Below are 72,089 nucleotides of genomic sequence, written 5' to 3'. Positions count from 1 at the left end.
CCGCATCCAAATCGCATCAGTGTGAACCCAGCCTTACTGTCTAGTTGCCGAGAGGAAGAATCTAAGCAGGCTAGATTCCTGGGATTTAACCGTGCCCGGGAGGATAGACAAGAAAGCTATGGAGGAGAAAGGGGTAAGCGGCTCATCATAGATCTCTGTATATATCTGGAAGATCTGCAACCACCCCAAAGGCTTTAGTGCTAAAATTCCCATATTGCGTGTTCAAGACCAATGTGACTTACCTGGTAGAGAAAACAGGGCAAGGATTTAAAAAAAAACTAAATTGGCAATAGCAGATGTCATATTTTCTGGACATGTTCTTTTCACCTGTAATATGGTGTCTGGTTCACTTTAAGCACCTATTTGTACAGTACATAACAGGATCCATATAAAAATATCAGTGATGTGTCTGTTTATCTTTTTACAGTTTGCCGTTACCGAAACCCGCTGAGCACGTCGAGGGAGAAAATTCGCCCGCAGCAGCCTTGGGGGATACATTTTAAATATGTAACATGCATAAAATTTTTACAGTATGCACTTTTGCAGAATTTAAATAGCTAATAATTGTATATACAATGCGCCCAAACTGAAAGCCATAAACATTCGATGGCTTTTCTATTTGCATACAGAACCGCAGGTGAAGCGATGGCGGTCTCAAGTAGGAAATACAACTTTACTTCGGGAGAAAAACAAGATTATTTTCAGCCTGGGCTCACTAAATAATGGCTTGTAAAATGATCCTCTTCTAAATAAAAAAACAATTTTTATTTAATGCTCGGAAAAATAAAAAAGTCACACAGAAATGTTTTATAGGATGTAGGGTTTTTACAAGGGGGATAAAATTAAACACAAAAGGTAAACACGTATTTTATAGCATCATTTGTGCTTAGAAAACAACACAGTTCATTATTTGTCTGTTTGATGAGAATATAATTTAGCTACTGGGCACAGAAATTCATTTTGTTCTTTCACTTGAGAGCACTCTTCCTCCACCTCAGCATATCAGGTACCAGGGATTAAAAAGAAAATGGAGGTGGGCACTGGGCACACACAAACATGTAAAATTTACAGGGGCGTTGGTAAACCCGTCACCCACAGCACATGCCTCAGATCTACTGCAGGCCGCATCAGCATTATGGTTGTGTTCAAAAGGGGAGGTAGTATCTGCAAGACTATATGAATAGATCTTCTCTTTATCATATAAACAATGGCCTCGGCACTCGATTATTACTGGTTTTATCAATAACTTAAAAGGGGTTGCAAACCCTCAAGGTTTTCACCTAATGCATTCAGGTGAAAAACCTCCTATGATGCAGCAGCCCACCCAGAACCCCCTTTTACTTACCTGAACCCAGTCTTTCCAGTGACAGGGATGTCTCTGGTCCTGATTGGATTGATTGATAGCAGCACAGCCATTGGCTCCCACTGGTGTCAATCAAATCCAATAATGTGGGAGATGGGGCCGGGGCCGAGTCCTGCTGTCTGTGTCAATGGACACAGCAGCAGGACACGGGAGCGCACCCGCACGAGTGTGCCCTTGGAATGCGGCTCTCTAACGGGGCACTCAAGACAAGGAGGAGCCAGAAGCGCCACTGAGGGACCCCAGAAGAGGAGGGTCGGGACCACTCTGTGCAAAACTAAAACAGAGGAGGCAAGTATGACATGTATGTTTAAAAAAAAAAAAGTAAGCTGTGAAGGGCAGGTGCAGACTGGCACAGAGCCCACTCACACTCCTGTAGCAGATGATACAAGTCTGAAAAGGAGGGTCGCACACCGTTTATATCATCCACAAGAAACTTTATTGGAGACTGCTCAGACAGAACATTGTTATGCCATGGAGTTCTGCCTGAGCAGTCTCCAATAACGTTTCTGGTGGATGATACGAATATACGAGTAGCGTGCAACCCTCCCTTTCAAATGACATAGAATTGTATTATTATAATATATCATAATAATATTATTATAATTATTATATTATTATTATTATTATTATTATTATTATTATTATTATTATTAATAAGATAATAATATTATTATTTTTAAGCAGCAGGTGTCCAGAGCACCCCCCCTCCTACATCAAATGATAAGACCCCCCCCACAAATCGGAAAATCAAGAGTTCCCCCACCCCCCTATACCTTGTGCTGCTGCTAAGAAGAAGCTGGGGACAGAGCTAGGAAGCAGAAAGTGCAGGGTCTGGAGCAGTGGAGGGCTAAAGTCAGCCACAAGAGTCTGCTAAAAGCTGAGACAAAGGGAGGTGGAGACAAGAGGTCGCTGCGGCTGCACAGAGAGGCGCAGGATCTGTAGGAGGAGTTCTGTCCTCCTCTCTGCTGCCGACTGCTGAGACAAGATGGGGAAGGAAATAATAAGGGGGGGGGGGGGTAGCATTCACACTGCCACATCCATATTGGTAAGAGGAAAACATATAAGATTACTCAAAAAAGGGTAACCAAAGGTCGGACTTTAAAAGGCAAACGACAATAGAAATAGCAAAAAATATTTATTACAAAAAATAAACATATTTGGATGGGGAAGGAGGGGGTTCAGCAGCTGCAAAAAAAAAAAAAAAAATTTGAAAAACCACATAAAATGGCCTGGCGGGCAAGATTCGCCCTGCGGGCCTTGTGTTCGACACATGCATTCTACTGTACTGAGTGTCCTTTGCAGCATTTGCTGTTGTCATCCATGAATGATCCTGTAGACAAATATACTGCAATCATTGCTGAACTGCTTGTGAGAGGTTTTGTAGGCAGCAAACCCTTTCTATCTTCCACAATAACTCAGTTTTTCCCTTGCACTTCTTTGGATGATGTTAGGTAGATAATTAAGTGATCACATAATCTGACACTTTCATTTATTACCGATATCTGCATTTAACGCACCGCATTTTAATCTAGGTGCCCCAGGTCTTTTGGGTTCCTAACAACACTTCAACTGACCACGTCCCAGCAGCATCCATGCCTACAGTACTGCCTGATTAACATCTACAAAGCTGCCTGAATGGATCACAGAACATATTTTGTGGCGGCTCTTTACCATATTGTGTGCAAATTCCTTATGGAGCCAATGATGGCATTAATGTCAGCACACAAATCAAAAGCAGAACACAAACTGAAATCACCCCACAATCTCAGCCTTTATTTGTTCAAAAAGTTCTTAAAATAAAACCTGTCCTAAAAGAACCATGAAGACTCTCCCTTTGGAAATGCACATTGACTGGCTGTCATGCAGATGCAATGGCTTTAACAGTCACTGACCAGGAACAAGTATAGAAATAACGACTTCTTGTTTTTATCCAATCTTCATTTTGGCGCTTCCTTGCTCCAGGGGTGCAGGAATAGAAGGCAGACAGCCAGGCAACAAGCATTTTCAGGGTCTAAAGTGCACTTGTAGTGCAAAGTGGATTTTCCTTTAGTAAATCAATCCTACTTCTTGTGAAAAACAATGCAGCCCAATGACACTGAATAGCGCAGTTACGGATATACAGATTTTGACTCCGTCTCTAAGGCCTCGTACACACAACCGAACATGTCCGCTGAAACTGGTCCAGTTTCCGCAGACATGTCCGACCGTGTGTACGGCCTACCGGACAGTTTTCCGGCCTAGCGGACAGGTTTCCAGCGGACAAAAGTTTCTTAGCATGCTAAGAAACTTGTCCGGTGGAAACCTGTCTGTCGGACATGTCCAATGGTTAGTACACCTAACCATCGGATGGAAATCCCCCGCATGCGTCAAAGTGATTCGATGCATGCGTGCAAGCATTGAACTTCCTGGTTCGCGCACATCGCCGTGTCATCGTCGCCGCCACATCACCGCGTTTTCTGTCCGCTGGGATTTTGGTCTGATGGTGTGTACACACATCAGACCAAAATCTCCCAGCAGACATGTCCGATGAAAACGGTCCGCGGACCGTTTTCATTGGACATGTCTGGTCGTGTGTACAAGGCCCAATGGCCCGTACACACGATCCGAAAATTGGACGAAAAATAACACTCTTAAATCGATCGTACCATAATCTGATCGTTAGTACACAGCTTTTGAGAGTCGATCACGACAGTTCATCCCATATTATCTGATCAAACACAATTTTTTTTCTTGTACGATCGCACGAGTTTTGTTTAATAAGTATAGTTGTCCTTTGAAAATACAATAGAAATACACTTCAACACATGACATCACTTCCGATTTTTTATTCTGTCGTACGATAATTTACGTCACTTTAGTAAACTTTCCATTTTCGATATGCGACCAGCATGCAAAAAAAATTAAAATCTGTTTTCCGATTTTCGGAACGTGCGTACGGACCATGAGGCTATATTTGCACGGACGTTTAGACATGCTGCAAATCACAGCGACAAGAAACTACTCATTCTTTTGGTTGGGATTGACAGCTGTGTGCGGATAGCTGTGGCCGCTGAGCCCATACAGTGCAAACGACAGGCTGTTGGCAGCCACAGCTATTCATGACCGTTTGCTCACTCAGCCAGCGATGGACGTAGCTGGACGCACTTTGCCGCTGATATTCGCAGCGTGGATAAAAGCCTGTGCGAATGCAGCCAAAGTCAGCAAAGTCCTCATTTTCATCTCCAACCACCTCCCCTAGCTGATTTTCTCAATCACGGTTGAGCTGCACATTTACCCCCCCCCCCCCCATCCCCTAAACCAGGGATATGCAATTAGCGGACCTCCAGCTGTTGCAGAACTACAAGTCCCATGAGGCATAGCAAGATTCTGACAGCCACAAGCATGACATCCAGAGGATGAGGCATGATGGGACTTGTAGTTTTGCAACAGCTGGAGGTCTGCTAATTGCATATCCCTGCCCTAAACCAAACACAGCAGGTTGTACACATACTGCAGCAAAAAGGGTACCCCCTGCCTAGTTCAAGTGAACAGTGTTGTAAACAGTGCAGGCTTTTAAAGGATTAAAACAGATACTGAGGAGGCAACCTATCACCTCCCAGCGCCCACCGAAAAGCGTTCCACCACCAAAATCACTTTTCAGAGGGTTTGTAAGAAGTACCACAAATGTGAACAATGGCGAGTCATGTGTCTGCATATGTCAGCTCCAAGGAGAGCAGTTAAGGTTGGAGATAGGACCTAAGCTACGGACTAGACAAAAAGTCAACATTTCCACATCAGTAACATCTCTGTTAGTTGTTCATGCGTTTGTGAAAAAAGCTGGAGCAGCAGACTATAAAAGTGCACACAGAGGCACCTATCTGCTGTGCACCCCTCCTGACATTTTAGTGTACCTGGGGAGGTGCAGGGTCCAGCCCTGCGACTTGTGTTAGGATAGGGATCAACATTGTACTGAGTGGTACTTGCGTTTAGAGCCCTTTCACATTGCAGCCGCATTAACGGTCAAACACCACTAGTTTTAGCAGCGCTTTACAGTTGCTTTTTGCCCGATAGCGGGGCACTTTTAACCCCCACTAGCGGCAGGGGAAAGGGTTAATAGCGCCGCTGCCAAAACGCTTTCCAGGCACTTCGGCAGCGGTGTCCATTAATTTCAATGGGCAGGAGCCACTGCTACACTGCCCCCAAAGATGCTGCTTGTAGGACTTTTTTTTTTTTAAAACATCCTGTCAGCGCAGCGCCCCAGTGTGAAAGCACTTTGGCTTTCACACTGGTACTGCAGATGAGGCATTTTACAGGCACTATTCTTAGCACTAAAGCGCCTAAAAACACCTCCAGTATGAAAGGTGAAATGCCTGGATCACAGCCTCCCTCTTCCACCCTTTCTGCCACGCTGTGCTGCTTCTGGTTCCTAGGTCGTCTTTTCCCAGGAACTCTGCTATGCACGTTGGGACCCTTCGGGGTAGGACCGCGCAATATTAAGATACCTCTCAACGCAACAGAAGACCTGCGTTCCTGACATTTGTCTCTGAATGCACAGGCCTAAAACACAAGTACCACTCGGTACAGCTTTCTGCTTTGTTCAGTTATAGCATGCCATAGACTTTAACAGGCTGCAGAGCTGGACACTACATCTGTACCTCCCGGGCACACTAAAACACCAGGAGGGACACACAGCAGCTAGATGACCCGTGTGCAAGGGCGCTGCTTTGTCTACATGCACACAGCCATAGAAAATGACAGAAATTTTCAAAAAAAAAAAAAAAATCATCAAAAGCATGCAAAATCAAAAGCATGTTATAGACCGCAAACATCAGCAAAATTCTTCTTCCAGTCTTTTCAGTACCAGTATACATTTTACATGAATGTATATATATACGTACATTTAAAACGTTTTACTTGTGTACACGTGTAAATCACTAACTATAGATACAGGACTTTTCTATTTTGATTTTACAGTAGGGATGATCTCCGGCGCGTTCGCACAGTCCACGTGCAGAGCCCGCCAGGAAGTCGACGCTGCGCTAATCACAGGCAGGGAGACAGATTCCCGATGCTCGGCTGCAGAGATCGGGAAATGTCTTCCTGCCTGTGGTTAGCGCAGCGCCGTGCCGACTTTTTGGCGGGCTCTGCACGTGGACTGTGCGAACACGCCGGAGCTCATCCCTATTTTACAGATGTGCTTACAGATCTTTATGCGCCACGTGAATTGGCCCATAGAAAAAACAACCCTACACTCAGATCTGTAAAGAATAAAAAAAAGCAAAAAAAACTAAATAAAAAATAAAAAAACTAAAATACTGAACTGATGAAAAAAAAATATATATATATATATATTTTTTTTTTTTTTTTTATTTACAGCTGTGTGCATTGACCCTTGTAGGGTGAAAATGTCCATGTTTGGATCACATTATAACTGACCTGAACAAATGAATGTGCTCCAAGTTTCTGCACTGCAATATGATTGGTGATACAAGCAGACTGAAACTGTGAACATAAAATGGAAATGTTCACTTACCAGGAGAAGCTCAAAGCAGAGAGTATAGGTGAGCCGGGAGGACCAGGAGCTTCAGAGATGAATGTCTGTGGTAGGGCAGGATAAGGAGATCACACAGGAAAGTGACATGGGACAATGCTATGCATTCATTACAGCTTTCTTTCTTCTCATTGTACTGCATACAGATTACTAGGGAAGGGCGATATGCCATGACTGATCTATCCTATTCCCAGCTGTCAGTCTGCCTGATTCTGACAGGTGGGACAATTACCTTCCACAGGACATTCACCTGATTCTAATCAGCTGCATGCAGACAAATAGGACCATGAAAAGGTGAATTCTTACCTGCCCTGGAAGGGCGCTGCCACCTTCACACCTTTATAATAGAAGGATACAGGAGAGGAGACACCATTAAAACATACAGATTTACAAGATTATCATTTTTTTTTGAGAATTAAAGTACGCTTCTATATAATATCAGATCAGCAATATATGTTGTAAATAGTTAGCAAATATTTACCTGCTCCTGTATCTTTAGACATAAGTCATGGCAGGGAACGTGCTAAAAGTGGGTACTAAATGAGTGGGTTTAAACCCCATGAGCAGGGCCGTCTTTACCATAGGACAAACAGGGGCAGCTGCCCAGGGCCCTGTCACTGTTGGGGGCCCAAAGCAACCCCCTTTGAGGGGTCCGGAGGTCCCCAGGGCCCCAGATGGCAACCCCCCTTTTTTTATTTATTTTTAAATAAAAAAAAAATATTTTTTTTATATATTTTTATTTTATTTTTTATTAAAGGGCAATTTTTTTTTTTAGAGATCTGGAGGTCCCCAGGGCCCCGGATGACAACCCCCCTTTTTTTATATATAAAAAACGTTTTTTTTATATATTTCTTTATTTCTTTTATTTTTTATATATACAAAGGCATGGCAGCCCATTCAAATCAATGGGCTGCTGTGACTGCACAAATGAGGGCCGCCAAAACACATACATGTGAACCAGCCAGGCCCAAAATAAGCTGGAGGGGGGCCCAAAAAGAATGTTTGCCCAGGGCCCAAACCATATTAAAGACGGCCCTGCCCATGAGCGTACCTAGCACGATGGGCAACGTGTCCTCTTGCGGTCTCTTTAAAATGCATTTCAAATAGAAATCAATATCTGTTCTGTGTGGCTAGAGGAACGCACCTAAGCCAGGTTTTTTTCAATCAGGGTGCCTTGAGATTTCTTCAGGGGTGCCTTGGCAATATATTGAAAAATTGCCCAAAAAATCTATACAGATCATCAGCCTGACTTTTAGTGCTTTTTGCAGATTTGCACTATAGGAAACCATGTACAATGGACTGTAGTGCAAATCTGCAAAAAGCACTAACAATGCATAGGTGTGAATGCAGCCCAAGGCCAGATTCACACCTATGCTGGTTGCAGTTTGCATATTTCTGGTCCATTTTGCATTTTTTTAATCAATGTTTTTGATCCATTGGAACCAAAAACCAGAAAAAAGTCCCTTGACCTTTCCATAAAACACAAAGATGTGCATACCTCCCAACTTTCTTAGATGGGAATGAGGGACACCTATTAGCAAAAGTATGTAGGCATAGGACACACCCCTTGTCACGCCCCCTTAAAGGAGAATTGTGCAAAAAAATAAGATTAGTTAAACCCACAAGTGCTTATTTTAACACTAATATTCCTTTATATTGGCCTTTTGAAATTACAAATGCAGTAATTTAGAAATCAGATGAAATGTTTAGCACTGGGAAACACTTTTTCATAAATAAAAAGTGCATTTTATACACATCTGTATAGATCAGACCAAAAATGAGGGACAAATGAGGAGGAAAGAGGGACATTGCTACATATGAGGGACAGTCCCTCGAAATCAGGGACAGTTGGGAGGTATGGATGTGGACTACATCCATAGGAAACCATGCTAAGTGGACTGTAGTGTGTTTCTGCAATAATGCACTAAAAAAATCATAGGTGTGATGAGGACGTCAGGCACACGCACAGGCTACCTGACAGGGCCCCCCTCCCCCAGCCTAAAGTGACTGAGGACCTAGATTTATCGGTCCCTTTCTCTGTGGCCTCAGCTGCACAGATGAATGAATAGGAAGCACTCTGAGGCTTCCTGCTTATTCACAAACGGAAGCATAGTAAACATGCACACTGTTTACTATGCATCCATGATGAATTGACACAGTGAGTGATTCAGGAATGGAAGGGGCTGGTAAATATGATATATTTACCAGCCCCTTCCTCTGCTCTGCATTGTAAAACATTTCCCTGGAGGGAAGCCAGAAGCGCTGTGGGAGAAAGGGGGGCCCAGACAGCAGATGGAAGGGGTGCATGTTCTATAACCAAGCAGGCCCACCATGCATCCAGAGGGAGTAAGGAGAGGAGAAGCTGGCAATGCTGCAAGGGGAGGCAGAAGAGGATCGATGTCTACAGTAAGACAGTACAGCTGGACCTCCTGCTTAGCAGGTGCCCGGGCCCGCCTATTGAACAGATGCGGTCCGGGCCCAGTACAGGAGGGCTGGCTGTACTGTCTAATCAGCAGCCCTGCACACGTACAGCATCCTTGTTTGCCCATCCCCTGCCTTGTGTATTCGCTTTGAAAGAATAAAACACCTTTAACATTGGGTGTCCTATGTGTGTGAATGTTGCTGAATTCTATAATATAAAACTATTGGTTTCTTTATTTACATTTTAGAATAAGGTGCTTTGACATTTTACATAATTGCATAGTGGGTGAGGTTGAAAAAAGACACAAGTCCATCGAGTCCAACCTATGTGTGTGATTATATGTCAGTATTACATTGTATATCCCTGTATGTTGTGGTCGTTGAAAAATATGAGAAACACTGACCGACACTTGTGTGTTCGCACATGCTGCATTGTGTGGTGTGTGCAGAGGAGTGAATGGACCTTAACAAAAAAAAAAGACATAGAAGCCTATGTAAATCTGATGAAAAATTGTACATATGTGTGTGTGTGTGTGTGTATGTGTAATATATATATATATATATATATATATATATATATATATATATAATCTTTAAAGCTAAAACTTCTTCCGTTTTTGTTTAAAAGGAGAAGTCTAGGATCCCTTCCAGGTTTTTATTGGTGTGTGTCCACAGAGGGGGTTGACACTCTTTTTTTTCTGGCCACTATTTCACCTAGGAGAAAAGTTGTCACTCCTTTTTGGCCAACTTCAGTTTTATATGTAATTCTACAAAGCAGCCACATGGTGTCACTGTGCTTTCACTGTTTAAAGTATTCCTGTAACTTCATTATTTGAATTCTGGGGAAGCTATAGTCCCCCTATAATCTCTGCTCAGTGATCGGTCATCTTAGGTTGGAGAGTGGCTTTGCTAGGGTACAGAACAGTTTCTTTCTACACATAGAAGATTGGGGAGACAGGATCATGGATAGGCAGGCTGAAGAATCAGACACTAAAATGTGTCATTCCTGTTAGCAGTTGGCAAAATCCTTATTTAAAATGTAGGTACTTGATAGTATTTCCGCAAAGGCCTAAAAGCATACTTGGCATCATGTATGTTTTGAGATATTTATTACCCTGACCGAGATCACACTATTCCCCCGGACAATACCTTCTTCTGCTTTTTCTCTCCAGAAGCATAGCACCATCTTTATTCATGCATCACCCTGAGACAACAGCCATTCCCTTCCTGAATAGAGATTCTAGTTTTGAGATGACACGGTAATGTAAATCCTGGCATCTATACGTTTTTTTTTTTTGTTCACAAAAACGTTTAACACGGATCAGCGCCCTCTTTGTAATTTGGCTGGGTTACACTATACAATGTGATCAGGGAGAGAGAGAGAAATGAGGAAAGCATTGTCCTGCCTGCAGCAGACTGATGACATCATCTCAGCCTAGGCAAAAGTCACTGGACGGGGCTGCTTTTTAAGAAAAGGTGGAGTTTTCTGAAAAAGTGTGCTGTATATTGTGACATCAGGAATTTATTTATGCAATATTGTATCTCACTAGGAAAAATGCACTTCAAAGAGCATTTTTGCACTTTTAAAGGATTGGTTCACCTTTTGAGCATGTTACATATGTAATCTTAGAGTGTAAGCTCTAAAGAGCAAGGCCCTTCGATTCCACTTGTACCAAATTGTATTGTAATGTCTGCCTTCATTTTGTAAACCGCTGAGAAAACTGGTGCTATATAAATCCCATATAATAATAATTTAGGGGGTAATATGTTCAAGAAGTGTGCCCCCCCCCTCCCTGTGACAACAGGCAGGGGTTCCTCTCCCCTACAGCCGCTGTCACACTTAAAAGCAGAGAGGCTTGTCATTTATTCACAGAGATCTTTAAATGCATAAACTATAAGGCCCCACCTCCTGTGGGAAAAAAAGCATTTTTCCTTTTTAGCTGCAATAATATGCGGATTTATTTATTTTTTCATAAAGATGAATTTATCCTTAAAGTGGTAGTGACGTAAGGGATTACAAAAACCGCTAACCAGCAGGGTTTTATAACGGAAGGGACACTACAGGTCTCTTGTGTCATAAATTGCGTTTTTTTTATATGCATTTTGCAGGTAAATTTTTTTAACATGGTTTCCTATGGAACATGTTCACATCAATGCTTTTTTGTGCCTCTGCGTTTTTGGAAAGGGTCGGGGACTTTCTTTCCCGCAAAAAGCAGCGTTTTGCATATAATAGAATCCAATGGACCCGCATTCAAAACGCAAGTACCACGTTTTTACCTTTTTTTAAATCTGTTTATAGCTGGTTGTTAAAGGCAACGTAAAAAAAAAAACGCAAATCGTGGTAAAAATGGGTCAAAAAACGCAGCAAGCACCCAAAAAGCACTGCAAAAACGCTCAAAGGCAACATGCATAGGTGTGAATGGAGCCTTATGGCCCGCTCTGTGCACTGCGGTGATGTGACTCCTGTGTTGTGTTGAATGTCAGTAGTCCTCTGCACCATGTACTAAATAAGTGAAATAAATTAGAATATTGGTGAACAAAAATGACTCCAGGGGAAATTGGGCGTGGCCAGAGCGGACAGCTGACCACAAGAGGCGGAAACTGGCGTTTTTATGATTCCATGTGCTTTTATTTTTGCCTTGACGTAAGCATGTTATTGTCCTTTAAATAAATATATATTTTAAATGTTTTACACTATTGGAGGCGTATTGTCTATTTCATCCCCACATATGGAATTGGAGCCGTAGGATGTGGTTATGAGGTCAGAGTTCTGTGAGCACTGAGGTGTTGGTGGGAGCACAGATCAATCTATAAAAGAACTGACCACTAGTTATAACCGAGCACTTGATTCCTATCAGTCTTTTGGACATGATATGTTTGAATACTTGCATTGCACATCATTGAACACGTTTATATTGAATGTTTATTATTCACTCAGGAATAGTGCAAGACTACTTATAATTTTATCCTGTGCACATGCCGATGTCACCTGAGCCATTCACGTGCCTGAAGATACGAAACCCGAAAGGAAGACCGGGCAAAGATGGAAGTGACAGCACTGGAGGGCTCTGTTTGTAGGCAGGTCTATAATGTGCTTATATGTAGTGTATACTAGTACATTATGACTTAACCCTGCAGGGGGACCCATTTCATTATTTTAGCAAGAAGTCTTCACTACCGCTTTAAGCTATGCTCAAGTTGTAGCCAAGGCACCATTATCATTTGTCATGCCTTAAAGTGGTTGTAAACACACTTTTGAAAAAAATAAAAATAAAAACTAACACCTGCAAGACAAAGGCATAATGAGCTAGTATGCATAGCATACTAGCACATTATATAATACTTACCTGGGATCAAAGCCCCTGCTGCGGTGCCTGACACAGCACCGGCCGGCGACATGTCATCCCGGAGTTACTTCCAGGTATCACGGCTCCGGCACTGTGATTGGCCGGAGCCATGATGATGTCACTCTCGCACAGGAGCTGCCAGTCACAGCATGACCTCCTTTAGAAATGGCACGATCTTCGTCTCTAAAGTGCGCCTGTGCCATGGTCTACGGCGGGGATATGCAATTAGCGGACCTCCAGCTGTTGCAGAACTACAAATACCATGAGGCATAGCAAGGCTCTGACAGCCACAAGCATGACACCCAGAGGCAGAGGCATGATGGGATTTGTAGTTTTGCAACATCTGGAGGTCCGCTAATTGCATATCCCTGGTCTATGGCATGCGTCTCTTTTGTAAATATCTCCTATTTTTATATTTGTTGCACCTACAGGTAAGCTTTAATCTCTAGGGCTTACCTGTAGGTAAAAGTAGTTGTACAGAGTGTACAACCACTTTAAAGTAGAACTATAGGCAACATTTTCTTTTTCATTTTGGATGGACTAAGAGAGGGTTATAACCTCTTTTAGATTTTTTTTTTTTTTACCCTCTGTGTCCCGTTGGGGAGATTTCCCTTCACTTCCTGTCCCATAGCCAAACAGGAAGAAAGCAGAAATCCATGCAAATTAAGGGAATTCCTAGGGGACCCCCAGGTCACCAAAACTAGTGTCCTCATCGGAACATTTCTCCTATTACTTCTCTGGGGACAGCCCAAAATTTGGGGATTTTCTTTTATTTTTACTTCCAATGATAATGGTAAACAGGACAAATGGAGGAGGTTGAATCTACTTAACGGGGACAGACAGCAATAAAAACTGACAAGTATTCTCGTTTATCTCTACTCTATCCAAAACTAAAAAAAAGTTTTGCCTTTAGTTATACTTTTATGGTGCTTATTATGTGCCATTGCAGCTTGATGAATCCAAAAGGCATATCTTCTGTAAAACCTAATTTATTTTACATTTAGAGGTTTCCTGAACCCCCCGACAAACACCCTGGCCACAGCGCTTTGTTGCACTGTCCCAAACTGTAAAGGCAATTCTCCTACCCCCCTTATTGGGGAGACTTCCTGTCACATAGCCAAAACAGGAAATCCCTCCAAAGTGAGGGAATCCCGGTATGTTACCAGAATCATTGACCCCATTGGAAGATTTCCCCTTTTATTAGAGTTCTCTCTCAAACCCAAAGGTTTTCTTTTAATTTCATCTTTAATGAAAACTGTAAACAGGACAAATCGAGAGAGCAAATCTCCTCAATGGGGACACAGACAGCAATAAAAATGGACAGGTGTTCTAATCCCTCTCCACTTTAAAAAAAGCCTTCAGTTACACTTAAGACTCCATTAACACAGGGGCAACACGACTTCCAGCACGACTTGAGTATGAATCACAGCGCGACCTGAGGCAACTTACAAGGCAACTTCAAGTCGCCTCCAGGACAGGAGGATTTCCAGTGGCCAATCAAACAACAATCAGCTCTGTGAGAGGGAGGGGTTTGCCTGAGAAATGTATGTTCTCTTCCTGTATTGTTGCTTCTGTTAAGACAGTGATCCGACTTCTGAGGCGACTTCCATTGAAATCAATGGGTACAGCTAGAAGTCGGATTGAAGTAGTACAGAAACCTTTTCTGAAGTCGGAGCGACTGCAGTAGTGTACATTAAGACGGCTCCCAATAACTTCCATTGATTTTCTCATGCAGCGCGACTTGAAGTCGGATCCGAAGTCGTCCCTGTGTGAATGGGCCCTTAGGTGAATTTTGCTTTCACAAATTAATAGGCAATATCACAATAATAAAACAATCACTCATGTATTGTTTAAATAAAACTCTGTGCTATATTTATTAAAGGCAATATAAAACATGGAATTACATTTTGGTATGTTAGGATACAGAGGTAGACAAAACAAGGCTTTTTATATAGCAAATCCTATTGGACAGACTATAAATGGTATGTCTGGCATTACTCTTGAGCTGATAATTACTTGATATAATGAATTCCAGTGTAAAGGATTACCCAGACACCTGCTGCCATGTAAATAGTCATTATAGAAGAACAGTCCTATTGTTTGCTATTTCGGAGTACAAATCTTGGCCATTATCATCATACCAGACTATCTGTACAAGTGAGAAGGACTGCCACTTGTTCTGGCTAGTAACAGCTGAACTGGAAGATGGCAGAGTGTACCAGCTGCCCCCTCCTTCTGCAGCCACCCGAGCCAATTGGTATATAAGGACAATCAATGATCTGAAAAGGATTACATTAAATAATCACTACTGCAGCAAGACTCATGCCAGGAGAGTCTGACAAGGCATAACCATGAGTGCTCAGCTGAAATGATGATGTAAGCTTATACTTAGTGTTTTGTAGGTCTGACAATCAGATCTTCTAGCTGAATTATTCCAGACAAATGTATGCAAGAAGGTGACCACAGCAATAATCAAAAATAACTAATCCGGAAGCATCATTCATTGTTCTTCCTCAACTAACAATGGCTGTCATTTGCTTTCTGAACAGCATTATTTTATATATTATATATACATATACACACTCATTCCACATTAACAGACCCATTCAGTAAAATGATTCGTTTACCACTGGCAACCAATCAGGTTCCGTTTCCAGTACAGAGGAAAAAAAGAGGCAAGACCTGATTGGCTGCTGTACAATATAAAGTGTTTTGTACCTCTCGCAAGCCCTAAGGCTGCATTCACACCTGAGCGTCGGTCGTTTTTTCCGGCGTTTGCTTATTTGCGCATTTGCATAGAGCGTCGTCCGACGTTTTTGTACTTCGATGGTTTTTATTTTAGCCAATAGGAAAAATTATCATCTTTTCATCAATTGTTGCTATGTTGGTAGATTTTTTTTAATCTTCTGCCTGGGTGAAAAGTTCTATTGATTAAAGCGACAAAACGCCCATAGCAAACGCTCGTTGTCGCGCTAGTCGCTTGAATCGAGCGTTTCCATTACTTTCTATGGGAAATGGAAACGCTCAAAAACGACCAAACCGCCCGATATGCGCGACAAAAAAGGGTCCGGAACTTGTTTGAGCTTCAGTCGTTCGGCGTATTGGTGTGGAGATGTGAACCATCTCCATAGGGAATAATGTATTTTTTCCCCTCTAGCATATTTGAGCGTCGCGCCTAAGAAAGAAAAAAAAAAAACAATAATAAATATTGTTGAATATATCATTAAAAATAAACCATTTTATTTAATTACATTATGATGAATACATTGACCTACCTATGTGCTATAAAAAAGCTCTAAATGTGTATGGAACGGTGTGCCTAAAGAAAATGAAATTATAAATAAAGTGCTTACTACACCTCAAGGGTTTGTTTTAGCACTGCTCCTCACAAGGACTGCAGGGGCGGGTGTGTGATGATATAAGAGCAGCATTTTTTTTTTTCCTGCCACTTTTCAATATTAAATCGTTTGTCTGTGTCAGGCTGGATTCACACCTATGCAGTTTTAGTGCTTTTTGCATTTTGCAGATTTGCACTACAGTCCATTAACCACTTGCCGACCGCGCACCGCAGTTATACGTCCACAAGGTGGCTCTGCTGGGCGAGAGCACGTAATATGACGTCCTCTCTTCCAGCCGCCACTAGGGGCGCGCGCGCCCCCCCCGCTCGCCCCCGACTCCCGTGCGTGTGCCCGGCGGGCGCGATCGCCGCCGGGCACACGCGATCGCTCGGTACAGAGCGGGGGACCGGAGCTGTGTGGTGTAAACACACAGCTCTCGGTCCTGTCAGCAGGGGAAATGCTGATCTTCGGTTCATACAATGTAATGAACCGAGGATCAGTGGTTTCCCCTAGTGAGGCCACCCCCCCCCCCACCCACAGTAAGAACACACCCAGGCATACTTAACCCCTTCCCCGCCCCTAGTGTTAACCCCTTCACTGCCAGTGGCATTTTTATAGTAATCCAATGCATTTTTATAGCACTGATCGCTATAAAAATGCCAATGGGTCCCCAAAAATGTGTCAAAAGTGGTCCGAAGTGTCCGCCATAATGTGCAGTACCGGAAAAAAATCGCTGATCGCTGCCATTACTAGAAAAAAAATATATAATAAAAATGACATAAAAATACCCCCTATTTTGTAAACGCTATAACTTTTGCGCAAACCAATCAATAAACGATTATTGCGATTTTTTTTTACGAAAAATATGTAGAAGAAAACGTATCGCCTAACTGAGGAAAAAAAATGTTTTTTTATATATTTTTGGGGGATATTTATTATAGCAAAATGTAAAAAATATTCATTTTTTTCAAAATTGTCGCTCTATTTTTGTTTATAGCGCAAAACTAAAAACCGCAGAGGTGATCAAATACCACCAAAAGAAAGCTCTATTTGTGGGAAAAAAAGGACGCCAATTTTGTTTGGGAGCCACGTCGCATGACCGCGCAATTGTCTGTTAAAGCACGCAGTCCCGAATCGCAAAAAGTACTCTGGTCTTTGGGCAGCAATATGGTCCGGGGGGGTAAGTGGTTAACACGTTCTGTAGTGCAAATCTGCAAAATGCAAAAAGGACTTAAAATGCACTCGTGTGAATCCAGCCTTAGTGTTTGTCATGCTGTGTGGTGGTTTTACTATGAAGGAGGCAACATAATTTTCAGAGCCTTGTACTCAACCCCCTTTTTAACCAATTTCCTGTTTCTGAAACATCCAAACACAATATTCCCCATGCACACATTCAAGAAACCAGCTTGTTCAGTAGTGCTGGGTGCTGTAATGAGCATAGGCTGGTCACTTACCTAATGAAGGGGCCATGCGTGGCTCAGAAACGTTGATTTATGTTTATCATGTGACCGCGGAAATAAAGCTTTGGACCCATTTCGGGGAATCCTGGATATGCTGATAAAACTTTTTTTTTTTCACTTTGATCCCTCACTGTTTCTGAAACATGACACTGTCAGGGCTGCTGTGTATGAAACATACACTGCAGATTTTTTATTTATTTTTTGAGACCCTGGTGGTATAGATCCTCTAACTTCATTGTCCAGAGCACTGTTAGCTAAACTTCTATAGAGCATACATTAGGGGGGGGGGCAGTGCCACCAGGATTATGAATATGCCGCAGAGATGGCAAGCAGGATTTCAGCTCACACACACACATAAACCTCAGTTTAACTTTCAGTTTAAATCCGCTTACCACAGTCGTGGCCAAAAGTTTTGAGAATGGCACAAATATACATTTTCAAAAAGTCTGCTGCCTCAGTTTTTATGATGGCTATTTACATATACTCCAGAATGTTATGACGAGTGATCAGATGAATTGCAATTCATTGCAAAGTCCCTCTTAGCCATTAAAATTTAAATTAATCTCCCCAAAAAAAAAAATTTCCACTGCATTTGTGAAGAAAACTTCAGGGTGCCCAAGAAAGTCCAACATAGAAATTTTGGGTCCATGGCCAGGAAACTCCCCAGACCTTAATCCCATTGAAAATGTGTGGTCAATCCTTAAGAGGCGGATGAAAAAAAAAAAACACAAACGCCAAGGATGGATTATGTAAGAATGGGCTTCCATCAGTCAGGATGTGGCCCAGAAGTTGATTGATCGCATGCCAGGCGACTTGCAGAGGTCTTGAAAAAGAAGGGTAAACACTGCAAATATTGACTCTTTGCATAAACAATGTCACTGTCAATAAAAGCCTTTGACACTTATCAAATGCGTGTAATTATACTTCAGTATTCCATAGTAACATCTGAAAGAAAAAAAAAAAGAAATCTAAAAACACTAAAGCTACAGTAGGCTTTGTGAAAATAAATATTTGTGTCATTCTCAAAACTTTTGGCCACTGCTGTACATCCTAATTGCATCAAAGAGGTGTTCAATGTCTTCCAGTTCGTTTTCTTTCTAAAGTAGCCACCCCCTGTGTAGACAAGCCTGTCCCATGGCAACAACTGCAGAATGGGACTCTTGCTCTGTGTGTGGAAGGAAGTAGTGGTCTTTTTGTAGAGGTCTGACAACAACTATTAAGTTAGACCCATTTCAAACTGGGGCCACCTGTGCTTTAGCGCAAAAGTAGCACTATTTTTTAGCGGCGCTTGAGCGCTGTTTAAGGGGCAGTTTTCGGTCGCTAGCGTGGCGCTTGTAGCCCCCGCTAGCAGCTGAAAAACACCCATATTGCCACGCTTCCGAATCGCTTTTCAGTCACTTCGGAAGTGCTGCCCATTCATTGCAATGGGAGGGGCATTTTGTGAGTGATGTAAACCGCCCTAAAGGTGCTGCTTGCAGGACTTTTTCTAATGTTCCGCAAGGGCACCACCCAAGTGTGAAAGCACTCGGGTGGCATGGGAGGCAGTTTTCAGGTGCTTCACAGGCACTATTTCTAGCGCTAAAACGCCTGAAAACTGCCTCAGTGTGAAAGGGGGTCTTAGGTCAATAGCTCTGCATCAGCAAACCTCACGCTTCTCACTGATTGGAGAGCTCTGACGTGACAGTGGAAGTATGTTACCTCTGCAGAGATCACAGCTTTCTCACAGGGAACAGGCTTTTCTATCCAGACTGTGGCTGGAAAAAAACCTGTAAAACCTTGATCCCCTATTGATTTGCTGTACATAGAATATGTTCAGTTGAATAAACAAAAGATTCAACGCAAAGTATATCTTAAAGCGGAGTTCCACCTAAAAATGGAACTTCCGCTTAACCCACTCCTCGCCCCCTTACATGCCACATTTGGCATGTAATTTTTTGGGGGGGGGGGGGAGTGGGGGCTTCAGGAGAAGGGGACTTCCTGTTCCACTTCCTCCTTCCGCCGAGGGGCTGGTAAGGCGATTAGCTTAATCGACTTATTGCATCCCCTCCCTGTAGGCGAGCGCCTGTCCAATCGGACGGCGCCGCTCGCGCATGCGCAGTGGGTGCCCGGCTGTGAAGCCAAAAGCTGTCACTGCCGGGTGCCCACACTAGGAATGAAGAGGGGGGAAGAGGAGCGGAGCCCCAGCCGACGCGTCGCTGGAACCGTGGAGCAGGTAAGTGTCTGTTTATTAAAAGCCAGCAGCTACACTTTTTGTAGCTGCTGAATTTTAATAAACTTAAAAAAAGGCTGGAACACCCCTTTAAGCTAAACTTTCTTTGCAATGGATTGAGTAGGGAAAGGTTAACACTCCTTTTGGGTCCCTCCTACACCCCCACCCCCCCTACATCCCATTGGAGAGATTTCCTTTACCTGTAGGCATAATAATAGGAGTGAGATGAAGTGAGTGAAATAACCTTGTTACTGGAAAGCGGGTCCCCAATGAAGGAGTGGCCCTCTATTCCCGTTTAGATGACAACCTAAAAATTATGATTGTCTTTACTGTTCAGTCCAAGAATCTGGTCACAGGAAAAAAAGTGAATCTCCACAAAAAGGCACAGGGAAAGCAATTTAGTTCTAACCTCTCATAAAAAAAAATGTGGCTTTATTTGCACTTTAAGCATAAAAAATAAAGAATGATAGCATCTGCAGGTGAGAAGAACATGTTCATGAGGATGGGGCTTTTAGGGGTATTCGCTTGGCACCATATTATACCCTCATACCCGAATACACACAAATATTTCAGTATAAAGTGCTGTAAGAAAATCTTTTTATACAATTACTATATCGCTAAACAAATCTGAACAGATACAAGAGAATTATTATGTGTAAAACAAACAAAGGTCCAACACGGCTGTGCAGTTCATGCTGAGAAATTTCCCTGGGTATGAGCTCATGACTGCATTGTCCCAATGTAAACATTACTATTTTCACACATGCAGCCTTGTTGGGAGGGAAATGTTTGGGTCCCAATCCTTGGTATTATATGTGCATAGTCCACGGGAAGCAAAGTCCATCACCATACAAATATTTCCCCTCTACCCAAGGTGTACATTTCAGTAACACTGACTCAGGCCTGGTTCACACCTATGCATTTTTTAGTGCATTTTCAGTTTTGCAGAAACACACTACAGTCCATTTAGCATGGTTTCCTACGGATGTAGTTCACATCTGTGCATTTTATGGAAAGGGCCAGGTATTTTTTCCCGGTTTTTGGTTCTATAGATTTCAATGGTTTAAAGAGGTGTAGTGAAAAATGCGAAATGCACCTGCTATATGCAAACTGCAACCTGCACAAGTGTGAATCACGCCTTCATGGCATCAGAAATGATTCTTTCCAACTAAAGCTGAAGACTGGTCACTATAGGGCAGATTTACAAAAACTGGAGCCCTCAGAATCTGCTGCAGCTGTGCATAGTAACCAATCGGCTTCTAACTTCAGCTTGTTCAGTTAAGCTTTGACAATATGTTCTAGAAGCGGATTGGTTACTGTGCAAAGCTGCACCAGATTCTGTGTACACCAGTTTCAGTAAATCTCCCCCTATGGGTTAGCAACCTATACATTCCTTATGAAACAGAACCTATGGCTATAGTTAGAGGTTCACCCTATAAAAAATTTCTAAGATTATATCCAGCCCAGTTCTGCAAATAACATGACACTGACCTTTTTTTTTTCCCCTGTAGATATCGTTTAGCCATAGAATTCACCGCAGCTTCCGGGTAGGGAATCCCGCGGGAGTGGGCATTCCTATTGACATGCCAAACGACGGCGCACACAGCGCGTCACGACTTCCCGAGGAAGCTCGGGTCGGCTCGGCTCTATTCGTCGCCTACGCACCGGCGCCGAATAGAGCCGAGCCGACCCGAGCTTCCTTCGGGAAGTCGTGACGCGCTGTGTGCGCCGTCGTTTAGCATGGCAATTGATTGGCATGTCAATAGGAACGCCCACTCCCGCGGGATTCCCTACCCGGAAGCCGCGGTGAATTCTATGGCTAAACGATATCTACAGGGAGAAAAAAAAAAAAAAGGTCAGTGTCATGTTATTTGCAGAACTGGGCTGGATATAATCTTAGAATTTTTTTTATAGGGTGAACCTCCACTTTAACAGCTACACAGACTGGAAGAAAGTGGCAGCTTTCCGTGAAAGGTTTCTCAAAAAAGTGCAAAGCTTCATGATGGATTCCCTTCAAAAATAATAGCGAGTAAATTACAGAGAACTTACCAAGATAACAAAAAATTCAGAGCTACCACTCCTGACATGCTGTTAAAGACATAAATTCTGTGGCTGTTCCCCATGTTTGCTACTTTGTAAATCTGAAACAAGTATGCAGCCAGTGAAGCCTGCAATCCCAGACTGCATAATAGAGTAGTAAAGCCAGTATCAGGATGCCAGTACCCTTAACAAGTGAAAAATGGAAGCTCCAATAGCTCGATCCTGACAGGTACACTTTAAGGTACAACACAGTTGATTTATGCAGAAGGGAAAACTGTGCTTATTGCCCGTAGCAGCAGTTTGGCAAACCACACAGCTATACAGTGCATCCAACATGATAGATCAGAATACTGTATAACCCTTTGGTGGCCAGAGTCTCGAAGTATAGATGCTCTGACCAAGTTTAGGTATGTGTCAGTTAATTTGACAATAACTCTAGGATTAAATGTATTGATTGAGTGGGACAAGGAGCACACAGATGCACATTCCTAGCTATGAGCTGCAAGGTTAGTTCTCATGGCAAGAGGCATTTTACATTTGGACTTAAAGCTTTTTAAAGCTGTATTGTCATCAACCTCAGTCAAGCAAACTGCAGTATAAGGTAGGTTATTAAACCTCAGATGATGTTTAGAAAAAACAGTATTAAGCTACTTTCACACTGGGATGCCTGGCGTTCAGCGCTAAAGTGATGCTCGTTTTTTGCACGCTTTTCGGTCTGCTAGTGGGGTGCTCTTTACCCCCCAAAAAAGGTAAAAAGTCCAGTTTTGCTGAGCTTTGGAAGCGCTGCCCATTCATTGCAATGGGCAGGGCCTTTTGGGAGCGCTAAATACAGCGCTCCCAACCTGCCCCAAAGATGCTGCTTGCAGGACTTTTTGGTACCGCCCCAGTGTGGAAAGACACACGGCAATAAATAGGAGGCGGGTTTCAGGCGCCTAGCATAGGCTATTTCTAGTGCTAAAGCGCCTAAAAACTGTACTCTTAAAGAGGTACTTCACTCTGCCTAAACCACCAAAAACAACAATCCCCAACACTTGTCCCTGTCTTAAAATGACAGCGGCATGTCTGCGCTTGAGCAACATCTTGGAAACCGCTCCTGGAAGAGCTAAATCACACATACCAGGACGCATTTTGCAAGACAAATAGATTTCGTTTTTTCACGAATGTTTACGAGGAAAAGAGAGGGGTGTAGGCAGGAGAAAGGACTTTGCTAAAAATGGTTAAAGTTCTGCTCTAAGGTTGCTTGTGCTCTACAATCCTGTAAGTTAGGATCCAAAATAAAGTTCTATAATACATTTTTGGGTGCATTTAATAGAAAACATTTTAAGGTGTCAACGTAATTACAGAGTTGGCCTGTTGCCATGTACATTTAGGGCCCCAGTATGAAAAGAGCGTGGCAACTCTACTATACCACACTGCTACGGTTTGAACCTTGCCTGGTTCTAAAAAAAAAATGCAGCCAATCAATCCCCTGTATTCCCTGCTGCAAGCTGAAGTTCGTTCCTTAAGGTTGCTTTCGCATTGAGCAACGCTAGGCGTCGGCGGTAAAGCGCCGCTATTTTCTTTATCTTTTTTTTTACCGTTGTTTTTGTTGCGCTTTTCAGAAGCTAGTGAGGCGCTTTTAACCCCCATTAGCGGGCAATGGGCAGGGGAGCTTTAGGAGCGATGTGTACACTGCTCCTACAGCACTAAAAAGATTCAGCTAGCAGGACTTTTTTTTACCGTCCTACCGGCGCACCCTCTGGCTTTCACACTGGAGTGAAAGGCGAGGCTCTTTCAGGGCGCTTTGCAGGCGCTATTTTTAGCGCAATAGCGCCTGCAAAGCACCCTGAAAAGGCCTCTCCTTTCACTCCAGTGTGGCTTTCACACTGGAGCGGTGCGCTGGCAGGACGCTCAAAAAAGTCCTGCTAGCCACATCTTTGAGGCACTGTAGGATTGGTGTATACATCGCATCTAATGCGCCCCTGCCCTTTGAAATCAATGGGCAGCACAGCTGCAGCAGCACTTTGCGGGCGGTTTTAATCCTTTTTCGACCGCAAGCGGAGATTAAAAGCGCCATGCTAGCGGCTGAATAGTGCCACAAAACGACAGTATAGCACCGCTAAAAATATTTTACTGCTTTACCGACAACGGCACAACGCCTCAGTGTCAAAGTAGCCTTTAACGTTACAACCCGGCAGTTGCTTTAAAAATACTCTGGGGGGGTTTTACGAAAGGCAAATCCACTTTGCACAAGTGCAGTAGCAGAGTGTGAAGCTAAAATTATGTTTTTTTATTTTCCTTGCATGTCCCCCTTAGATCTACAGCGACTGCACTTTCAAGTGCACTTTCAGTGCAAAGTAAATTTGCCTTTCGTAAATAACCCCCTCTGTCACTTTTGTCTGAATGGAGCCCCTTACCATGCCTCAACCTACTTATACTCACATTGATGTGCTTCTCTGCTACTATACTGGAACCATAGCAAATAACTGGTCCCTCTGGGTATTGAGGCGCACATGACCACCTAACGTGATGCAGTGCTTGGGCCTCAGCAGTCATTTGCCAAAGCCCAATCAGCAATGTCACCTGACAGAAAATGATATAATCAACCCTGTGTAAGCAATGACAGAATCTGAGTTTGCACAGGTAAGGGGGGGGGGGCTACTAAGGGACTCTGACACCTAAATAGGCAAAGTGACAATTTTACTAAGGAGTAAAAAAATAAATAAAAAATATATATATATAATATTGGAAAAATATATATAATTCCATATATGAACTTAAAGGAATGATGATTTTGTGGCTACCCAGATTGGTCTTTTGGGAAGGTTTCTTGTACCGGAGTACTGGGTAGAAAACCATAATACAATAGTAGATATGCCTTACAGAATGCCAGGCTGCAAGTTATGTCAGGGATGGGCATAATATTTCTGCAGATCTTGTAGCCTGCGACTTCATATTCAGATGGGTGCTGGGACTCTCACTCACTTCTTTCTAGCTGACAATCAATACAAGGTAAATAGATGTTTGTACTTGTAAAGAAGTCTTTGCATGGGGGCCCAAAACTTCACCAGCACAGCTGTTAATATGCAATTTCCTGCTCAAATATGGAACATTTTACACGTGTATTTGCAAGATTTCGTTAATTAAAAAAGTAACTAGGTTTACTGCAATTGGGGGAAAAAAAACACATTTTGTTTTTTCTTCAATTGCTCACAGAAAAGTTTGTTAAAAAGTAAAATACAGATGTGACTCTATCCAATTTCTTTCTAAAATAAACAAATATCATAATGAATAAATGGCCAGTTGGCAGAGAGCACACCGCAGACCTTTTTATAGATATATATGCAGATGCCACTATTATATTACAGAAAATATTTAGTATACACAAAAGTAAAGATCAGATATTGGAATGGGTGCCAGTTGAAATGAAGTGGACACTTTGTAAAGTGCCTGTAAACCATATTGTGCACTTTAAGATATAAAAAAATGCATCATGTCAGCTCTCAAGGATCCCGCAAAGTTGCAAGTCATGAAAACGTATTTTCATGCCATCTACAAAATGGTGACCTTCGCATAGTTCAAAGAGTACAGTTTAATACACGGCAACTAACCAAACACCTCATTCCATTGCTAAGCCACCTTCACAGCTGACACCCGATTGGCTATTACAAGGCAGTGGTTTTTGGCACATTTCCATAGGCAAAAAAAAAAAAAAAAGGGTCAAACTTTTAGGGAACGTCGTCATGAACTTCTGCTATTTTGTCTATGGAGTTCAAAAGCTGTGCCACAATATTTAAAGCTTCGGCTCCGGACACCAACTGCCTGTGAAGTAGAATAAATGACAGTAAATAAAAGCAAAGCAGATGATATGTAGTTAAATAATCTGAACAGAAAATATAGCTTACTTTATAGAGACCTGGGCACCGCTCACCGCCTTGTGCAGGTTTTCCAACGCCAGGTTGGCATTTTGTTTTACAGCATTCATTCCGGCTGTCTCGCCCTTCCGTAAAGCTTCGTTCTCTGCTTTGTAGGTGCTCAACTGAATCTAAAAGAAACAGAGTGACAACAGGACAAGATAATGGTTAAAAATAATTTAAAAAATTGTCTGTATTTTACAACCTTTACAGAAGCTGCTAATATTGTATAGCCCTTTTCTCCTTTTAGTTCTACATGTGAATGTGACTAGCTTAATGTAAATCTTATCAGTGTGTAATAATGTTTTAGAAACATTGTTTCAATATTTATTTTTTAATTCAAGGTGTACATGGGGCAGCCATATTTCCTCATTACTTATGCAGGCTTTTGGCCGCTTTCCTACGTTCCTACAGCGCTGCAAAGATGCGGCTAGCAGGACATTTTTTACTGTCCTGCCAGCGCACCACTACAGTGTGAAAGCCCTCTGGCTTTCTCATTGGAGTGAAAGGAGAGGCTTTTTCAAGGCGCTTTGCAGGCAGCATGACTGAACTTGCATCGCACAGACATGGCTTGTGGTACGGGTGCGAATCACATGCGATGTCTGAGATCACATATGTGGGAACCTAGGCTTAATAGTGTAGATGTTTCACCCAGTGGCGGCTGGTGCTCAAAAAATTGCGGCCTTACTGTGCCCATCAAATGCAGCCACTGTGCTCATCAGTACCGCCTTATCTGTGCTTCTCAGTGTCTCCTTATGTCACCCAATTTAAAATTGTAAGGTCTGGGAGAGTTTTTTATAGTTGGTATGAGCTCATACTTTGGATCATGAAGGAGTTAACTGACATTCTGCATCTACCTGGAGAAGAGCCACTTCCTGCTTCAGTTTGGTCACATGATTCTCAGCCTTGGATGCCCTTTTCTGGAAGATAAAAAAGAGATTCAGCAACCTGATCAAATCATATGATATCAAGTCACATGACCTCTTGTACTGACCGTCATCATTTGCAGATTGGCCTCCACCTGTTGCACCATGGACTCCAAGTCCTGAGCCTCCTTCTGCTCCTCCAGAATCTTCGTCTCCAACTTTGTCTGCAGATCTTTGACCCTAAAACATACATTTTATACTGTAAATATAGTAAAGCCTTTTATCTGTCTAGTATTGATAAAGAAGAGAATGCAAGACAAACTTCTTTACTTCCATCAACATTTTATTAACCCTTTCATGCCCAAGCCTTTTTCTGACATTTGTTGCTTACAAGTTCAAATCTGTAATTTTTGCTAGGAAATTACTTAGAACCCTCAAACATATTTTTTTTTAAGCAGAGACCCTATAAAATAAAATGGCGATTGTCTTAATATTTTATGTCACACGGTATTTGCGCAGCGGTCTTTCAAACTAATTTTTTTGGGAAAAAATACACTTTCATGAATAGAAAAAAAAAAAAACAGTAAAGTTAGCACAAATTGTTTTTTGTATACTGTGAAAGATTATGTTATGCCAAGTAAATAGATACCGACATGTCAAGCCTTGAGATTGTGAAAACCCGTGGAATGGTGTCTAGAGCGCGGACCTACTTTGCCAGGGGGGCGTCAATAGACATCCTCCTGTGCTCGAGCAGCCTGTGTTCCCCCTGCAGGGCACACGTGGCATGCTCTGTGATCAGCGAGTCTATGAGACTCGGCTGATCACAGATTGGAGTAAGGGGTCAATCCCAACTCCTTACCACATGATCATGTGATGTAAACAGAGTCGGTAAGTGGCAATTTTTTCTCCTCACGCTGATACTATCCCTGAGGAAGTCACGTGACCAGTGACGCAATGCGTCGGGTGGAGCCTTGTGACATCAGTTTTGGTGGTGTTTTTTTTACGGAAGAACAGTGAGGAGGCGAGTGTGTCACTACTCCCATTGCTTTTTACTGCGGTTTTTACCCTTACTTTGTGTAAGCAGTTTGTTTTACTAAATAAATGTACTTTTCATTTGGCAATATTGCACTATGGCTGTTCTTTGTTTCCTTTGAGCACCATTTATACAAGAAGTGTAATTTCTTGGAGCGAGCCGTTTCCTCTATAAATGGAATTACCCAAGTTCTTTATCTTCGCCTGGGACCTGGATGCCTTTACAGATCCAATCAGCAGGATTCCTGATCCGACAATTTGATGATGTGTCTGTTTTTTCTTCTATCGAGTTATCCCTATGAGATTTTTACCTTCATATGAACTGACTTCTACCATTGGGCTTTAGTTGGAATTTTATTCACATTTATTTGTATGTTTGGATTCTCATCATTTGAGTATATTACTTTAACCACTTGCTACGCTGTACCCAAATAATTTTTATTTATTTTTTTCCACACAAATAGAAATTTCTTTAGGTGGTATTTAATCATTTTCCGTCTTTTACATTTTTTGCTAAACAAACAAAACAAAAAAAGACGGAAAATTTAGAAAAAAAAAAAAATTAAAAACATGTTTAATAGTTTGTTATAAAATTGTGCAAACAGGAAATTGTTATCCTTCATCGATATGCACTGATGAGGCAGCACTGATAGGCTGAACTGGGGGGCACTGATAGGCTGCAGAGAAAAGGCGACACTGAGAAGCACAGATAAGGCAATACTGATGAGCACAGATAAGGCAGCACTGATGGGCACAGATAAGGCAGCACCGATGGGCGTTACCGATAGATGGCTGTGATGGGCACTGGTAGGTGACACGGAAAGTGAATTGGTAGATGACACGGATGGGCAGCACTGTTGATGAGACACCGATTGGTGACGTTGATAGGGGGCACAGATGAGCTGGCGGCTGCTCTCCTTGATTGGGACTGATCTCCCTCTGACAGCCGCCGGTGATCAGCTTTTTTTTTTCAAAGAAGAAGAGAATGGTGCGCTTATTCAATAATGTGCCTTAACCACTTGCCAACTGGGCACTTTTACCCTTTTCCTGCCCAGGCAAATTTTCAGCTTTCAGCGCTGTCACACTTTGAATGACAATTGCGCGGTCATGCAACACTGTACACAAACTAAATTGTTTGCATTTTTTAGACAGAAAGATCTTTCTTTTGGTGGTATTTAATATCACCACTGTATTTTTTTATTTCGGTTATAAAATTTGGTAAATAAAAATTTTTTCTCCTTCATTAATGTGTGCTGGCGAGGCTGCACCGATTGGCAGCACTGGTGGGTACTACTGGGGCTGCACTGATCATCAGGCCCAAATTGTCAATGCACACGTCCCGTATGGATTTGCTAGTTTTCGGCTCTCCTCACGCTCTGTCAGTCTAAGGCATGGGTCTTCAAACTACGGCCCTCCAGTTGTTCAGGAACTACAATTCCCATCATGCCTAGTCATGTCTATGAATGTCAGAGTTTCACAATGCCTCATGGGTTGTGTAGTTGTGATTGGCCATTTACCCAGATTTGTAATTAGCTGCCTCCAAAGGAGGCAGCGATCACAGATCACTGCCGATACCCGCCGCAGGGGGTGGGCACGAAGGCAGCGTGCGGCCACACTGTAGCTGTCATTCGGCTATAGCGCAGTCACAAAGGGGTTAAAGAAAAGATGAATCTTGTTGATGTAATGCTATTGGTCCTTCATATCAGTGTTTCTAGGAGATGTATGAGAGGATACAAAAATGGAAACAAGCTGAGCAGAGGGTGAAGAGGTAAAATCCACCTAGAACTAAAATATCACTTTTGGGTGGACTAGACCAGGGGTTTTCAACCTTTTAGGGTGAAGTACCCCTGCAGGTCTAAAAAAAATAAATAAATCCTAAGTACCCCTGTCTCGAGAAAATAACTTCTATTGTTTGGGTGTCATGGTTTCTGAGTGTGTGTAATGTCAGTATGTGTTTCTGATGATAGGAGGCACCAATTGTCAGCCATGGCCAGGGAAACATCTTGTGGCAGTGCAATGGGCTCCATTGATGACAGGACCCCGGGCAGCTGCTGCCAGCCTGACAATTCCCCCTCCCTCCCACGTGTGCGCAGGAGGCGGCTGCGCGATATGGGACTCAGGAGACACTGAGCGTACCCCCTGCCCTTGGTGCACGTACCCCCAGGGGTACACGTACCATGGGTTGAGAAACCCTGGGACTAGACTGTAGGGATGTTCAATTCCTTTCACTCGACAACTGTGACATGCAAGCAGTTTTTTTTTTTTACATTTAGCCCTGCTGTGGGCAATGGCTGACTCTTTCGTAAAAGCAATTTGAGCGTCAATGTCCCATCCCACCCGGGACACACGATCGACCAGCCGGCACTTCCGCCGAGACCAGAATCGCATTGTCCGCCTCTAGGATATAGGAAACAGGAAGTGATGAGCATACATCACTTCCAGTTTTCCCAGCGCCAATTTTAAGAATGTAAAGCATTGACCCCAGATCTTTTCATAAAGAGTACCTGTCACTGCCTTTTTTGCAGTCATAAGGGATTTTTACATTCCTTGTGGCAATAGAAGTGATAAAAAGAAAAAAACTAAAAAGTGACACTGTAAAAAAAAAAAAAAAAATGATGCCCCCCCATACTCATGTGGAAAGGCGAATGCATGCGTTGGCCCTGTACAAACGCAAACAGCGTTCATCCCACACATTAGGTATTATCACAACGAATGTCAGATCATGGGCAATGATTCTAGCACCATATCTCTGTGTAAATCAAAAGTGGTAATCTGTGAGGCCTTTAAACTGTTTGTAAAACAACCCATTCAGTTTAAAATAGAAATGAAAGGCAAAACATTTTTGTATAGATATAAAAATACATTATAAATACCTTTTCTGTGATCACATTCCCTCTGTTGTCAGCTGCATAAGAGCTGGGGGGGGGGGGGGGAAGAGAAGATGCAGCACACTTAGCTACCCGGTGAAAGGCCGTGCAGTGGGGTAATCTCTTCTGAGGTCAAGGGGTTCCTTACCCATGAAATGGATACAGCGCCCAGAGGCGATTCAGTTCGCATGTGTTGCGCTTTACAAGTCTCTCTCTCTCTCTCTCTCTCTCAATGTCAGGACAAGTCTGATCAATGGAGGAGTGAACACAGAGTTCCCAGTATATCTAGAGAGCTGACTGCGCTGTGATCTCCTGCTAAAGCCTCGTACACACGATCAGTCCATCCGATGAGAACGGTGTCATCGGTTAACCGATGAAGCTGACTGATGGTTCGTCGCGCCTACACACCATCGGTTAAAAAAACGATCGTATCAGAACGCGGTGACGTAAAACACAACGACGTGCTGAAAAACTAAGTTCAGGGCTTCCAAGCATGCGTCGACTTGATTCTGAGCATGCGTGGATTTTTAACCGATGGTTGTGCCTACTAACGATCGGTTTTGACCTATCGGTTAGGAATCCATCAGTTAAAATTAAAAGCAAGTTGTCTTTTTTTTAACCGATGGTTAAATAACCTATGGGGCCCACACACGATCGGGTTTGACCGATGAAAACGGTCCATCAGACCGTTGTCCTCTGGTTAACCTATCGTGTGTACGAGGCCTTAGTGTGGTCAGTTTTTATTAAGAAAGCAAAAGGGACTGGCAGGAACAACAGGGATTTTACCTAAAGGAAGCAATACAAGGAGAACAGGATACTTTCTCATACAAGTACATGGTACAGAAGGCAAATATTAGAAATATTAAGTGCTGGAGTAACAAACTCTATAAAGCGTCACTTAAGGACATGAAAATTTACGTCATTAGTTGCCGCTGCACAGGCGTGCACAATATTAAAGGGTGATATATGTTTGGGATCCATCATCTTTTACCAAACCAAAACATTGGGCAATATAATGTGTTTTTTTGCATTAAAATTCCAAAAAAGTGTATTAAAAAAAAACAAAAGAAATTGTATTTGAAAAACCGCTGTGCAAATACTGAGTGCACTCATGGTGGGGACAAGGGAGATGCAGGTGCATTGTGGGACAGGTCACCATGAGGTAAGCTGTAATGCGATTCCCATCTGTACCCAGGTGCATAGATGCCAACCAATATTTGCTTGCACTGCCAGAAGGTACTAGAGCTGGGCCTGGTAGGTGGGATGCAACAAAGCTTTTGGTGGGTAGAGGGGGAGATGAGGGCTGTGGAAGGAAATGTGTGCAGAGGTAGGGGATGGGGGGAGAGTAGTGCAAAGGTCAGAGCTGAAGAGGGGTGGAAGTAAGATGTTGACAGCCTGTGAAAGCGATTTGAACCCTGCACACTGGGCATAGCACCCCCCTAAACCCTGCACTCTGTAATAGCACACTCCTGAACCCTGCACTCTGTACACAACGCATCCCTGAACTCTGCATATAACGCACTCCTGGTATTTATTGCTCCTGTAGGATCCTCCCACTGTGTAACTTGGCCACGCCCATCGTTCTATGTGGTTTGGCATGGGGGGGGGGGTTATGGTCGAGTCCCTGCACCTATTCTCCAGGGGAAAAAAGACCTGGATATATTTATATAATCTTACAGATACAAATGGCCATTTGAGGGGAACCATATAGCTGATGTTTGGAGGCTCCAAGAAATTTTCTAGCAAAAAATAAAAAACAACATTAAAAGTTTAAGTCGCCATAAAGCGTCTTTCATTTTTAAAAGCCGCAGACATTCCTAAAAGCACCCCTTCATATTTTCCATCCTGTGAAAAATACATTTCTTTTTTTAATCAGGACAAGTAGATTGGGGCCCCAATTTAGCCCCTTGGACAAGTTTTTTTTTTTTTTTTTTTATTTCCACACCCCTGGACTAACATATTGAAGTATAAAAAGAGAGGATAGTGGGATTGTTTTCAGATACAGATGACAATATCTCACAGTCCCATTGTTAAGTAAAATAAAAGAAAGAAGACAATTTGGGAGAGATAAATACTCTCCCAAAATACGGGATTTTAAAGTGAGAAATGTCAAATGCTGTTCAAAGGTAAGCACACTGAACACAGATTGTTCAAAAAAGTATATCAAAATTTATTAATTGTTAAAAACAATACAGAAATTAATATGAACCACAAAAATGTGTTCCTCTCAGCCATTGGGACCTTTGGGCTGTGTTTTGGTACATTCAATTCAGTTACCAGCAGAGTTGGTGAGCACACAGCAATTTTTCCTTTACTGATATGAATATGTAATTTGTAGGATTATATTATATAATGTGTATTAATGACGTATTTTTATGTCCTACACAGACCACACAATTCAAAAGAAAAGTTGCAAGGCCCTGACGAAGCACTTCTGTGCGAAGCTTGTTGGCTACCTGCATACTGTCATTTATCCTGCTTTTGTAACTACTGTGGTCTATATTAATTTCTGTATTATTTTTAACAATTATTACATTTTGATATACTTTTTTGAACAATCTGTGTTCAGTGTTCTTACCTTTGAACAGCATTTCACATTTCTCACTTTAAAATCCTGTATTTTGGGAGAGTGTTTATCTCTCCTGAATTGTCTAACATATTGAAGTATATTAAATCTATGTCTGCTTACTTTTCTGCCTGGGATTCGTTCAACCCTTGGAGTTCCTGTACTCTCCGTTTTAAACGATTATTCTCCTCCTGCAGCTAAACACCAAACAGACAAATCACACTAAGCAATATATACCATGTGCTAGCATTATTCACACTAAACATTACTAGAAGGTCAGGCCATCCAAATATTGCCATATTCCCTTGTTAGGAATATGGCAGTCACACAGGACCCAAAGACTAGGAGGTGGCAAACCTTACAGAGACCTCGGCTGAAAAAGGGCTGCTGCAAAACCAGAGGTACCCACATTGCATTGTGGGATGCTGTTGATGTGTGCCTAAAGGTGGCCACACACCCATTCATAGGGTCATACAACTGATCATTCAGTAGGACTAAAATTATTCAATTGAATAAAAACTGCAAACCAAAGACGCTCCGTTCAATCGATTTAGTGAACTCTTGATCGATTTCAACTATGCCAAAATGATTGGCTCTGGAATAATTGGGATGATCGCTCCTGATTAATTTAAAATGTGCATGTTTTTTGAGATCCAATCATAATTCAGATTGATTGTTTACAGTTACAACTGATTGTATTGTTGATCTCTTTTTTTAGTTGACTGTAAAATATGGAACAATACTGTGTGTGTTGCATTGCTCAATATTTTATTCAATGATGAACCACTTTTTTTTTTGCAATTGCCTGTAACCAAATCGATCACAAATTACTATGTGTATGGCCATCTTAAGCTTCGATTGTAAAGGGAAACCATAAAGAAAGTAATATGGTAGCTGCCACAACTGACTTGACTTTTGAAGGTGCATTTTATGATCTAGTGAATCAATCTTACAGATCAAGTATGCAGCTAGTGAAGTAACACAGAAAAGCACATACTGGTCTCAATCTGATGATGTAAAAAACCCAATAGGGGTCCTAATTTGTGTCCATAAGACAGCAATATGAATATGGCCACTTACCGCCTCATAATTTATTTGCAGTGTTTGAAAGTGCAACTCTTCCATAGAATAATTAACAGTGTCATTAGTGGGATCTGCCTTAGCAGAAGGAGACACTGCTCTGGCAGGCAGCCATGCTGTAAATGGATCACCGCTGGAGATGCCACAGTATTGATAGGATTCGTCACAAAAGCTGCCCTGTGATGTGTCAATATCATGGGTTTGTTCAATAACTGATGGGTGATAACTCCCACTCCAGTCCCCATCCTCATCCTCGTCATCATCATCGTCCAGCAAATCATCTGAAACTGTTGGGTCTTTAAAAAATGTCTCCTGGTACTCAGAACTCAAATGCAGCATACTGCAAAGCTTGGGAGTCAGGGTGGTATTTTGTTTGATGTCCTGAAAAAGATAAAATAAAAAAAATGTAAAGGTTTCAAAATAAACTGCTTACTCCAGCACAGTGGAGGAAAGCACTGTGTACGTTGAATTCAGTACAATGGAAACAGTAAAGCTGACCATCATCAGGAGTGATGTTATAACAATTTTTTTTGTGGGTAAAACAGTAAACAGATAATTACTAAGAGCCGGTTCACACTGGGGCGACCTGGGATCCGACTTGAAGTCTCCCCAACTCAGTCGCGCGGTTGAGAAAATGAATGGAAGTGAATGGGAGCCGTCTTAATACACACTACTGAAGTCGCTCCGACTTCAGAAAAGGTTCCTGCACTACTTCAATCCGACTTCTAGGCGACTTGTACCCATAGATTTCAATGGAAGTTGGGTCAGAAGTCTGATCACTGTCTTAACTGAAGCAACAGTACAGGAAGATAACATACATTTCTCAGGCAAACTCCTCCCTCCCACAGAGCTGATTGTTGTTTGATTGGCCACTGGAAAGCCTCCAGCGCTGTGAGTGGCTGGAGCCACATGCGCGAGAAACTTCTTTCCAGCAAGGGCCGGCGTCTGCTGGGCCTTCAGCCAATAATCCCCTGTGAGCATGCGCCGCTGCAGTCAGCGGCTCATTGCGAGGGGAATATCTCCTAAACCGTAAAGGTTTAGGATTTTTTTTTTTACCTACAGGTAAGCCTTATTATAGACTTACCTGTAGGTAAAAGTAAAAAAAAAAAAAAAACCACTATACAACCGCTTTAAAGCAGTTTTATATGTGTGGGGCGTGGACATAGTTCCCCTGAACCATGATTGACCAAAGGCGATTTCGTAGTGCATTATGGGGCGTTTTGTGGTGTTCAAATTTCCCGTGGGCACCCCATATGTTCAGTTAATTTACGAGCAAAGGAACATCCGATGTTCGGCTCGAACCGCGGGCTCATGCCTATTAGAAGCTGGTTGGCTACCATGCACAGCTGCACCAGATTCTGAGTGCTCCAGTTTTAGTAAATCTCCCCCATAGTGTTCATGAATAAAGGCGTAATAAGATAATATACTTTCTCATTTTATACATACCACAAAATTTATCATAATACGCTTTACAACAGCAATAAAAACATTTTTTAACACAACCACACACACATACTCCTAGCACATGCCCACATATCTGTTTAAATATAACAAAATATAAAATGTTATTTAACATTTTTTTAATTCCACATAAAATTCCTTAAACTCTGTACATGGTGGGGTTATGGACAACACAACACAACACAAATAATAATGCCTGGTACACACATTATTCGTTCCAGAAAGGTCGGGTCTAGGTCTTCGGACCTTTCTGGAAAAAATAATGTACTGATTAAATGAAAAATCGTACTTCAGATAATTTTGCATGAACTGTCATGATCAGCTCTTGAAAGCTGTGTACTAATGTTCAGATTATTGAACAATTGCTTCAAAAGTGGTATTTGTCATACGATTTTCTAATTGCGTGTACTAGGCACCACTATCCCAATGTGAATGTTTATATGATAAATTAAAAAAGACCCTCCCTCCTGTTCAAAAGGTCATGAGGAAGGAAGGGGACTGGAATGTTGCCATCACTTTGGTGAGTCAGTACATTTTTCAGATTCCTTGGCAATATAAAAAAGAAAGAAAGAAAAAGCCACAAACCTTGCAGCATTCTACATCACAGTTCTTTGAACGACTTTTGCTTTTCACAAACTCCTTGAAGGAAAAGGGGTTGGAATCATCTGGAGGTTCACAGTCTGCAAGTAGAGTAGACAAGAATATTTAAATAACTGATCACTATCCTGGTAACATTTCCTAGCTTTTGTCATCCTCCAAGTGGTTTCTTTCCTTTCTAAAGAAGGAAGTCCTTCCGATTATCAGGATTTAAAATGACCAAATATAACCAATTCATATTTTATCACTGTCCCTGACAGTGGTAGAGGTAATACATGACATCATCATAATCTATGAAATTGATTGACTCACTTAGTACGAATGCTCACGTTGCAAGATAAATAGTAAGCACTTATTGACATTGGAGCAACTTGTCATGCGATTTGATATTGCCAACAATGGCACTGTTCAAATCGGTGCGACGCTGAGTTTGCGGTGCCGCACCGATTTGCAAAAGTATTTCCCGCATTAATTTAACAGATTTCAGACGAAGTCGCACAATTTCACAGCCGCAGTCAATGTGAACAAGGGGTAATGGATAAGTTCACCTTTGGGAACATGTTCCACACGTATTTAGGGTGAGACATGTAACATGTGCCTACTGCTTCAGCCGCTGCCTGCTGCTCATTCTCCCTGTAACAGAAGTATAGGGAGAAGTTCGCTGTACAAGCTGTCACATTTTGAAACCAACGCGGCTGTGAGGGGCTCCACCCACATGACCGCTTCATTCATAAACAGAGCTCCTTGTTTGAAAAAACTACAAGTCCCCACATCCTTTGCGGCTGTTGGCTTGTAGTTTTCAAAGAACTACCACGACGCTGTGGAGCACTGTGGTAGTTCATTGATTCTTCCTGTCAGAATGTATTGAGCAGATACACCGACAGGTCGGCAGGGGACCTGCATGGCACCAGAGAACTGCTTTACAGGCTCCATAAACAAAAAATAATAAATAGACATTTTTTTTACCTGCAAATAAATGTGCATCCTTTAATAAATAAGAGGAAACTGTGTTCACTTTAAATACCCAGTCACGTGCTAGCAAAAGATAATTTTCTTTCCCCTCTTCTCTTGCACATGAATTTAAAGTATACCCCTCGTTTACCTTGCTTACCAACATTCACTATGCACAATGAACATCTTTAGCCTCAACCTGCTACTGACTGTCAGTACAGGAGCAGGCTGGCGAATACAAGAAAAAAAAAAAAAAATCAGGAGCGACCTTTACCATCTTCGATGATCAGGGTCCTGGCTTTCTTCCCGGATGTGCCAGACATGACAAGGTTAACAGTAATAAAATAATAAAATGAAAGGCAAGGCGTCAGAGGGTGAAGTTTCTTGACATCACGTTGTGCTTGTAGCGGAGGTCATCTGATCCATTGTGCCCTGTAGAAAAAGCAGGAATATTGTTACAGCGAAAGAGTGACACCAACAAGTCTGCTGAAAAAATGATTATAATCTCCAACGAATATGTGAGCCAATCAAATCAAGGAATCATTATTGTTGGATGGTTATTCCTTACTATAACAAGCTCTCAGACTTACTGAGTGTCACCAACATGCAAGTGGCTTCTACAGCGCTATACAGGCTAATGCATGGGTTGAGAGAGAAATAAGTGTTATGTCATAGTTGTGTGGACTATACCACATATCCAATCCAAGTATTTCTTGCCGACCGCCTAACTGGGAATGTACATCATTACTTTGATGTTAAATACCGTTGTTATGGGAGCAGCTAGCTGCCAAAACCCTGGTATTGTTTTCTCCCTTCGGCGGCCGGCTTTTAGATAAAAGTGGTCCCAGCGGCAGCTTCCCGGTCAATTATGAACTTACCGGAGCCATTGGTAAGCCCAAAACCGATCCAATGCAGCCGATCGATAGGCAGGAAGCCGAGTGAGGGCAAGATAGCCCCCACTCGGCTCTATACCCTTGAAGAACCAGAGCGACTTCCGGTCCTCGGGCAGATTGACAGGATTTTTTTGTTTTGTAACATTTGAGCCCTGGAAGGTTTTAGCCGCCTTCCTGACCAGGTGTTTTTTGGGATAATTGCAAATAAAATTGATGTCCATTCTTCCCCACAAATAGAGCTTTCTTTTGGTGGTATTTGATCACCTCTGCAGTTTTAATTTTTTGCATAAAAACAAAAAATCAAATTTCTTCATCAATTTTGGCCAATGTATTCTGCTACATATTTTTGGTAAAAAAAAAAAAAAAAAATACCAAAAAGCGCATATTGATTCGTTTGCACAAAAGTTATAGCGTCTACAAACTTGGGATAGATTTATGAACTTTTATTTATTTTTTTTTATTGTTTTTACGGCGATCATTGATTTTTAGCAGGACTGCTGTGGACAAATCTGACACTTTTTGGGGACCAGTGACACCAATACAGTGATCAGTACTACAAAAAAAATGTACCGTCACTGTATAAATAACACTAGCAGGGAAGGGGTTAACATCAGGGGTGATCAAAGGGTTAAGTGTGCTCCTAAGGAGTGATTTGTAACTGTGTGGGGGATGGACTGACTGGAGGAAGAGAGAGATCTGTGTTCCTGATTAGCAGGAACATAAGATCTCTCTCTTCCTCTCCGTTTACATAGGCAGATTGCCGTTCTGCCTCTCCTGTGAAGGATCGTGGGTGGCCAGCGGCCATCTCAGTCCCTGGACACGCCGATTGGCAAACGCAGAAGCGAACATATATGTAAATGTATTCAAACCACACATGTGAGGTATAAACGCAATGTTACAGTGAGAGCAATAATTCTGGTGCAAGACCACCTCTGTAACTCTAAACTGGTAACCTGTAATAGTGTTTAAAGTGTCACCTATGGAGATTTTTAAGTATTGTAGTTTGTTGCCATTCCACAAGCGTGTACAATATTGAAGCATGACATGTTAGGTATCCATGTACTCGGCGTAACATCATCTTTCACATTATTGGGCTAACTTTAATGTTTTGTTTTTTTAATTCATTAAAATATATTTTTTACCAAAAAATTGCGTTTGAAAGACCGCTAAGCAAATACAGTGCGAAATAAAATATTGCAACAACCACCATTTTATTCTGTAGGGTCTCTGCCAAAAAAATGATATATCATGTTTGGTGGTTCCAAGTAATTTTCTAGCAAAAAATATTGATTTTTATTTGTAAACAACAAATGTCAGAAAACGGCCTGGTTAAATTCTGGCCAATGCCATTCGAATATATTTACAGGGATCAGCAGCCGTTTACCTCGGCTTTGTTATAATAAAAGGTTTGATTTCTTTATTTATCATAAAAAGAGGCTTCTAGTTGTGCCAAAGGGTACAGATCCTGCATTATAGCTTTGTGGATTGAGCCAGTAAAATATTATATAGTATGGAAGAATGTGGCACATTATCATGTACAAGTAATGGAAATATAACAATGCTGTAAGATCCAATGGTGGAAATTTACAAAAAAATTACGAGACAAAGTGTAAACCAGCTGTGCAGGGCAACCAATCAGCTTCTCTTTTCAGCTTGTTCAGTTAAGCTTTGAAAATGAGGCTCCATTTATGTTTGATGTTTTGGGATCTCGGGTAGAATCGCGATTCTGCCTTCGATCTCAAATTGTAAAATGCATGTTCGCAATCCATTCATGTTTAATTGCACCTAAACGTGGTGCGGTTTTGGCGTGGCAAAACGCAATGCAGCTTGCAATCCAAAAGAAGGGCGATGAGCTTCGTGTGTTGCGGTTTGCTACGATGATCGCAGAAAAACGTGACCACATTTTAGGTGCCATTGAGCATGAATGGAACCCGAACATGCATTTTGCGATTTGAGATCGCAGGCAGAATTACAGTAATTCTGACCAAGATCCCAAAATGCTAAATGTGAATGGAGCTTGAAAGATAGAAGCCGATTGGTTGCCAGGCACATTCCCTCCAGTTTTCATAAAATTCCCTCCGATGTCGGAAAACCAAAATAATAAATACAGTATACAGTGTGTGTCCAGAGATGAGGGGTGGGTGATAGCGCACAGACACAGGGAAATATAGATTACATAAAAGGACTCACAGACCACATGGAAGTATTATATATGCACACAGTCTACAGGAAAGGCTGGAGGTGGGATAGAGGAAGGAACATACAGACAGAGATATACACAGGATGTACAGGCTATAGGAGAGTGAGAGGACAGAGCTACAGATACACTATAGTGTATATATACACTGTATAGAGTATACACACAGAGGTATATTTACGCAAAACACCATATTGTGTACACACAGAGGTGCACACTGTGTGTGTGTGTGTGTGTGTGTGTGTGTGTGTGTGTGTGTGTGTGTGTGTATGTGTGTGTATATATATATATATATATATATATATATATATATATATATCTATATATATATATACATACATACACGCGCACATACATATACACAGAGGTATATACACACACACAGAGGTATACACACACACAGTATAATATATATATATTATACATACACACAGTATAATATATATACATACATATATATACACACAGTATAATATACATACACACAGAGGTATATACACAAAGTATAATATATACACACAGTAATATATATATATATATATATATATATATATATATATATATATATATACACACACAGAGGTACACACACACAGTATAATATACATACACACAGTATAATATACATACACACAGTATAATATGCACACACAGTTCTGAGAACTTACACTGATACAATGTATCCCTTCTCTTCCCTCCTCACAGTTGCTCCCACTCTGGCCCCGCCCCTTCCGGATCTACACTCTCAGCGTGACAGGAAGTAGGAAGTGGGGCTAAGATGACAGTCGGAGGTCAGGGGTGAGAGTGCCAAGATGGCGGCCAACATGACGAGGAGTAGAGCATGGCGGGGGATCCAGAGGTAGGGCAACAACTTCAGCTATAGAACAGATACATCTCTCTAGATACCTCCTGACATTATCGCAGTGTCACTCCGATCAGTGCAACCTCCTTCCTTATCTTCCTTATATACTTTCTGACTATCTCAGGGTCAACCTTCCACCATATCTCCATAGTTGCTTCCAGTGTCATCCTGCTCAGTGCAGTCCCCTTCCATAGAGTCCCTGCCACTATCTGTTCTTCCCATTGTACTCCTTTATACAACGCAGTGACCCCCCCCCCCCATTCTCACCCGGCATCAGCACCTTCTGATTGGACGGATTCATCACATCATACAGCACAGTGTGCCTTAATACCCCTCTATGTATCCTGTATGATGATTACACTTTGCAAACATCACATATATGTATAAATAGAAGTCCTGTGTGTGTGTGTGATCTGTCCATGATCATACTCCTTAGTGCCATCCTATCTTCCCATCACAGGAAGGATGTCATTGGACACTTCCTCCTTCCCCCCCCACCAGGTGGAGATCATCTCCTATAGCAATTCTGGAAATAGAATGTCAAGTAAACTTTCATAAACAAAGAAAAACAAATGGCTATTATAGGTGTTACACATCCATATTATTTACCACTTAAAAAAAAAAAAACATATCCCTATCATGCAATATAGGCCCAATATACTATCAATGCATTGTTATCTTTGCTGAAATGTCCAAGAGGACAATGTGTTTCACATCTATGAGCTTTTTCTTCTTTTATATCTGGGGAGCAAAGAAAGATGGCCTAAACATCGCCTAATGGACGTTGATCAAATGGCTGTTGTCACTATAAAACTTGCAAGGTCGGCTCCTTAAAGCAGAGTTCCACCCAAGAGTGGAACTTCCGCTTAATCCACTCCTCTAATAATAGAAGGGGGTGGACAAGTTACAAGTAGGTAACCCTAAGGTGAAATACATAAATAAATAAATACTAGGTGACTATTATAGGGAAAAAGAGGTGAATAAACAACATATAATGTGAACATAAAGTGACACGAATGTACCAGGCTGGATAAACCAGAGACACAGTAGTAAAGGTGCACGGATGTGAACCAAACAGTAGCTTACACAAACTGAAATAACTGTGTACAGAGACAATGTATAACAGAAATGCGTGAAAAAAGTCTATTTAAAATAGTGACATCCCAGAAGACAGTCCAGTGTAAAAGTAGGCAAACTTTGGTGCGCACACCTCTTGTGGTACTAGATGCTCACCTCAGAGCCATAGCACGGATGGCTCAAAGTACCAAACAATGTCTCCCTAGGGGTGCAGTCACACGGATTGAGGTTGAGATGAAGGGGGCTCCTCATCAAATATTCATACAAACATGGAAGCAAGTCGGGGGGCCCCCTGCGGGAGCGGCGCTTGTCCCGGGTGATATCTGACCCCAGAGGACACAAATTTGAACCTGCTAAGTTTTGTTTATTGCTGGGCCTGTCCCTGAGGTTGTGCCTTATACTGTTTATTTTTGCTGCTTGGGCCGCAATATGCTGCTCCTGCAGGGTTACTGTCATATTGTTAAACACATTTTGTGAATGTAACGCATAATTTTGTAAACTTGAAAATTCTTTAATAAACACCATTGAAACCAAACATGGAAGCAAAAATAAATAGATAATAGCATAATCCTGTGGGAAACCTTGGAAATGATATATTGCATATACACGCACTCACATTGAGGCTGTGGATAGTGGACCTATCTCCACGAACACGGCGTTCGTATCCGGAACTGGTATGCTGGAGGGTCACTGACAGACAAAACAACTCTCACTTCCACCTTCTCTGTATCTTCCACCTCCTGTCCGTAGTATCAGCCAGTGCTCAGGGGGTACAAGATGGAAGAAAAGAGAGGACGGCCCATGGTGCAGTATCTTATGGAATTTATTAGGGTACAAGTAGCAGCAAAGTAAAAACTCACATTTAAAATTGGGGCAGAAGCAAAACACCTACGAGCGGCGAGCTCGTCTCATCGCCGTCGGTCTGTGTTGGCTCTGTAACTCCTATTCCCGACGCGTGTTCATCACATCACATGACTTCTTCAGGGGATCCCCTGAAGAAGTCATGTGATGTGATGAACACGCGTTCACCTCACCTCTTTTTCCCTATAATAGTCACCTAGTATTTATTTATTTATGTATTTCACTTTATGGGTTACCTACTTGTTAGGTATTGAGATCCCCCTTCTATTATTAGTTCACAGCGCTTCACCATCACTTTCCATATTTGCATTTTTTGATGTGTAAGGCAGACTTTAAGGTGATTGCAGCAGTGCTCCCCGGTGTCCAGTACAGATAGCGCAAGAGTACTACTATTTCCTTCTTAATCCACTCCTCGTCCCCTTGCATGCCACATTTGGCATGTAATTTTTTTGGGGGGGGAGTGAGGGCTCCAGGAGGAGTGGGACTTCCTGTCCCACTTCCACCTTCCGCCGAGGGGCTGCTAAGGCGATACGTCATATCGCATTTTGGCAGCCCCTCCCTGTAGGCGATCGCCTGGGGCACATGACAGGTCCCAGGCGATCGCCTGTCCAATCGGATGGCGCAGCGCCGCTCGCTCATGCGCAGTGGGTGCCGGGCCGTGAAGCCGAAAGCTGTCACGGCCTGGTGCCCACACTTAAAATGAAGACGCCGGCAGGAGAGGAGCGGAGCCCCGGCCGGCGCTTCGCTGGAACGTGGAGCAGGTAAGTGTATGTTTATTAAAAGCCAGCAGCTACACTTTTTGTAGCTGCTGACTTTTAATAAACATTAAAAATGACTGGAACACCCCTTTAAGCGATGTTACATAGTTAGTCTGGTGGAAAAAGAACACAAGTCCATCTAGTTCAACCAATAGAAGGGGGGAGGGGGGAAATAATTATACAATCTCTAGAGCTGCACGATTCTGGCTAAATTGAGAATCGCGTTTTTCATTTGCTTAGAACATAGATCACGATTCTCTCATGATTCTCGCGGCGTAACATCATCTTTCACATTAAACAAAAAAAAAATGTGGCTAACTTTACTGTTTGTTTTTTTATTCATTGAAGTGTATTTTTCTCTCAAAAATTGCATTTGAAAGACCCCTATGCAAATACAGTGTGACATAAAATATTGCAGCAATTGCCATTTTATTCCCTAGGGTCTCTGCTAAAATATATATAAAGCAGGGGGCAGGGAGCTGCATTTACACACTGTACAAGAGATCTGAGAATTGATTGGAGGTAAGAGACACACCCCTTCACACAGCACAAAGGAACAGAGCTGAGGCTGTCAATCATAGGTTTTGTGCTGAAGCTCCCTCCCCATCACCTCTTTTATTGCTTGGTGTCAGGAAAATTTGTCAGAAGTGACTTATGCAGATAGCAGAGAGAAATGACACTTGTGCTTTAGGGAGACACAAGTAAACACTATACAAATATGTGCTTTGTTCAGATTTCATGTCTGAGGTTTACAACCAATTAAAAACTATTTAAAAACAAAATTGGACTGCTATGGTGAATTACCCAGAACCTATAAAGATGCTCCCCAATACCCTGTATACTATGCTCTTATTATTATTACGTTTGACCCCACTACCTGTCCTGTATATGCCGTTACCATGTGTGACCCCATTCCATTTCCTGTATATATTGACACTGTGTGTGACCTCTCTTTCTGTCCTATATATGTTGTCCCTATGTGTGACCCCATTCCATGTCCTGTACATGCTGTCCCGGTGTGACCTCTCTTTCTGTCCTATATAAGTTGTCCCTATGTGTGACCCCATTCCATGTCCTGTACATGCTGTCCCCGTGTGTGACCTCAGTTCCTGTTTTGTATATGTTGGTACTGTTTGTGACCCCTCTCCTTGTCCTCTATATATTGTCACCATGTGTCACCCCTCTCCCTGTCCTCCATACATCATCACTCTGTGGTTTCTTTCAGATATGGGCTGCCGGCCTACAGGAGGTACAGTAGTGGTGGATCCTATCCCAGCATTCCCCTCACCGCTCCCTTACCTGGCGTACCCAAGCCGGTCTTCGCAACAGTGGATGGGCAGGAAAAGTGTGAAACAAATATAACCACTCTGGACAATGGGCTTCGCGTGGCTTCACAAAACAAATTTGGACAGTTTTGTACTGTTGGGCGTAAGTTGAACAAGTGTGCTGCTAGATATATATTAATTTTATAATTATTATAGGTGCTATGGAGGGAAGAAGTAAAGATAAATCCTATTAATAGCCAAGTGATGCAACACTACTAACTTTTCTGTTCTTACAGAAGCTACCTATGTATTCAAGTGCTGGCCGGAAAAATGAGAACACATTGCCTGTAACAAAAGTGATTATTAAGAATGCATGGATTAGAACTGTTATCTAAGGCCTCGTACACATGGACGGACTGTCCGCTGAAAACGGTCCGCCGGACCGTTTTCATCGGACATGTCCGCCCGGAGATTTCTGTGATGGTTGTACACACCATCAAACAGAAATCCATGCGTACACGATACGCGGTGACGTGGCCGCACCGTTGGCGCGGCTATGTGCGCGGCCCTGGAAGTTCAATGCTTCCACGCATGCATCAAATCACTTCAACGCATGCGAGGGATGGCGGCCGATCAGACCTGTCCGGTGAGTCTGTACAGACGACCGAACATGTCCGACGGACAGGCTTCCAGCGGACATGTTTCTTAGCATGTTAAGAAACATTTGTCCGCTGGAAACCTGTCCGATCCGCCGGAAAATTGTCCGGTCGGACGTACAGACGACCGAACATGTCCGCTGAAACTGGTCAGCGGACCAGTTTCAGCGGACATGTTCGGTCGTGTGTACGGGGCCTCAAAGACAGTGAAATAGGCTAGGAGTAGTTTGTGCCAGGAAAGGGGATGAGAGCAACCCTAATGCCCTGTACACACGATCAGAGTTTCTGTCAGAATAAACTTTGACGGGTTTTTCCGACAGAATTCCATTCAAGCTGCCTTGCATACACACGGACACACCAAATTCCAACCGTCAAAAACGCTGTGACGTACAACACTACGACAAGCCGAGAAAAATGAAGTTCAATGCTTCCGAGCATACATGTTTTTTTTTCTCCGTTGGAGTTCGATACAGACGAACAAAATTTCCGATGGAATTTTTTCCCGGTGGAAAAAAAGAAAACATGTTCTCTTTCTAACTCCGTCGGAATTTCCAATGAAAAAAGTCTGGTGGGGCATACACACGGTCTGAATATCCGATGAAAAAATTCCGTCTGACTTTTTCCATCGGAAATTCCGATCGTGTGTACAGGGCATTAGACAGTAGAGCTGTCAATGCCAGATGGAAATGTCTTGACCTCCCTTCCCAGTTGTCAGTGACAGATGAGGGGGTCTGAGCCTCCCCAAAACAGTAGTGGGAAGGTCTCCCTGAAATGGTAGAGTTGTCTCTTCAGGTTGGAAAAATGTGAAGTGAAGAGTTCTCTCCAAAAAAGTAGAGTTGTTGGTTGGGAATAAGGATGAGCTCTGGCGTGTTCGCATTGAACATGTGCAGAGCCGCCAGGAAGTGTGCACGGCGCTGCGCTAATAACAGCCAGGGAGACATTTCACGATCCCTGCAGCCGAGCATCGGGACAATGTCTCCCTGGCTGTGATTAGCACAGCGCCATGCACACTTCCTGGTGGGCTCTGCACATGTTCAATGCGAACCCGCCAGAGCTCATCCTTAGTTGGGAAGGTCTGAGCCTTCCCAAAACATTTGAATTGTTGCAGTGCAGTGGGAAGGTCTGGACCTCCCCAACATGTTAGAGTTTTCAGTGGCAGGTGGAAAGGTCTGAGCTTTCCTAACCACTTGCTTACTGGGCACATAAACCCCCTTCGTGCCCAGGCGAAATTTCAGCTTCCGGCACTGCGTCGCTTTAACTGACATTTGCGCGGTCGTGCGACATGGCTCCCAAACAAAAGTACGTCCTTTTTTCCCCACAAATAGAGCTTTATTTTGGTGGTATTTGATCACCTCTGCGGTTTTTATTTTTTGCGCTTTAAACAAAAAAAGAGCGACAATTTAAAAAATATATATATTTTTTTTACTTGTTGCTATAATAAATATCCCAATTTTTTTTTTTTTTTTTTTAATTTTCTCAGTTAAGGCCGATACGTATTTTTCGACGTATTTTTATATAAAAAAAAAAAAATCGCAATAAGCCACTGGTTTGCGCCTACAAAATGGGGAACAAAATTATGATTTTTTTTTTTTACTAGTAATGGCGGCGATCTGCGATTTTTTTTTTTTTATTGAGACTGCGATATTGCGGCGGACGTATCGGACACTTTTGACACAAATTTAGGACCATTCACATTTATACAGCGATCAGTGACACTTTTGACACAAATTTGGGACCATTCACATTTATACAGCGATCAGTGCTATAAAAATGCACTAATTACTGTATAAATGTGACTGGCAGGGAAGGACACTAGGGGGTGAGGAAGGGGTTAAATGTGTATCCTGGGTGTGTTCTAACTGTGGGGGGAGGGGGGTGACTGGGGGAGGTGACCGATGCTGTGTCCCTATATACAAGGGACACAGATTGGTCTCCTCTCCTCTGACAGGACGTGGAGCTCTGTGTTTACACACAGAGCACCACGTCCCTGCTGTGTTACCGACGATCGCGTGTACCCGGCGGACATCACGGCCACCAGGTACACGCATCGGCTCTTCGCCGATGCGCCGGGACAGTGTTTACCCGCTGCGCGCCCCATGCACATAAAGGGACGTCTAAAGACGTCCACTTGGCACTTGAGAGCCGCGCTGTGGACGTCTTTTGTCTATAGCTCGGATCTCAAGTGGTTAAAACAATAGAATTGTTTTTGTCAGCCAGGTGAGGTTGTTTGGACCACCCCAAAAATACAGCATTGTTGGTGTCAGATGGGAAGGTCTGAGCCTTCCTAAAATAGTAGAGTTGTTCATGCAGGCAGGAAGGTCTAAGTCTTCCCAAAATATTAGATTTGTCAGAGCCAGATGTGAAGATCTGAGCCTTCTCAAAACAGTAGAGCTGTTGGTGCCAGGTGGGTTTGATGGTCTGAGCCTCCCCAAAATGGTAGAGTTGTCAATGCCTGGTGAGAACATCTGAACCTCCCAAGACAGTAGAGTTGTCAGTGCCAGGTAAGAAGGGCTGATCCTCCCCATAACAGTAGAGCTGTCGGTGCCTGATGGGAAGGTCTGAGTCTCTTGAAATGGTTGGTGCCACTTGGGGGGGGGGGGGGTATTTAGCAAGAATGAATGAACTAGGAATCCTATCAAAATGTCTTCTATGTGAAGATTTTATAAGTCAATATGGAACCATTAGTAAACAAAAAATGTAGCGCTAAAAACCAAAAACTCCAGAGTATGTGATACCATGTGAGGTGACAAGGTTCGTATGAAAGTGCATATACATAAACCACTGACATATAAATGTAAATAGCTCAAACAGTGCTTGATGCAACAAAAAATGTAGCGCTAAAAACCAAAAACTCCAGAGTATGTGATACCATGTGAGGTGACAAGGTTCGTATGAATACCCGACGCGTTTCGGCTAAGTAAGCCCCTGTTGAAGGCTTACTTAGCCGAAACGCGTCGGGTATTGCTATTGAGCACCCCACATTGCCATTCTCTGTACGTGATCACTTTTTATCCTTGTCATATTTACCCATGACTTTTTACAAATAAACCTCATTGGTTTTAATTGACCTGCACTATTGGAGTTCTTTTTCCATTTTTATATCATCCACTCCATGGTTTCCTGAGAGCTTTAGCAACATCCTGCCTTGCATCTCCTGACTGATGGTCTAAGGATTATTCAAAGCTCGTGGTATTGATCCAACACACCATTCAAGCTCTGCTGGTTCCTGCTGTCCATGTCAATTTGGAGTTCCAGTCTCGCTTATGGTCCCATTCCGGTTTGAGTGGTCCCGGTTTCCAAAGACCACTATGTCTGGCTTACTCTTTGCTGTACAGTAGTAGAGTCCAACCCATCCGGTAAGCGTATTTCATCCACTACCTACCTTGATGTGATTGTGATCCTCATAGAGTGCTACAGACAACTTGTGCACCTGTTGTATCCCAATCAACGGATAGCAGCTCATCTGTTTTCCCTGCACTCATCACTCAATTGATTGTTTCTACTTTGTAATATAGACTTTTTCTTTTGCATCAAGCACTGTTTGAGCTATTTACATTTATATGTCAGTGGTTTATGTATATGCACTTTCATACGAACCTTGTCACCTCACATGGTATCACATACTCTGGAGTTTTTGGTTTTTAGCGCTACATTTTTTGTTTACTATTCTTGCTGGCTTTGTTTGTTTGTATGTAGCAGCTAGACATTTCGTTTCTGAACTAGCGCAGTTTTTTCTTTATTTTTAATATGGAACCATTGTTTGTGCAGGGAACTTACAGAATAATATCATTCCACAGAACAATGATAAACACAACAATGCATGTGTGAGGTATAGAGACCAGTAATGTTACACAGAATGTATCGCGCTATTCTCCATGGGGGCCATGTAAGCAGACAGACATGCAGGGTACCTCAGCTATACATAGGTAGGCTGTCATATACAATACAGTATAGATATTTTGGGTTGAACATCATTTCTGATCTGTCAGTGTCTGGGAGACATCTGGTGTAATTATTCCTGGCTCAGAAAGGAAAGGGGTGACCCCTGAGGGTGGCGTGGCCTGGTCAGAGTCCAGGCTGAGGTTGCCACTCTATCCACCTCCATAGGATTCCTCAGATGTGCAGCATCAGAGAACTCCCCTAATGCAGCAGATGTGGAGGTACCCGCCTGTACACCCTTTATCCACCAAGCTTAAACGGCAAAGAGTAAACAATTATTCCTGTATCTGGGATCTTTAGAAGACCACAGTCACCCATGATTAGGCTAAGCTATCTATGGTCACCTGGATCACTAAGATGCGATGGTAACCTTGTGAAGTGACTACCATGATCTGTGACTGATATCAAAGCCTAAGTGTTAAGATGCAAAAGCCAACAGGGGTTTTGTTTTTTCTGGCCCGTGACTGTATATGAAACACCTTTGCAAATAATCCTATTATAATTCTAGCAAGAACTATGGTGGAGAAGTAATGACAGGTTGGCCAGAAGGTTTCTTCTTGGCTGTGATGGGCAAATCTGATGGACAAGCGTAGCAAAATACAAATAATGGTGCAGAATTTGTTAGAGTGTTTAGGAAATGTATTTGGTGCTTTACAGTTAAAACAGATTTTAGCAGAAAAAATTGGATCATTAAGGTCCCGTTCACACCAGCAGCCAGGTTATAATGTGACCACTAGGGTGCGCTGTGAAGGAAGCAGTGCTGATTACAACGCATTACGATCTTTATTAACATTGCAAAATGACATTTTATCATTTCATTACCCCTTTTTGCACTGCAGGGCAATGTGGTGAAAATGCAGCGCATGTCCTGATTACATAGCACACAAGGCAAATTGCTTTGTCTTCGCTGTCGGCTGGGTTGAATGAAGGCTGTCCAATGCAGTGCAAAGCCTTTTGATGTGAACAGATCCTAAATAAACAATTATGTTTTTTTCTCTTGCAGTTCTAATAAATTCAGGCTCCAGGTATGAGACCAAATATTTAAGTGGCATCTCTCACTTTCTGGAGAAACTTGCCTTCTCTGTAAGTATCACCTTTTACCATTGAAGCCTTGTGTGAAATTTTCTACAGGTCCTCCACCTAAAATGAATTGTGCTGCATGAAGTTTGTTAGCAGTTTGACTAGGTTCTGCACTGTGTTTATTTTACACTGACACCCCATGTCCCAGGCTTTGTATATTTACCACTGCCGATATTAGGCTTTCCGACTGTTCGTATAAGAAATTGTCCTGTTTCTAATTAGCTTAATATCTGTCTAGCCTTACGCCTCAGGGTGGGGTTGTCTTGGAATTCACGACCTACATAAGATCCCAGCAAGTGATTCTCCTCTTAGATAGTTAAAGCGGAGCTGACTTTTAATATTAGAACACCTACCTGTCCAGGGATCCTGCAAGGTCGGCACCCCAGCTGATTTTTCAATCGGTTCTCGGGTGCTGCTGCCGCCATTCATTGTAAGAGAAACTGGCAGTGAAGCCTTGCCGCCGGGTCTCCACTGCTCATGCACAAATCGCTTCGGCGGCAGGGGAAGTAATAGAAGGGGGGCAAAACTCCTAGGGGGTCAAACTTTCAGGGGGGCAGCAGAGAGGAGGGGCACAAACAAGTAGGGCGGGTTAAAATCGTGTTGAAAAAAGACACAAGTCCATCCAGTTCGACCAACAGAGAGAAGAAAAAAGGAAAACCTCAATGTACACCAATCCAATACCCACAGTAGAATAAAGTTTCTTAATCAACACTAACTATTGTTAATTCTGGTAGCATTAGTTAATATATAGGAGGGTATATTATATTTACTTATTTTAAACTTTTTTTACTTGCATATCTTAAAGCGCATCCCAAAAAAAAATCAGGCCCTGGGCAGTTAAAGTCCTCCAGCGACGCACTGTCACTGCTAAAGGCGCTTCTATCTTCACCCGGTCTTTTTCCCGGGTTCACAGGCTTTGGCTATATGCACATGCACCAGTGATGTCACCGACTGCATCTAAAGTAAATATCTCCTAAACAGTGCACATTTAGGAGAGATTTACAGTACCTATAGGTAAGTCTCATAGGCTTACCTGTAGGTAAATTTACTCTGGAGGGAAGTTTTCTCCCTCTTTAAGTTGCTTCCTGGTTTGTGGCCTAGGCCAAAATTATGTTCTACATCCCAGGAATCTTCATGGTCATTTTTTTTTTCTGGAGGAGTGTTTTTTTTAAATACACACACCGTCCTGTCTGCATGCCTGAGATGAGGATGAATTTCAGGAAGTAAATGCCACATGAATCTGCCCTTATTCAAGATGGCCACAGCTAGATATGCTAGGGAAGTGGTTTCTCAGTAATGGGAAAAAAAAAGCACTTAGACATAGATGGATAGATGACTTTGCTGTGAATATCAAAAATGAATGAAATAGAGTTTTCAGTTTGTGGTGCTCAGATACAGTTTAGTTCCAGTTCTGCTTTAAATAAAATTATTTCTGTGTTGATTGGCCATTTAAATAAGGCCACATGTCTCTTGAGTAGCAGTGAGGTTATTTTTCTCTCTCTTGCAGTCTACAGCCCAGTTCAGCAGTAAAGATGAGATCCTTCTTACTCTGGAAAAACATGGCGGTATATGTGACTGTCAGACATCCAGGTAAGGACTAGCTATCGCCGTTTTGAAGGGACATTCTTTCAAACATTACAGAATTTAAAATTTTAAAAATTTGCACCCGCTGACATATTTAATAAATTGATCCTGATATATTTATGTTTTCTGACTGAATTCTAGTCCTCAGGGCAGCCATTAGACATAGTCAGAGGAAAACGAGATATACTGATAATTGAAATATTTTTCTGCCTTGTGGCTTTCAGCTAACTGCAGTAGCTGCACCAGAAAGGGAGACTCGTCAACTCACAAATGTAAATTAAATTGGCGTAAGTTAGATCGGTTGACTTTTTGCCCAGCCAGTCATATGATTCCCACAGCCTTACAATGCCATACAGCCAGAGGGCGACACCAGAGGGCATGTGTTGCTATATATGTGAACCAGGAATACCTGTTTTTATGCAAAATTTTGCTAGAATTATGTAATGGTGTATAGCAGCATGCAGGGGGTATATTTTAAGCTATGTAATAGTATGTAACAGCAGCATTTACACAGATTTCTGTATTACCTTTCCATCTCAGAAAGGAAAAGTCTGCTTTAACTGGACTAAGATCATATATACAATATACTATATTATCTTAGTCCAGTTAAAGCAGACCTTCAGTCAAGAAAATAACTTTTACTTTCTGAGATGGGAAGGTAATACAGCAAGCTATATATATATGATTTTGAGTTCTGTTTTATATATTAATAATTTATTTGCTAAATAATTAAGGATAAGTAAAGAAACGGGTCTCTTTAACCACTTAAGCCCCGGACCATTTTGTAGAACCAGGCCCCTTTTTGCGATTCGGCACTGCGTCGCTTCAACTGACAATTGCGTGGTCGTGCGACGTGGCTCCCAAACAAAAATGACGTCCTTTTTTTCCAACAAATAGAGCTTTCTTTTGGTGGTATTTGATCACCTCTGCGGTTTTTATTTTTTGCGCTATAAACAAAAATAGAGTGACAAATTTGAAAAAAAAATGCAATATTTTTTACTTTTTGCTATAATAAATATCCCCCCCAAAAATATATATATATATATATATATATATATATATATATATATATATATATATAATAAAAAAATAAATCCTCAGTTCAGGCCGATACGTATTCTTCTACATATTTTTGAAAAAAAAAAATGGCAATAAGCGTTTATTGATTGGTTTGCGCAGAAGTTATAGCGTCTACAAAATAGGGGATCGTTTTTTTTTTTGCCATTTTTATTAATAATTTTTTTTTTTTTACTAGTTATGGCGGCGATCAGCGATTTTTATCGTGACTGCGACATTATGTCGGACACTTTTGACACCATTGTAATTTTTACAGCGATCAGTGCTATAAAAAAGCACCGATTACTGTGAAAATGACACTGGCAGTGAAGGGGTTAACCTGTAGGGGGCGCTGAAGGGGTTAAGTGTTTCCTAGGGAGTGATTACTACTGTGTGGGGGCGCAGCTTGGCGTGTGACATCACTGATCGTCGTTCCCTATGACCGGAAACCAGACGATTAGTGACACTCACACTAGTTTACACTTACCTCTCCCCGTTCTTCAGCTCTGTGACCTGATCGCCAGACACCAGCGATCGGGTCTGTGTGTGCCGCGGGCGCAGTCACGGAGCTCAGGACCGGGTCGCGAGCGCACCGGCGGCGTGCGACACACGTCTGGGCTTTTAAAGAGCAACGTACCTGTACGTGCTTATGCCCAGCCGTGCTGCTCTGCCGACGTTTATTGGCGTGATTAATGTGCAAATGGTGAATTAGTGACTAGCCTTCTTTGAAATGTTGAAACGGCTGCAAGATTCTTTTGGAAACTATTGTACATCATATAGGTTGTGTCTGATTGATGCTGAAACACCCAGTAAAATTGGCACCATATCCTAATAAGTTAGTATGTCAAGTGGGAAGGGAAGAGGGATTTTAACGGTGCAATAGGAACGAATAATGATGAGAGAAGATTGTAACCACATTATAAAAAAAAACATTTTTTAATAGGTATAAAGTTAAAAAACATAAATCATTCTCAAAAAATAAAGCAGTGATTCATTTAAATGGTGGTCAAAACAGGCATGTTGGTTGAAAAGAAGAAAACTTGCACATTATCCCGACATGTTTCGCTGTATTCCTGCTTCAGAGAATGTGCAAAGTAAATCGATTTATATCAGGAAAAACTGTAGAAACAGAAGACATGAATAAACAAATAGTCCAAAAAGTAAACTATAGCAATACTAAATGAAAGCTTGCTCACCCCGCGATAGACTCCACCAGAGATAACCAATACCAAATTCCGGTACTTGGCAGTGGTTGTCTCTGGTGGAGTCTATCTCGGGGTGAGCAAGCTTTCAGATATGCCCTAAAATGTTACGACTCATCCATATGTGTATTGCTATAGTTTACTTTTTGGACTATTTGTTCCTATTGCACCGTTAAAATCCCTCTTCCCTTCCCACTTGACATATTGCATGTACAGTTATTGATTCTGTACTTGTCCTTCTCTTCCAGGGACACTACTATGTATGCAGTTTCTGCAGATGTCAAGGGCCTGGACACGGTGGTCAGTCTGCTGTCAGAGGTTGTTCTGCAGCCAAAGCTGTCTGGTAAGCTGGGTCCTCTTCTTGCTGTCGCATGCTACGGATAATGTCCTATAGTGGGGAGAACAAGTATTTGATACACTGCCAATTTTGAAGGTTTACCTACTTACAAAGCATGTAGAGGTCTGTAAAACCAAAAATCCAGAAAATCACATTGTATGATTTTTAGGTAATTAATTTGCATTTTATTGCATGACATAAGTATTTGATACATCAGAAAAGCAGAACTTGGTACAGAAACTTTTGTTTGCAATTACAGAGATCATATGTTTCCTGTATTTCTTGACTAGGTTTGAACACACTGCAGCAGGGATTTTGGCCCACTCCTCCACACAGGCAATACGGATTTTCAGCTCCCTCCAAAGATTTTCTCTTGGGTTCAGGCCTGGAGACTGGCTAGGCCACTCCAGGACCTTGAGATGCTTCTTACGGAGCCACTCCTTAGTTGCCCTGGCTGTGTGTTTCGGGTCGTTGTCATCCTGGAAGACCCAACCACGACCCATCTTCAATGCTCTTACTGAGGGAGGGTGGGTGTTGGCCAAGATCTCGCAATACATGGCCCCATCCATCCTCCCCTCAATACGGTGCGGTCGCCCTGTCCCCTTTGCAGAAAAGTATCCCCAAAGAACCATGTTTCCACCTCCATGCTTCATGGTTGAGATGGTGTTTTTGGGGTTGTACTCATCCTTCTTCCTCCAAACACGGTAAATGGAGTTTAGACCAAAAAGCTCTATTTTTGTCTCATCAGACCACATGACCTTCTCCCATTCCTGCTCTGGATCATCCAGATGGTCATTGACGCGTGCGCTGCAGGATTTTAATCCATGACGGCGTAGTGTGTTGCTAGTGGTTTTCTTTGAGACTGTGGTCCCAGCTCTCTTCAGGTCATTGACCAGGTCCTGCCGTGTAGTTCTGGGCTGATCCCTCATCTTCCTCATGATCATTGATGCCCAACGAGGTAAGATCTTGCATAGACCCCCAGACTGAGGGAGATTTGACTGTCATCTTGAACTTCTTCTATTTTCTAATTGCACCAACAGTTGTTGTCTTCTCAGCAAGCTGCTTGCCTATTGTCCTGTAGCCCATCCCAGCCTTGTGTGGGTCTACAATTTTATCCCCGATGTCCTTACACAGCTCTCTGGTCTTGGCCATTGTGCAGAGGTTGGAGTCTGTTTGAGTGTGTGGACAGGTGTTTTTTATACAGGTAACAAGTTCAAACCGGTGCAGGTAATGAGTGGAGAACAGGAGGGCTTCTTAAAGAAAAATAACTGGTCTGTGAGAGTCGGAATTCTTACTGGTTGGTAGGTCATCAAATACTTATGTCATGCAATAAAATGCAAATAAATTATTTAAAAATCGTACAATATGATTTTCTTGATTTTTGTTTTAGATTCCATGTCTCAGTTGAAGAGTACCTATGATAAAAATACAGACCTCATGCTTTGTAAGTAGGAAATGAGAAGAGAAACAGGTTAGAACTGTAAATGTTTTAATGAGATACAGGTGCATTATCCACTTACATGGAGGTTAAGGAAGTAAGGCATGAGTCCATCCACACTGGCGTGGCATTCACTGGAACTCAAGAGCTTGACAAAGGAGCGCGCTCTGAGTTCCATCTACCAGTGCACATGCTCCGAAATGCAGTTGCAACCCACCAGTGACATAATCGCGCCCAGCGCCCCTTTCCAGCCCTCACTATCTGCCTGATTCAAGCCTCGGTTTCATCGCCTTGGTCCCAGAGATCCTGCTGGCTAGGATTTCCCCCCACAGGCAGAAAAATCAGCTCTTCAGAACGCCGCTCTGCAGTGAACGCCACGCCAGTGTAGATGGACTCGTGCCTTACTTCCCTAACCTCTATGTAAGTGGCTAATGCACCTGTATCTTATTAAAATGTTTACAGTTCTAACCTAGAGGCACATGTGTGTGTTTCTCTTCTCATTTGCATATCTGGAGTCTGCCAAGGTTGTTTTGGACTGCTAAAGTAATCTGTACAGGTCTCCCCCAACTTTATCTCTCCCCCTACACATATACTGTGTGTCCACTTCAAGGACTTATTGATGGACTACTGTATTAAATCTCATACTATTTAGCAGCGTTATTACCCATTTTATTTTTTTATCTTTAAAGGGGTTGTAAAGACAAAAATATTTTCCTCTTAAATTAAAGTCTGACAGTAGCTGATTAAGTAAAAAGTAATGTTTTGCATTATAACTAGTTTGATACCTGTTGAAATCGAGCTGTTTTATTCACCTCCGTCACTCCTGAATTATTATTATCACTGACTCACTGGTTTGCGGTGCGCATTCATTCTTTCTACATCACGGCCTAATGGGAACTACAGTTCCCATTAGGCTTGGCCTCCATGCCTGTGAGGGATAAGAGAGCATCTTCATACAGGGCTGTAGTCATAGGGAGGGGGTGAGCACATTCTGCTTTCCACCATGCAAAACGGCTCAGATGCTGGTGGAAAGCAAGAAGAGGAGAGACAGGAAATGGCATTTTCAAAGCTGGATTGCTGTATTTTGGAGGTCAAAAGGAAAAACGAGGTACATGATATTTAAATGCTCTAGCTCACAGCAATCAATTGATCTAATAAAAAACGAACCTTTAGTGTTCCTTTAAGTAGGAAAACCTTCAAAATCGTCAGTGTATCAAATACTTGTTCTGTATGTTCGTTTTACATACACAAATCCAAGAAAGAGTACCTACCTTCACCTATTCCATAAGGAAGTTCACACTCGTTGATATTGTTTTGGTCTGTTACAGATAAGGAACTGGAGATGACGAGAATGGCGGTGCGATTTGAGTTAGAGGACCTCAATATGAGGCCAGACCCGGAGCCTTTGCTGACTGAGATGATTCATGCGGTAGGTGGGCTGGAATTAAAGAATCAATGTATAAAAGCAAATCTTGTGAGATTCGGTTCTGCTGGCAGCAGGCATTCCCATATTGATGCAATGTGTGAGGATCAGGAAGATGGCTCCATGTACTGTTTAATCTTCATTGGCCTGGAACACTTATGAGGCGTCTGAGTTTAGGAATGACAGCTTTCATTAGATTCGCATCACACAAGTATTTTACTGCGTGACAGGCTCCCTTTAGGGAAGAACTCCACTAAGCATTCTCTATGAATATCACAATACCTGCTCCAGGTAAAGGCAGAGCAACATACTGTATATTCTTGCACAGACATATTTTACATAATTCTCTTTTTTGCTTGCTGTTTCTGGTAATATGATGGGCTTTCTTTGCTGATCTTTGGACAGGCAGCCTTCAGAGACAACACAGTGGGTCTCCCTCGTTCCTGCCCTGTGGAGAACATTGACAAGATAGATCGGAAGACACTACATGCCTACATGCACAATTACTACACCCCGGAGAGGATGGTGCTGGCAGGAGTGGGCATAGAACATGAACAGTTGCTGGAATGTGCCAATAAATACCTGCAAGGAATGGAGCCTGTTTGGGCATCTGGCAAACCCCGCAGTGTGGACCGCTCCATAGCCCAGTATACCGGAGGGATTGTCAAGGTAAAGGAGATACAAATATTTTAAAACATTATCTGTTCAAAGTCAGAATTATTTTCTTTTATGGTTATTAAATAATCTTTAATCAGCTAAAGTAATAGAGAAATGTGGAAAAGCTCATGCAACTGATGTATGCCAAAGATGAGTTTCTTTATTTGTTAGATGCAAACATCCTAGACACCTTTTTAATGGCAGGAACAAAATCATAAGCTTTTTCAGCAGCATCCACCCGCTTCAGTATTTATCTGCTATGGGATTAGTGAAATGAGCATCTTGTATCTGTTGTACCTAGGGTTGTCACCTCATCCCTTTAAAACCCAACATATTAATTACACAGGTTCTGTGGCTTAGTAAAGTGGTTGTAACCCCTTACAGACCACTTTTATCCACCGGTAAGCCTAGATTAAGGCTTACCTGTAGGTACAAGAAATATCCCCTAAACCTACACGGTTTAGGGGATATTTGCAAAAGACAGGCGCTGATGTCTACGGCGCGCACTGAGCATGCCTCTTCTAACGGCGATCGTGCCATTAGTGGTGGCTCCCGCGCACGCAAGGTAGTAATTGAAACCACAGTGCCTTATCTGCATTAAATTGGCCACAGAACCTGTGTAATTCATAGTTGTTCAGGTTTAAAGGGATGAGGTGGCAACCCTAGTTGTACCCCTCTTTTGTTGACTGTCCAAAAGTGGTACAATTCTTTGTTTTAATGATTTAATCTAAAATATACGCTGTCAGAGTGAAATGTTGGCATGAAAAAGTACAACCGCTATTGTGGGTGAAATAAATCCTGCAATGTTTTTTGTCTGTCAGGTGGAGAAAGACATGTCGGACGTGAGTCTGGGCCCCACCCCAATCCCTAACCTGACGCACATTATGATTGGCCTGGAGAGCTGCTCCTTTCTGGTATTGTATCACTTCTGCTGTTCTATGTCACTCCTTACTAATCTCAGGGTATTTTATGTATGCGCATCTGTGCTGGGAATACAATGCTTGTAACACAAAATATGCCGGTGTTATTTGGCCGTATTGCTCAGTGTTAGTAATAAGAACTGTTTGTGTCCCCCACAGCCACCAATCAGATGAAATGTGCATTTTCCAGCAATAGATTGTAAATAAAATAGGGGTTGGCTGCTATGTACCTTGTATGGAGGACACTTTTCATATATGAGACAATCTGATTGTAACTCTGTTTTTGTGACAGGAAGATGACTTTATCCCATTTGCAGTGTTGAACATGATGATGGGAGGTGGCGGTTCATTCTCAGCTGGTGGACCAGGGAAAGGAATGTTCACCAGACTCTACCTCAATGTCCTCAACAGGTGAGTCTGTGGGGTGGCCAGGTGCAGGTGACCTTGAAGAGCAGCGGTGAGTCTTAATAGAAGTATGGACTTTGTAAAAAAAAAAAAAAAAGTATACTCGCCTAGCTGTATGCTGTATCTGTCCCATGCCGGTTTTCTGGCGAGCTGGTTCCTACCATCGATATGGTTACCGAGCCAACGGAAACCTCCGAGCGGGAACAGCTTTTCATCAGCTGTAGACGCGCTCGCTCCCGAATGGCTGATTATACACTCTATACACGCTGCTCTACACAGCAAGGGGCGGATGTGGTATTGACCAGTGTTTTTTTGATTGGTTATCCATGCCGCTCTTTACAGCAAGGGGCGGATGTGATACAGCCCCTTGCTATCAAAAAAGCACTGCTCAATATCACATCCGCCCCTTACTGTGTAGAGCGGCGTGTACTATAAAGTGCCGTGCGGGAGCGAGCTTGTCTAAGCTGACAATCGGCTGTTGAGGCTCGGAGATTTCAGTGGCCTCCTACTGCGCCTGCGCAGTCGAGGCAGGAACCATATCGATGGAGGAACCAGCTCGACAAGGCACCGGCTCCGAGAACTGAGCGATCAAAGACTGCTGATCGCTCAGTCCTCCCCCGCTCTGAGCAGAGAGCTGTGACTGTCAGTCCCTGGCTGTCTGCTCTCCTCTGGAGCACTGGGCTGTGGAGGGGGTGAGAGCAGCTGGCTTAGGCTCTCTTGCAGAGTTCCTCTTGAAAATGTGAATTTGAGATTGGTCATGATTGATGTCATATGATGTTACAGGCACCACTGGATGTACAACGCCACAGCTTACCACCACAGCTATGAGGATACTGGACTTCTGTGTATTCACGCCAGCGCAAACCCCCGCCAGGTGCGTCCTGACCCAGTACCAACAGTTATTTATCATTCCAAATCAGATTTTCAGGAAGTATTTGGCTTTCTGGTTGTGTGTATATTTGGTTTTAAAATAATGAATTTTACTAATGAGATTGGGCAACTTTACAAAACTCATACAAGTTTAAAATCAGACCATTTCTGTAAATTACTACAATTACATGATAATTAACTCCACAAAATAATGTTTTTAAAAATAAGATATATGTTGGGGGGGGGGGGGGGGACAGATATCAGAAATACCTAAACTTCATTCTTCTGCTGTTGTTGCTGCCCACCATAGTCTCACTTCTTCTGTAACCGATATTGTTTTGTTACCACTCTTCCGTTGCCATCCCATAAAATAAAAATTCAACAATTATTTGTTCGCCTTTCAGAAAAAAAATGAAATGGTAAACTTACAACCTACACCCTTTATTTCTTTGACCCTTATGGGAAGATTTTCGCTACCTGTGTTTGTGACCTCCACATGAATAGATGTGCAGTTGTCACATGGACAGACAGGCATGAACTACAATAAAACAGTGTCGCTATAATAAAAAAAAATTGTTTTTGTCTGTGGCACCATTGAAGAGATTTCATCTCACTTCCTGTTCTAAAAGGAAGTGAGGGGAAATCTCTCTAGTAGGGTCACCGATTGCAAAAAAAACATAATCTTTTCCCCATACTGTGCAAAGCAATAATAAAAAGTTTGACTACAGTTCAGCTCTAAGGACACTTAAGTTATTCCCTGGTGTTCTGTTATGGGTCTCTGAGAATATCATTTATTTTATTAGTAGTATTATTTACAATGCGCCCTTTTTATTTCTCTGCAGGTGAGAGAGATGGTTGAGATTATCACTCAGGAGTTCGCACTGATGGCAGGATCTGTAGGGGAGGTCTGTACGGAATCATTATTCATTAATTACATACATGCTATATAAATCATGTAGAATGACCTAATAAGTGCAAACATTTCTGTGTCCTCACTTTCACAGCCTATTGTCTGAAAGTGTGAGAGTGTTTTCAGGCCTGATTCACACTTATACAGGTTGCAGTTTGAATGTTGCAGATGTATTTTGCATTTTTCAATCCATTCTTTTCATTCATTGAAGTCTATGGAACCAAAAACCAGAAAAAAGTCCCTGGCCCTTTCCATAAAATGCACAGATGTGCTCCACATCCATAGGAAACCATGTAAAGGGAATGTAGTATGCATAGGTGTGAACTAGGGTTGTACCGATACAGAGCATTTGCGCAAGTACTTGTACTCGCACAAATGCTCCCGATGCCTGACCCGATACTTGGTCAGCGGGCGGAGGTTTTGAGCAGAGTAGGCAGAGTTTGCGAGCGGATAGAGTTTGTGAGCTACGAGGGCGGGTGTATGCTGCTCCCCCCCCCTCCTCCCTGCGCTGTGTCCCGTGTTTCCTTCGACGATGCTGCTCTCCCCCCGAATGATGCTGCTGTCCGCACTCTGTGTCCCCCTCCGTGCTCCTGCTGTCCTCCTCCATGCTCTGTGTCCCGTGTGCCCTTCCGTGATGCTGCTCCCCCCCCCTAGTGATTCTGCTGTCGGCGCTATGTGTCCCCCTCTATTTTCCTGCTGTCCTCCATGCTCTGTGTCCCTCTCCATGCTGCGTGTCCCTCTCCATGCTGCGTGTCCTCCTCCTGCTGCTGTCCCCCTCTGTGCTCTGTTTCCCCTCCATGTCCTCCTCCACTCCCTCTGTCCTCATCAGGATGGAGAGCGGAGGTAGGAGCCACTAAACCCGGCTCCTACCTGTTCTGAATGAACATAATCAGTGATCACTGACTCTGTTCATTCACATAACTGAGCATCGTAACCTGTGTTTACGATGCTTCAGTTTATGAATGAAGAGGAGCCTCTCCTGTCCATTGATTTTAGCTGAGGCTGCAGAGAAAGGGACTGAGGAATCTGTGTCCTTAGTCCCTTTCTCTGTCTTAAAGGTGAGATGTCAGGGGTCTGTTAAGACCCCTGACATCTCACCCATGCCCCCCACAGTGCTAAAAAAAAAAAAAAATTGCAATAAATATAAATAAATGAATTGTAAAAAATAATAAAAATAAAAAACACACTGACACCATCCACTCCCCCCCCCTTAAAAAAAGAAGAAAGCATCAGAAAAAAACATAACAAAAAATTGTAAAAAAAAATAAAATACTGACACATGTGCCACTGTCACATGACATCGGTAATCGGTATCAGCGAGTACTTGAAAAAAAGTATCGGTACTTGTACTCGGTCCTAAAAAAGTGGTATCGGGACAACCCTAGTGTGAACCAGGCCTTGGTGTCAATCAATCAGTATCCAGCTTAAATGTGCAGGTTTTTCAGTATTTGGTCCTATATTAGAGCTCATACAGTCCTTCCTTTAGACTGGTTTATGGGCCAAACTCAACTGGTGCATTATGAAAATGCCGGGATGTTATTTCCAAAGTTGTGGGGTTTCTGATGTGTTTGAATTGCAGTTTTTTAATGTAGATGCCCTCTTATTTTTTTTCACAGTTCCTTCACTAGATAGTATAGAAAATGCTCATAAAGAGGTTTAGCTCACACTCAGTTTTTTTTTAACTTACCAAATGGCTTCGACAGTTTCTATTGTCGAACAATACTTTTTTTTTTTTTTTCGCTCTGTGTGCTCCAGTTCTAAGACTGCTGTGAGTTACACTGTGGATGACTTGTACTTGCAACCAAGATAGAGGGATGCCAAAGCAGCCCCCACTTTGTATTCAGTTTTGTAAAACACACCCATTAAATTTTTGCTGTGGCACGAGCAGGTGGAGCTGGAACGAGCAAAGACGCAGCTGAAATCGATGCTGATGATGAACCTGGAATCTCGACCTGTGATTTTCGAGGATGTTGGGAGACAAGTGTTGGCAACTGGCACCCGGAAACTCCCCCATGAACTGTGTAGCCTTATTAGTAAGTATTTTGTGGGGGAGATTATGGTAGTCATGTGAGTACACAGCATCCTCGCCATGTTTCCAATAACAATGGATTCTGGGAACACAGTCATGCTGCTTTCATCTCCTGACAAACCAAAATAAAATGTAGTTTTATATGTTCCAATGATGTAATAGATGTACAGTGACAGCACATTGCTCATCCTGAATTCATAAAGTATCTGGAGTAATCATCATCATTAACCTGACAAAGAGCACAGCAGCCCCCATCTCATAGGAGAGACAAACACTGCTTCCCAGATGCAGGGCCTTTTAAATTCTAACCAGGATTAAATGGCTTCAGTCCTTTTGATCAGTTATCTAAAACCTAAGACACTCTATATTGTAATCTGTTCCCCAGCTAGAAACACCAAGCCTAGACCTTTCATTTCTCCTACACTAGGCCTGGTAACTTTAAGATCTCAGAATTAGACAATATACACATCTGAGCAAAGCAAGGGTATTCAGCCTGCACTCTGTTCAAGATACAAATAAAGACAGGTTTACAGGAGCCAAAGGGTAGTACTTTCATGTCCTTTAACCACTTAAGGACCAGCCCATGTACATATACGTCCACAATATGGCACGTACAGGCACATGGGCGTATAGGTACGTCCTCGCCTATTAGCGGGTGGGGGGTCCGATCGGGACCCCCCCCGCTACATGCGGAGGTCGGGTCCGCTCGGGGAGCGATCCGGGACCACGGCGCGGCTATTTGTTTATAGCCGCTCCGTCGCGATCGCTCCCCGGAGCTGAAGAACGAGGAGAGCCGTGTGTAAACACGGCTTCCCCGTCCTTCACTATGGCGGCGCATCGATCGCGTCATTCCCTTTATAGGGAAGACACGATCGATGACGTCATTCCTACAGCCACACCCCCAAACAGTTGTAAACACATACTAGGTGCACCCTAACTCCTACAGCGCCACCTGTGGTTAACTCCCAAACTGCAACTGTCATTTTCACAATAAAGAATGCAATTTAAATGCATTTTTTGCTGTGAAAATGACAATGGTCCCAAAAATGTGTCAAAATTGTCCGAAGTGTCCGCCATAATGTCGCAGTCACGAAAAAAATTGCTGATCGCCGCCATTAGTAGTAAAAAAAAAATAAAAAATAAAAATGCAATAAAACTATCCCCTATTTTGTAAACACTATAAATTTTGCGCAAACCAATCGATAAACGCTTATTGCGATTTTTTTTACTAAAAATAGGTAGAAGAATACGTATCGGCCTAAACTGAGGAAAAAAAATGTTTTTATATATGTTTTTGGGGGATATTTATTACAGCAAAAAGTAAAAAATATTGCTTTTTTTTCAAAATTGTCGCTCTATTTTTGTTTATAGCGCAAAAACTAAAAACCGCAGATGTGATCAAATACCACCAAAAGAAAGCTCTATTTGTGGGGAAAAAAGGACGCCAATTTTGTTTGGGAGCCACGTCGCACGACCGCGCAATTGTCTGTTAAAGCGACGCAGTCCCGAACTGTAAAAACACCTTGGGTCTTTAGGCTGCATATTGGTCCGGGGCTTAAGTGGTTAAAATCTTAGATATGTTTTTGAAGGCGTAAGAAGGGAACCTGCACCCTCTCAGGTTCTAAAAATAGGGAGCTATAATTTGAAGAGTCAGATAAACTTTTTTTTATTTTTAGTTAACTCTGTAATTTTAGTAATAAATTGTAAACAATAAGGCCTCTTGCACACTGCAGCTTGCAACAGCTTAATTTTCTGCGCTAAAATACAGCCCATTAATTGTAAGGTGCCTAGGCACACAGGTGCATAAACAATCGTTTGTGTGCCTAGGCACCTTACAATTAATGGGCTGTATTTTAGCTCAGTAAAAAAATAAGCTGTACTGAGCTTTGGCAAGCTGACAGTGAGACATGGTGCCATCTGCTGGCGGACCAGTAAATTGTACACAGTAGCACCTTACTTCATAGTGAGCGCATAGTGCAATCTGCTGGCTGGAGAGTTTTGTTGGTAAACAAAAATATCCACCCTGCATGTGATCACCATGATTGGCTGTCAGCTGATCACATGACAGGGAAACAAGCTGAATGTTTTTTTAATTGTTAGACTGAAACTAGTGGCGGTCTGTGACAGTGTAATCTTTAAGGAATCGTAAAGGCAGAAGTTTTTTTTTTAAATCCCTAATGCAATAAGATAAAAAGCCGCCTGTGTGCATTATAACACCCCCCCCCCCCCAACACTTACGTGAGGTCTCTCCTGATTGGCTGAGACACAGCAGTGGCCCCATTGACTCCTGCTGCTATCAAAGTCAGCTAGCCAATCGGGAGAGAGGGGACAGGGCTCTGTGTCTGAATGGACACAGGGAGCTGTGACTCGGCTTGGGTGCCCCCATAGCAAGCTGCTTGTTGTGGGGGCACTCAACAGGAGGGAAGGGGCAGGGGCACATAAGAGGGACCCGAGAAGAGGAGAGCAACAGAGCAGGTAAGTATAACATGTTTGTAAATTCTATATATATTTTTTTCCTATATACAATAATCCCTTTTAAGCCAGCTATAAATGGTTTGAATCTTAGCTGGTTTAGCAGGGACCGGCCGAAATTCGAACCATGTATGGGTAGGCTGAATATACCAAGTTGATCAACTTCGGTACAACCAGACTGTCGGATTTTACATAAGATTATTGCTAGCCGCTCGCAATTGATCATGGTGTTCTCCCTGCTGGGAGAACCCAAGGGCTCTGCGGGGGGGATTCCCCAATCAACACTGGCTCTGTTGATGGGGAAAATCAAGCGATTTGTTTTCTCAGCAAGCTGAATGAATGGTGCCTGATAACATTGATCTACATATTGTGGTTATCAAGTGATTAATAGAAAAAATTGGGCAAACTTGTGACTTACACCGGCAGTGCTTACTTGATAGCATTAGATCTTTAGAAGTGCTCTTTAATTTATTTGTTTACAGAGGTCCTTAGCTCATGTAAATGTAATAACGCTGGTTCTTTTCAAGGGTTACTTTAACCATTTAATCCACTTTACAGGCAACATTAAAGCAAGTGACATCAAAAGAGTAGCAACAAAGATGCTGAGGAATAAGCCTGCGGTGGCTGCATTAGGTAACCTATCAGAGTTACCAGACTATGATCAGATCCAGACCGCGCTCTCCAGTAAAGATGGACGCCTTCCACGGTCATATCGCCTGTTCCGATAGATTCACTGAACTTAGCTGACCACTGAGTCTCTACTGTGATTTCTTAAGAGATGCCACAGGAGGACAGTTTGTGCTACACTGTATATTCTGTTTATGGATGATTTACATAGAAAGCATCACAGCTGTGATCAACGAAATCCACATTTTTCATGTCCAGATCTGCCGCTACTGGTGAAGGTGTACCCAAAAGACACAGCAATGTGTAGTAATATCAGTGTTCAGGCTATGGAAAGATTGCATTCTCCTCTTCAATGGTTCGGTATAAAAATGATCTGCCTGTTAAAAGGACTGCATTAGTTCCTGTGTCATTGTGTGAATGACAGATTATTATTTTTTTTGTGATGGCACTGGACCAGTTTATCAAGCACCAGCGCTGTCCTATATGAGGAATTATGTATTTCTTTGTTTCTAACGAGAGTCACAGGGGAGTGAAGGTAATGCGAGTTTGTACAGCTGCTGGGCAAAGAGGGCAGTTGAGCGAATATTTTAATTTGCCCAGCTTAGGTTCACCCTAATATTGTATTTGCTGCAGTATTGAGCAAAAATAAATATTTCCCCATCAGGCTGAGCACAAAAAAATTCATCTGCAGATTAAGCCATTGTGAGATGGTAAATACCCCCTTCATGTGAAGAAATTTGTATTGTTGGATTAAATGTGAAAAACAAACAACTAAATTATTTGATACATTTCCTATTGTTAATTTCTCTGTCTTGTAAGTGTCTCTCAGCTAAAGTGATTGACTGTTAAAGGGGGGTTTATTTTATTGAGAAGAAGAAGAAAAAAAAAAAAAAAAAAGATCTATGCTTAGCTGCTCTGTGCAATGGTAATGCAGATAGCAGTTGCTTTTTCTGAGGTCCCCTGCAAAGCAGCGAGAGAAGACCTGCATCTGGGTACAGAGCTGGTTGGATTAGGACTCAGGTAAGTGTTAAGCTGGTTACACACTAAGAAAATCCGGTGAATGATTGTCCGGATTTCCTTGATGTTTTACAGCAAGTCAAAAGCGAGGGTAGTATTAAATGTACAGAAATTCTCCTATGACAAAGTTCTTTCTAATCATGCAATCTTTCGTATCAGATTTTTCCTCATACAAAAAATGGTATACATTAGAAATCTTTTGCAGTTTGGAAAGCCTTAGGACTATTTCACACAGTAATGTCCATTTTCACAGACTCCGCTTCCTCAGCAGGGATCACTCTGTTAATCCCCACTGAGCCTGCGGAAAACACGTCCATCATTTGTCACTGTGCAGAGACAGACCTGTCAGTGCCCCGCTTTCCTCTATGTGGGATCGGATGAAAACGCATCTGCCCATCCGTTTTTATCCGATCTGCCAGACGAATGGAAAATTAGGGTTTCCATCCGTCTGGATTTAGTGGCGCAGATCGGATGTCACCGCTGACATCTGTCACTCCATAGAGATGCATGGAGGGTCCGTTCAGGTCTGCCTGAAAAACTGATAAGGATGGTCCGCATGTGTGAAAGGATCCTTAATCTCGGATGTTGATAGTTGTGTACACACTATATGAAAATCGAACGATTGTTCTTTTGGGGGGGGGGGGGGCGCGCTTAATAGTATTGGTGAGTAGCAGAGAATGCATTTAGGTAAAGAAAAGCCTTTTAGAGTTTAGAACCACTTTAAATGACAGAGAAAGCAAGTGTTCCAGTAGATAAATCTATAGGGCCTCATGCATGCACACAGGACCTTTTTTAAACTCTCTTAAAAGCCTTTCCTACTTGGCAGGAAAAAAAAAATGCCCAATGCTTGTAAAAGTGTGTCAAATGTTAAGGCACGTTTACAGGCATCAAGCGCATGGGTGTTAATGCATAATAATTTATTCTGGCCACTAAAATGAATTAACACTAAAGCGTTGAGCCTGCCTAGCGTTAAGTGTTTTTTCTGCCAAAATGCTGCTGCTCTTGTTTGTATTCTGCCTATTAAAGTCCTCGCCACTGAACGCTGTTAAAAGCCTATGTGTGCGTAAGCTAACATCCAGGGAGTTTAGAGGCGGGGGGGAGGGAGGAGAGAGAAACTAGCCTGACGTCCCTGCAAAAACGTCCAGCGTGCATGAGGCCTAAAAGTCTATCCTCAAACCTGGGTATGTATACAGTAGCTAAACACTATTTGGTTATATTCAATTTGTTAAGGCATTGGGTTTAATTTACTGAAACTGGAGAGTGCAAAATCTGATGCAGCTTTGCACAGAAACCAATTCGGCTTCCAGGTGTCCCCCCCCCCCCCCCCCCCCCTTCAAAGCTAAATTGAACAAACTGAAGTTAGAAGTGGATTGGTTTCTCCACAGAGCTGCACCAGATTTTGCACTCTCCAGTTTTAGTAAATAGACCCCAGTGTTTATCAAATAAAAAAAATAGTTTTCACTATTTTGATAAGGAAACACCTGTACCCCCCCATTTAAAATATATATATATATATACAGGCATACCCCGCTTTAAGTACACTCACTTTACATACACTCGCGAGTAAGGACATACCTGCGAGTGTATGTAAAGTGCCTTACAAGTACTGTACAGACATTTTGCAGTCGCAGTAGAAGGAGCTGAAGCTCAGAGAGCATAGCCCGCCCTGTTCTAGTGTGACCCTGACACCTCAACTACAGCTCCTGACACCCCCACTACACCCTAGAAGTGAAAAAATGTATTGTTTCACTTTAAGTACATTTTCGTTTTACATACATGCTCTGGTCCCATTGTGTACTTAAAAGTGGGGTATGCCTGTATATTTTTTTTTTTTCTTAAACCTTACCTGAGAATGTAGTAATTGCTTTTATAACATTAAATGTGTTTTTAAATACAACAAATGCCTAAATCTTTCTTCAAAGTAATTTCCTGTATTGCCCTTTACAGCAGGAGCGAGAATTCATGGTACTGGGAGCATGCTAGTAGGAGTATTGGCTTTGTTGCCCAGGTGTCTGTATACTGGGGGGACGGGAGGTGCAGTACAAAGGAAAGTAAGGTAACTGACCCTGCTGCAGGAAAAGTATCCCATAAGCCACACATTGTTGCAAGTAAAGGAGTATGTGGTAGTCTCAGCTAGGGTTCCAACCAGGCCATGCCCCAAATGTGTTTCGCTCTGCCCCGTGATTAACCTCTGAGGGCGGAGCAAAACACAGGCCATAGCCTGGCTGAGACTGCCACTTACTCTTTTACAGAGGACTTGCAGTGATGTGTGGCTTATGGGATACTTTAGCTGCTACATGGTGACGCCTGCAGCGGAGACTAGCTCCGTTCCTGCTGGCACACCTAGCAGTTGGCATTGAAGGAGGGACCTCTAAAGAGCCTGAGCAACACCTATACTGTCTATCTGGTTAACGTACCCTACTATTTCACAGGTAAATGCATTATAAACTGTTTGGTAAAACATTAGGCATACTTGTAGATCTGCTCGGTAATTTAATTGTTTTCCTAATCTGTTTTAAAAAGAAGATGAAGCTTAAATAGATATGCTGGAAGAAGAAAAATATTGATCAGTTGGTGATTTACAATGAACTTATTGATCAATGTGAATGATGATGTCACTGCAGTGGAGGGGTGGTCATCTGCAGCAGGCCACTCCCCTGGAGGCTTATTTTGGGTATAAGTGGGTCCATGGCAACAGCAGCTATCAGATCATCAATATTACTTTAAAGACCTAAACGCTGCTAACCATGCCCAAAAAGGCAGACAGATGGGAAAGAACTAGTTGCCAGCATTACCCAGATTTATTTTTTTATTAATTTTTTTTTTTGTTTGTTTGTTTCTGTGAATGCATCAAGCTGAAGCAGGGAGATCATTGCACTATAGCATGGGTGCTCAACCTGTGGCTCTCCAGCTGTTGCAGAACTTCAAGTCCCATCATGCCTCTGCCTTTGGGAGTCATGCTTGTAACAGTCAGTAGCTTGCAATGCCTCATGGGAATTGTAGTTCTGAAACAGCTGGAGAGCCACAGGTTGAGCACCCATGCACTATAGCTCTCTCTAGGAAGGAGAATAGTAAACAGCACAGTAATGACATCATCAAATCTCACTCCAAAACTTGCAAGACTAGCACTCAAAGGTGGCAATGCCTCTCTTAAAACGGATATATAGCCTGTGTCAGGGCAATTTTGAAGTCTTCATGCCAAGTGAAGCCAGGTTCAAAGGATTGTGGATATAATAAAACCTATATGTAACACCTTCCTCCATGGGTGTCCGCTGAAATGTTTTCAGGGGCGGGCGCTTTGGCAGCTGCTATACACAGTCGCATTTAACACTTTCTTCAAACGCTAGCGGGGGTTAAAAGCACCCTGCTAGTGACCAAATAGCGCACCTAAAACAATGGTAAAGCACCGATTTTTAGCGGTACTTTACCGATAACGTGCCCAGCTGGCAGTGTGAAATAGCTCTTGAGATAATTCATCTTCACTCCATGCCCATATAAATATAGCCTAGAGAATGTACAGACCCCCCCTTCAGCACATGTGGGCCCTACTTCAGCACAGATGGACCTCCCCATTCTGCACAGACCCCTCCATCTAGCACAGATGGATCCCCCTTCAGCACAGACCCCTCCATTCAGCACAAATGGACCCCCCCCCATTCCACACAGAGCCCTCCATTCAGCACAGATGGACCCCCTTTAAGCACAAACCCACCCTTCAGCACAGACAGACCCCCCCCTCCCTCATCCCATTCAGTACCTCAGATCAGCACAGCAAGTTCCCTCCCCCTGTGTACACAAACACTGGAGGGGGAGGCGGCTTCACTCTGCTCTCTGTGCCTGTGTGACATCCGGCCCAGGACTGCTCAGACAGCCCGCGGCCACGAGAGGAGGAGATGGTTGGTCACTCCGCACCAGACCACCTCCCTTGCAACGCCACGGCCAGCAGCTCGCCTCTCTCTCCCTGTTCTAACCTGCCTGTCACCGCTGCGCTGTCACTGCTTCAGTTGCGGAGGGGTGTTTTCACTCTTCAACACCTTCTCGATTCAAGGGGGGGCAATTGCCCCCCCTTGCCCTATGGAGCAGACACCCATGCCTTCCTCTTTCCACCCTTAAGAAACCGTATTGGTCAATCCTTTTGAAAGGTTCCCCTTGCAGATAAGCCATTGATTAAATCTAATTAGCAGTTAACCTGTAAACCTTGGATACTTTGGAATTAGAGAGAAAAATTGGAAATGTACAAATTATAGCTTTGAAGAGAGTGGTGTAAACCTGCATTGGGTCTTACTGCTATATATGACTCCCCCAGGACACTGTCACCTCTGGTAGCGGAAAATCCTAACATTCACCCAAAACTGTCCAAGTCGGAGTTTCCCAACCCATGGACCGGAGCAGAGCCGCAGAGAGACTGCATGGCCTCCCACATCATCGCTCTTGGGTCGGCCTCCATACACATTAAATTGTGTTAAGGCTGAATACTTAGGAAGGCCGTAGTGCTGGGGAGAGGCTTTAGTAAATTCTTTCACTGCACAAAAC

General features: G+C 42.6%; 2 protein-coding genes across 2 annotated transcripts; one reads left to right on the top strand and one right to left on the bottom strand.

The window, feature by feature from the left end:
• Positions 1-24,370: 24,370 nt before the first annotated feature.
• On the bottom strand, positions 24,371-40,874 carry ENTR1 (endosome associated trafficking regulator 1). Its single transcript, XM_040324119.1, has 9 exons — positions 40,780-40,874; positions 37,296-37,453; positions 36,059-36,153; positions 34,013-34,393; positions 33,056-33,129; positions 26,596-26,707; positions 26,459-26,521; positions 25,593-25,732; positions 24,371-25,509 (listed from the first exon to the last, which is right to left on the bottom strand). The coding sequence occupies exons 2-9, from the start codon at positions 37,342-37,344 to the stop codon at positions 25,416-25,418; spliced, it is 1,008 nt and encodes a 335-aa protein (XP_040180053.1). The 5' UTR covers positions 37,345-37,453; positions 40,780-40,874; the 3' UTR covers positions 24,371-25,415.
• On the top strand, positions 40,863-67,341 carry PMPCA (peptidase, mitochondrial processing subunit alpha). Its single transcript, XM_040324117.1, has 13 exons — positions 40,863-40,970; positions 44,895-45,097; positions 50,533-50,612; positions 52,117-52,199; positions 54,700-54,794; positions 57,555-57,655; positions 58,055-58,318; positions 59,128-59,220; positions 59,519-59,637; positions 60,415-60,505; positions 61,344-61,406; positions 63,300-63,444; positions 66,471-67,341. The coding sequence occupies exons 1-13, from the start codon at positions 40,924-40,926 to the stop codon at positions 66,638-66,640; spliced, it is 1,554 nt and encodes a 517-aa protein (XP_040180051.1). The 5' UTR covers positions 40,863-40,923; the 3' UTR covers positions 66,641-67,341.
• The last annotated feature ends 4,748 nt before the right edge of the window (positions 67,342-72,089 follow it).

The sequence above is a fragment of the Rana temporaria genome, chromosome 9, assembly GCF_905171775.1.
Source record: "Rana temporaria chromosome 9, aRanTem1.1, whole genome shotgun sequence".
Lineage (NCBI taxonomy): Eukaryota > Metazoa > Chordata > Amphibia > Anura > Ranidae > Rana > Rana temporaria.
This window is presented reverse-complemented; position numbering and strand designations above follow the sequence as displayed.

What these genes read in the sequence shown, in the direction of transcription:
- ENTR1 (XM_040324119.1), bottom strand. Translation starts at nt 37,344, where the DNA reads ATGTCTGGCACATCCGGGAAGAAAGCCAGGACCCTGATCATCGAAGAT. An exon ending in AACGAATCCCAGGCAGAAAA is followed by an intron (nt 26,708 to 33,055) that starts GTAAGCAGACAT and finishes TGTATGTTTTAG; the next exon opens with GGTCAAAGATCTGCAGACAA. An exon ending in CCAATCTGCAAATGATGACG is followed by an intron (nt 26,522 to 26,595) that starts GTCAGTACAAGA and finishes TTTATCTTCCAG; the next exon opens with AAAAGGGCATCCAAGGCTGA.
- PMPCA (XM_040324117.1), top strand. Translation starts at nt 40,924, where the DNA reads ATGGCGGCCAACATGACGAGGAGTAGAGCATGGCGGGGGATCCAGAG. An exon ending in GCATGGCGGGGGATCCAGAG is followed by an intron (nt 40,971 to 44,894) that starts GTAGGGCAACAA and finishes GGTTTCTTTCAG; the next exon opens with ATATGGGCTGCCGGCCTACA. An exon ending in TGAACTGTGTAGCCTTATTA is followed by an intron (nt 63,445 to 66,470) that starts GTAAGTATTTTG and finishes TCCACTTTACAG; the next exon opens with GCAACATTAAAGCAAGTGAC.